This window comes from Pelophylax lessonae (genome assembly GCF_965119305.1).
Source record: "Pelophylax lessonae genome assembly, chromosome: 7".
In the NCBI taxonomy this organism is placed as follows: Eukaryota; Metazoa; Chordata; class Amphibia; order Anura; family Ranidae; genus Pelophylax; species Pelophylax lessonae.
In genome coordinates this window covers 88,860,017-88,932,105 of record NC_138774.1, presented here as the reverse complement: position 1 = coordinate 88,932,105, position 72,089 = coordinate 88,860,017, and the positions used below count along the sequence as shown (strand labels likewise).

The window sequence follows — 72,089 nt, the reverse complement described above, 5'->3', positions numbered from 1 at the left end:
AAAAATGTTATAATACGGTGTATCTCACACGTACAAACACAGACTAGGCCCCGATTACAATTTTTTGTACCCTAAAGGCAGGATGAGGAAGAGGAGTAGGAGGAGTTGGGAACAGGAGGCAAACTGAAGCGCCCTGCAATCCTCGGCGGTGGAAGGAGATGCGCCAAACAAATTTAAAAAGGTGTATCTCACATGTACCGATACAGACTATCCCGCAATTTAATTTTTTACACTCAAACAGGGTGTATATTGAATAGCGGAATTGGAAAAATTTTACAAAACGGTGGTGTATCTCACACGTACAGAACCAGACTAGGCCGCGATTACTATTTTTTGTACCCCCAAAGGCAGGATGAGGAGTAGGAGGAGTTCGGAACAGGCAGGAGGCAGACTGAAGCACCCTCAAATCCTCTGCAGTATGAGATGAGATGCGCCCCAAAAATTGGAAAGGTGTATCTCACACGTACCGACACAGACTATCCCGCAATTTAATTGTTTTTACCCAAAGGTGTAGATTAAATAGCGGAATAGAAAATATTATCAAAAAAAGGTGTATGTATCTCACACGTACAGAACCAGACTAGGCCGCGATTACTATTTTTTGTACCCCCAAAGGCAGGATGAGGAGTAGGAGGAGTTCGGAACAGGCAGGAGGCAGACTGAAGCACCATCAAATCCTCGGCAGTATGAGATGCGCCCCAAAAATTGGAAAGGTGTATCTCACACGTACCGACACAGACTATCCCGCAATTTAATTGTTTTTTACCCAAAGGTGTAGATTAAATAACGGAATAGAAAATATTATCAAAAAAAAGGTGTATGTATCTCACACGTACAGATCCAGACTAGGCCGCGATTACTATTTTTTGTACCCCCAAAGGCAGGATGAGGAGTAGGAGGAGTTCGGAACAGGCAGGAGGCAGACTGAAGCACCCTAAAATCCTCGGCAGTATGAAATGCGCCCCAAAAATTGGAAAGGTGTATCTCACACGTACCGACACAGACTATCCCGCAATTTAATTGTTTATACCCAAAGGTTTAGATTGAATAGCGGAATAGAAAATATGATATAAAATTGGTGATTTATCAATAGCACATGTGAACAGCAGTGTCTTATATCAGTCAGCTCTGCTGTAGGCTATGGAGGGAAAAAAAAATTCCCCTTTTAAGTTTGTAATTTTTAACTAGATTAGTACAGACTATGCCACAATTTAATTTTTTTAACCCAAGGGTGTATATTGAATAGTGGAAAAGAAAAAAGTGTATAACTTTTGAAATCACTCAATAATAGCACATGTGAACACAGCAGTGTATTATCACAGTCAGCACAGCTGCACTGAAGGAAAAACGCTGCACACAACTGACTGATAAAAAATACTTTTTTCTCCCTCCTCCTCAGTGGGCAAAAAGATTGTGTTCACACCACCCCACACACAGCAAAATCGATGTGGACCACTGACACCTGCCTATCTCCAGACTCTCCCTAAAAGGATCGATAAGATCGGTCACTGCCGGCACTGCAAACCCCCCCCCCCACACTGCAAAATCGATTGTAGTAGAACACTGACCCTAAATATCTCCAGCCTCTCCCTAAAAGGATTGATAAGATCGGTCACTGTCGGCACTGCAAAACCCCCCCCCCCCCCCCACACAGCAAAATCGATTGTAGAACACTGACCCTAAAAATCTCCAGCCTCGCCCTAAAATGCCTATATCTCGCCCTGCCTGCAGCACTCCGACCTGTCCCTCAATTCTATTTCGGACACAATATGATTTTTTTGCCTGTCTGTCCCTAATCAGCAGCCAGCACGTATGATGTGTGCCCTGTACTACAGCATAATGACGCAGCGGTGCTCGGTCTCGAACTTATAAAGACTTGGTCACTTGCTTCAGATGGCCAATCACAGCTACTAATACATTTGTAGGCATGGCTGGGATGGCTTAAGGCACACCAGTTAAACGCTTGTGGATTGGCTGTTGAAAGCCCGCCATGAAAAGCGCGCCAATACATACAAACCCGGAAATAAAATGACCGAACACGGATTTTTACCCGAACATACAGTAAAGTTTTCGGGTCCGTGTTCGGGTAACAAATACAGTCCGTGTTCGCTCAACCCTAAAGCTGTACACCTACTACTTTACATTGTAGTAAAATGTCATTTCTTCAGTGTTGTCACATGAAAAGATATAATAAAATATTTACAAAAATGTGAGGGGTGTACTCACTTTTGTGAGATACTGTATATATATAAGGAATACTAAGGAATCATAAAATTTTAAAAAGCAGTTTTGTTTTTTCTAAAGGATTACAGCATCATTCTAATACATTGTGAGTAAACATGGTGGCTGTTGACAGCCTTCTATTATGTTGCCAATGAGATAAGAGAATAAATTATGGATATTTCCATAAATCAACTGTTTCAAAATTAGATAAATTGCTATTTCCTTAATGTATTACTTTAAAAGCCTAAAACAAAAGTATAATTTATATGAAGCTCTCTGGTACATTTTAATGGATAATTATTATAATAAACGTATTTGGACTAGCACAAGTTAATTTGATTGGAATTAATATTTTAGACAAATACAAGTTAATTCCCTGGGATTGTTTAAACTGGGATTTACGTTGTAAAGAACACTGGCAAGACTCACATTTCAAGGTCTGCAAGGAAATTTAAGAGTCATCTTGGAAGGGGTGAAAGTAGTTGGCTTTGTCCTTTAGATAAAACCACTGGTATTCAAACTGTCAAAAACAAAACTGTCAAAAGTCATTAACGTGGTGAAAATTTGTAGATATGACTATCACATGGTAACCTAGACTCACATGATTGAATTATTGTATAGAATGTAAACAGATAACATGATATATTAAACTAGGTTAAACTGACAAGCTCCTGTGCCAGAAACCCATTGAAATAGGTATATCTTTCTCTAGCAGTTTGACATTTTTAAGAATAATTTTTCAAAAATCAAAAATAATTTTGTTTCAAAAATGTACATCTACCATAGGGCAATTATATAAATTGAACTATTCTCAACTCTACAACAGTTTGAAGCTGATTTATGTCAGTGGTTTATATATAATCTATCCTGGCTAGGGAGAATAACACCATAAAAATGACCTTGTTTCCCAGCCTCTTAAGTTGTTTTCGCTCACTACCAATAGATATCGCTCACTCTGATCTATCAAATTTCCAATCCAAGAGTATCTGTTTTGTCTGGAGTAAAACATGGATTTTGGTTGTGCAAATAGGTACTGTTTGCCCCAAGATCCAAGGGGGTTTAGGTTGCCCAACATTATATTATCAGTCTGCCCAACTGGTGCATTAACCACTTAAGCCCCGGAAGATTTTACCTCCTTCCTGACCAGGGTACCTATTTTGCGATTCGGCACTGCGTGACTTTAATGGACAATTACGAGGTCGTGCGACGCTGTACCTAAACTAATTTGACGTCCTTTTTTTTCCAGAAACAGAGCTTTCTTTTGGTGGTATTTGATCACCTGTGTGATTTTTTGATCATGCGCTATAAACAAAAAAAGAGCGTCAATTTTGCAAAAACAACAATATTTTTCACATTTTTTATATGAAATTCCCCCAAAAAAATGTAAAAATCAAAATTTTTTAACATTTTCGGCCAATTTGTTTTATGCTACATATGTTTGGTAAAAAAAAAATCGCAAAAAGCGTATTTTGATTGGTTTGCGCAAAAGTTATCGCGTTTACTAACAAAGGGAAAGATTTTTGTCATTTTTGTTGTTTTTCTTAAACGTGTAATGGCGGCGATCTGCGTTTTTTTTTGCGGTACTGTGGCATTGCGGCGGACAGATCGGACCCTTGACTGAAATTTTTGACACTTTTGGGGTTGCCAGTGACATTTCTACAGTAATCAGTGCTATACATATGCACTGTTACTGTAAAATTACACTGGCAGTGAAGGGGTTAACTTTTTTTGAGAGGGAGGGGTGGTGTGTGTCCCTAGGGGCGTGATTCTAACAGTGATTGGCTGTGGCTTGAGGTGTAGGAACAGTGATCAACGGTCCTACATAGTAGAACCGTATGATCACTATTTCTACACAGGGGAGAATGACAGGCGGCTTGTTTACATCAGCCGCCTGCCTTTCTCCCTCTGCACCGACGATCGCCGAGTGACCGACGTCCGCCGGTCACACGCGCGGGGGGGGGGTCCGTGATCGCGCGGAAGCGGGCCTCCAGGGGGCGCGCACTCGCTCCCTAGACCCTCACAGGCTAGCGGTGGTTGGCAAGCGGTTAATGGCAATTTATTTTCAGACATCAACACCAGATTGGGTGTTGATGGAAAGTGAGGTAACACGTTAGATAATGGGTGCTCAACCTGTGGCCCTCCAGCTGTTGCAAAACTCCAAGTCCCATCATGCCTCTGCCATAGGGAGTCATGCTTGTACCTGTCAGTCTTGCAATGCCTCATGGGACTTGTAGTTCCTTAACAACTGGAGGGCCACAGGTTGAGCACCCATGTGTTAGACTATTTGAGGTTGTATAAGTCATAACAATGGCCACTCATTCTCACCCCTACACTTTCACATTCTTTTGACAGGCTACGACACAATGAGAATCGCATATCTTCCCTTGCACTTTAGCAAATATCTTAAATAACCCCTTATTTCCACCAGGACTGGATGTTAAGGCATTTCACTGGGGGCTAGATAAAGCATATAAAGAAATGGACATGTTTTTCAGGCATAGAGGACCATTTACCTGACAGTATTGTACAGACACTTTAGAAATGCCTTTCTGTGAGCACTTTTGTTTTTTTTTTGTTTTTTTCAAATTTCTAATTTTTTACACTCTTTCTGATAGACTATGGCTTACATTCTATTGAAAAATAATGATCTTTTAGTTGATAGAGGTCTTTAGCTTTGGCATGATTGTTTCCTACATTACTTTAAAGGTATCTTGAATACTGCATTGAATAAAGCTAATGTTAAAGAGCTCAAAAGATGGTGAAAAGGTGTATGATGAGTGGGGCGCTGCCTGGCAGTACTATTCTACTTCTGGCAGGATTGTGCTTAAAAACCATTAAAGTGCATGTTGCTCAAATATATGTGTGTGCTAATGGTAATACATGCCAAGTGTTTTGTAGAAAAATTACAAATGGAAGCAAATTCAAACAGCAATATTGTAACATTAAATAAAGATACCAATGACCAAAAAAAGTGACTAGTGCTCTTTAAAGTGCTTCGCAACTGTGCTAATACATGAAAACTGCTGGTAAGCTAAAAATACATATAAAAAGGAAAAATGGAGATGAATTAAAAAACACAGTTCCTTGAAAAGTTCATCAAACTCATAAGGTGACAGGTGCTCTTTAAAGTGTTCTGACTATTCTTTAAATAAGTGCTGGTTGTTGGTGTTCCCAAATGTGCTCCCCTCTTGTGCCTCACTCACCAAAGAGCTCGCCCCTCTTGGGGGCAACCAGCATCCACAGCAATGAGTATTTGAGACAGCAGACTAGGGATCCAAATCCAAGTAACCCAGTGGCCAAAGCGACGGACCTATGGTTCACATACGGTGGTATTCCTTTTCCCTTTGTCTCGTATAACATGTGAAAACATGAGAAACATCAACCCATAGTGCAAAATTGTATGGTTCCTTTAATAAAGATACATTCCAATGCACTTACAGCAAGCCGGCGTATGAACAGCATGAGAGAAAACACAGAAAGTCTGGGTAGCGGTGTGTTCTGCGGACATCAAGAATGGCCACATCTGATGACGTCATTGTGATGAAATGCATAGGGGGGGCTACCAGCGTCATTGCATCACTTCCGGTTAGAGTCCGAGAAACGCACCACTAACCTGACTTCCTGTGTTTTCATTACTAAAACATTTCCCTTTTTCAAGGGCTGTTTTTCAGGGGGGGGGGGGGGGGCAGCTTTTGAGTTTTATTTTATTTTATTTTATTTTATTCAGCATTACACATTGCGCGGAACTAGCTTTAGGTTTTTTTGGCTCACAAGATGGTACCTAGTTCCTACCAACCTCTCCTAAATATATCCGAACGTCTCTCTTTTTTGTTTTCAAAGCTGCAATCTTCTAGGGACTATGTACCATGTGCAAGTGTCACAATTGCCCCAAGTAAAAAAATGAGGTTGAAGGATTATAAGAGGTGCATGGAAGTCAGCCAGCCCCCAGTCTGATGTACTCACCCTCCAGTCTGTCACCAACCAAGTAGACCTGTCTCATGATACAAAGAACAGGGGTTTAGTTGACACACATTTGCAAACGCATGTGTAAGCTACAGAGCCACTTCACGGCACCCTGTTTTATCTGCAGTTCCTAACACTTTCTAATTTAGTGTCTCCACATTGGGAGTACATGGTTGCTAATGGATGGATGGGGGAACAGGTGGGAGGGAGACAGCCCAAACCTCCCCCAACCCACCCCCATCCATGACTGGTCTGTTGTCTCAAAACTCAAACAACTAAGTTGTAACAATGGTACAAGCTGGAAAGGACCAGCTGAGAAGCATTACACCTCCATCCCCTTGGTGGATGCAGTATAAAGACAGATTGGGATTATATATATGGGGCATGGCCTGTAAAGCACAATGCGTTTAAATCCCACAATTGACCCAAGTTGCCTTTTTTAATGAACCAATTGACAGGATCGCCAACTTTACCCAATGATTGATAATTTTTATGTTATTGGCAGCCAAGATTACAATAGCAAAGGGCTGTAAGCAATCTTGGGTATCCCTTGCACAAGCAAAGTGAAAGATATCATGGATTATGGCCCATGAAAAAATAGTTAGCATTTTTATTGATAAGGTTAAGCAGTTTGATAGCATTTGGGATTACTGGGCCCTACATATGAAGATATTGATTGTTACCTGATCGATAGATAGCTTTTCTGATGGTATGTGTCTCAATCCAAGACTTCTTTGCTTTCTTCTCTTTTCTTCTGTTTCTGTCTTCTAATACAAAGCACAGTGACAACTGATGTTATTTTGGAAACACTTAACTATTGATCATAGGTGAAGCCTTCAAGTGATGCTGATGTTTGTATTATCTGGAAGCTACCTACTTTCATATGTACCTTTGTTATTTCTTATTGTAGTGTTTTGTATGGTCATGCAAATGTTGTATTTATACTTCTGGATTTAATTATGCTGTTGTGATTTTCTTTTAGAGTCGGTTCACACTAGCGCGATTTGTCAGGCGACTTTTCAGCCTGACAAGTCGCGCTCCCTCGCGGTCCATTGACCGCTACAGGACCCGTTCTAATAGGAGCGACACAAGTCGCTCCGACTTAGAAAAAGGGTCTTGTACTATTTCGGGGTGACCTCTGAGCGACTTGCATAGACTTCCATTATGTGAAGTCCCTGCAAGTCGCTCCGAAGTCATGGTGCACGGGACTGCACAAGTCGCCCCCGAAGTAGTAAGGAGTCGTGTCGCCTCAGTGTGAACCGGCTCTAATACATGTTTAGTAAAAAGATAGGATGCAAAAAATGAAAAGGGTCAGTAAGGGATTAGGGTAGAGCCTTTATTCATGCATTTTTGTAATTATATAATGCCAGATACTTTATTTTCTATTGTCTTGTGGAGATGTCTTAGTGTTTACATAGCTAAAATACTGTAAATGAAATGAGAATACAGTATACCATTGCAAAAGGCAGTTATGTTTAATGTGTTAATTATGAATTATGTTTACCACCCTGTTACTGATCCAGTGGTCCTTAACTTATAAAGTCCAAGTACATTTCCAAGACATCTGACCTTGTACTTTCTGGTGGAGCACCATTAAAGGAGGTTTCAAAACGTTTATTTGTTAAAGAGGATCTTCATCCTCTAACTAAAGTTCCCTCTTCTCCACCCCTCCTCCCCTCCTGTACACGAATAGCACTGTTTTTTTTTTTTTTTTTTGGGGGGTGTTATTTTTTGCTTATTTGCCTTTTTTTTCAATGTAAAGCGGACAGCCCACCCCCTCCACAACAATACCCCCCCCCCTTAAACACACACACACATGTCACTCGCCTAGGCAAAAAACATGCACAGTACTAGCTGTGCCTCCTGGCATATGCATGTCATCTATCCCAGGAGGCATAGTGCTTCTTTGACAAAGGAGAAGAGCTGGTGGGCCTTTCGATGACATCACAAACAACATGGCACCATGGGACAATGCTGGATCTGTTAGGTGGGTCAGTACTTGGACTTTTCAGAACACACCCCCCGGTAAGAAGGTGTTTTGGAAAAAAAAAAATGGGGGGGATCTACTTTACAAAATTATAAGTCTACTGGTGCAGGTTAAAAATACATTCAACACATTATAAAGTTCTCCTCTTTCTTCAGTTCTAAAAGCTTGAACAAGATGTTAAGTGAGTGATGTGGTTTCAATCAGAGGTCAAATTCCTTGGAGCATAGCTGGAGGCTTGAGCTGTGCAATCATCCTAATGGCTGCGTCACCTTGAAGTGACCACATACTCTGCTTCCCAGGGTCTTTGCTCCATTTTGTTCTGGCTGGGTTCTACTGTATTGATCACTTTAAACACCTGTGTAAAATCAACACCTACAGAAAAAAGATCAAGGAGCAAGCCACAGGTTCCTAATATTGTTCTGGATCCAGCTTTAGAACAGCAATAGGGAGAAATTTTCATAACCATTTCTTCCTTTCCTGATTTGTGTGTAAGCAGGTGGGTGGGGCAGAGTTGGAGTGTTTTATGTTTTGTACCAATTCAGGGTTTTCTGCTAAACCCATGGTAATCAAACGTTGTATGTGTCATGCTTAGCTAGCAGGCTGCCAGGGGGTCAGTAAGGGGTTAAGGTACTGACTCCCGGGTATTCATGGTTCCACCCCTCTTTGGGTGCCCAAAGATAAAAAAAAGGAAGGTAACCTCTCAAGGTCCTTGGAGCACGAGAGAGAGAGAGAGAGAGAGAGAGAACAAGCTGGACTGTGGCCTAATGTAACTACCACCCTTTGTGGGGTCCCGTTGGAGCCTAATTGGACTTTGTGAGCAAAAGGATTTTATCACATGGAGAAGTATGAAATGGCCACCTGGGGTAGAGAGGATAGAGTTGCGCTACAACATACCTGTAATAGACTGTTAGAAGTGCTTGTATTTCTAAGAAGTTCTTTAGTAAAAGCCATTAACTTTCGAAGTGGCTGGTCTAGAGTTCTTCCTAAAGAAAGGTGCATGCAGGGAATATCAAGAATAGGGTTTTTAGGACTGGGAGACAAAGAGGAGATATAAGAGAGCCACCATTAAAGGGTTAAACGTGCAGAGAAATACTACATTGTGAGTTGTCCCCAGACCAGAAATGGAGGAGATGTGTTCCAATTTGTGATGCTTATTGTAGTGTCAATGCCTAAAGCTGACCATAGACGGATAAAACTTTGGTTGGTTCAGCAGGGACCGTCCACATTTAGATGAGCATGTGGTCATCCCTGCTTGACAGAAGTCGATTGTATGATGGACTTTTGTCGATCACAGGCTGCAACCAATTGATTGATCAGTGTATTCCGACAGTGGCGAATCCCATTGTCAGAATACCATATCTCGGCTGGATTCCTCCATCCATTTTGTTAGTGTGAACGATGGCCCGCTGGCTGAATGAACAAAACTACCCATATATGGCCAGTTTAACGACTTCAATACTGAGCACTTTTACCCCCTTCTTGCCCAGGCCAAATTGCAGCTTTCAGCACTGTCGCACTTTGAATGATATTTGTGCAGTCATGCAACACTGTACCCAAACTAAAAATGTATCATTTTGTTCACACAAATAGGAAATCCTTATGGTAATATTAGGTCACCACTGGGTTTTTTACTTTTTGCGAAATATACAAAAAAAGACTGAACATTTTAGGAAAAAAAAAAAAACATTTCTTTGTTTCTGTTAAAAAAGATTGCAAATAAATAACCTTTCTTTAGAAATTTGAGTCAAAGTGTATTATGCTACATTTCTTTGGTGAAAATAACCAAAATCAGCATATATTATTTAGTCTGGGTGAATGTTATAGAGTCCACAAACTAAGGTATATATATATATATGAAAATTGATCAATTCTGATGTACTGGCGGCCTATCTCATTTCTTGATGCTGGGAAATGCCAGGACAATACAAATGACCCCATTTTGGAAAATAGTCAGTCCAAGGTATTTAGTAAGAGACATAGTGAATTTTTTTAAATTGTCATTTTTTTGTCAAAATTTTTTGGAAAACTAAGAAATAAAATAAAAAATTTAAAATGTATGGAAAAAAAAAGAAATAAAATAAAACTGTAATTTTTTTTTTTTTTTTACATACTGTCACCAGTGCAGTACAACATTATCTTACAACTGGTGTGGTGGTGACCAGGGACACTGACCAGATTTTTTTTTTCTCATTTCTTGATGTCGGGAAATGCCAGGACAATACAAATGACCCCATTTTGGAAAATAGTCAGTCCAAGGTATTTAGTAAGAGACATAGTGAGTTTTTTTAAATTGTTATTTTTTTGTCAAAATTTTTTGGAAAACTAAGAAATAAAATAAAAAATTTAAAATGTATGAAAAAAAAGAAATAAAATAAAAATGTAATTTTTTTTTTTTTTTTACATACTGTCACCAGTGCAGTACAACATTATCTTACAACTGGTGTGGTGGTGACCAGGGACACTGACCAGATTTTTTTTCTTTGTTTTTACACTGTGACCAGAGCAATATACAGTAATCTTACATAGTACTACTCTGGAGAAGTAGTATTAAGAAGATCAGGATTTTTTTTTTTTTTTTTTTAATGATTGCTTATAGCAGTGTATGCGCCGGTTCACATTACCGCGACGCTACTTGCAGGGGCGACCTCCAAGATCGCGGTGCGAGCAGCGCGCCGCGACCTCGGGGCGGCCGCCACGGACTTCATAACATTGAAGTCTATGGCGGTCGCCTCCTGGTCTCCCCAAAGAAGCTCCGGACCCTTTTTCTAGGTCGGAGCGACTTGTGTTGCTCCTATTAGAACGGGTCCGCAGCTTCCCTATGGGAGGCGACCTGCGGCGACCTGTGAGGCGACCACGTCGCCTCACAGGTCGCCCTAGTGTGAACCGGCACTAATTCATTTTACTGATTGAAACTGATTCATTCAGTTTGTTTTGTTTTGATTAGCTGTGATTGGCCAGAGCTAATCACATGGTACAAATGGGCTGTAATTGGCCCTGTCTGTACCATGTGATCACACTGAACAATCACAGCTAGCAACACAATTGTACACAATGGATGGCATGAAAGGAAGCCAACTGTCAAGTGACCTGCTGTGACTGGTGACAGGTAAACTGATCAGTCATCGGCTGTGTCCCATGGACACGGCCTGTGACAGATTGTGCCTCTGCGAGGGGTGATCCAGGGGGGCGTCACATGACGCCACCCGGATAGACAAGACGCCCACCTAGCCGTCATTTTGTTATAGGCTGAGTGGGAACTGGAAAAATTGAATTTTAGTTAGAAAATTAAATCCCCCTAGGCAACTTCAGGCTGGCCCTTTTACAGCTAAAATTAAAATAGGTGCCTCTACTGTTTAAATCCAGTAATACACTGTCTCATTCTGCTCTGCACATGCTCAGCTGCTCTCTATTTTTATACACTGTGCCAGATTTTAAGAGGCCAATCTCCTGACAGCCTAATGATTCACTGCTGCTCAGGACTCTGGGCTTCAGCAAAATGGCAGCCTCCGGCAGAAAGAAACAGGAGCAATGCTGGAAGCTATATACAGCACGCACTAATTTTGGTGGCATAATTAATAATATGGAATGTATGTTTCTTGCTAAAGATCAATATTTTTTATTAAGTTGTTATGGGTAAAGTTCTACTTTACCCACTTGCCGACTGCCCAACAACTATTTACGTTGGCAGTCAGCCCCTCACAGGCAGAGCGACGTAGGGCTACGTCACTAGCCTGTAAGGGTTTTGGGAGCGAGTGCGCGCCGCCGAATGCGCGCTCCCGCTCCCACTGGGTCACGGACCCCCCCGCGCGTGTGCCGGGGGACCTGATGTCCTCCGGGCACTCGCGATCGTCCGTGACAGCGGGAGACAGGCAGGCGGCTAATGTAAATAAAGCCGCCTGTCAGTCTCCCCTGTGTAAGAATGGTGATCAAATGGTTCTACTATGTAGAACCATTGATCACTGTTCTTACACACACAGCCACAGCCAATCACAGTTAGAAGCACGCCCCTAGGGACACACTTAACCCCTCCCTCTCAAAAAAGTTAACCCCTTCACTGCCAGTGTCATTTTTACAGTAACAGTGCATATGTATAGCACTGATTACTGTAGTAATGTCACTGGTAACCCCAAAAGTGTCAAAAATGTCAGTCAAGGGTCCGATCTGTCCGCCCCAATGTCGCAGTCCCGCAAAAAAATCGCAGATCGCCGCCATTATGCGTTAAAAAAAAAACAACAAAAATGACAAAAATCTTTCCCTTTGTTAGTAAACGCAATAACTTTTGTGCAAACCAATCAAAATACGCTTTTTGCGATTTTTTTTTTTACCAAACATTTACCAAACATATGGTAAAAAAAAAAAAAAATTGGCCTAAAATGTTAAATTTAGCTTTTTACATTTTTTGGGGGGGGGAATTTCATATAAAAAAATGTGAAAAATATTGTTATTTTTGCAAAATTGACGCTCTTTTTTTTGTTTATAGCGCATGATCAAAAAATCGCACAGGTGATCAAATACCACCAAAAGAAAGCTCTGTTTGTGGGAAAAAAGGATGCCAAATTCGTTTAGGTACAGCGTCGCACGACCGCGCAATTATCTGTTAAAGTCACGTAGTGCCGAATCGCAAAATAGGCCCTGGTCAGGAAGGGGGTAAAATCTTCCGGGGCTTAAGTGGTTAAGAGAGTATTTCTCTCATATTGGAATTACTTCCTCATTATGTAAATGCCCCATGCTAGGTAAGACCTATAGATCACAATCAGCAAAGCTAATATTCCTTGCTGACATGAAAGCTTTAGTTCTTACAGGGCAGAGGGCATATCAGAGAAATCGATGCCTTTACAAAGAGAGCAAAGGTTCTTATCTGCAGCATGCTGGCAAGGGACAGGCATTTCTTCCTAGGCTGTGGTTACTTTCTAAAAGAGAACAAATTGTAGGTCTTTGTGCACCTTTTTTGATGTACCTATATTGTATTTAGCTGATTTAAACTGAAAGTTTAACTGGGCTTCCATTCTTTTCTTGTGAATTTAACCAACTGGAACTCTTTTTTTTCTTTATCAGCAGAGGCTGGAACATCGGCAAACCAATCTCAAAATACTACACTTCCAGATGTCATTTTTCCAGCTGCTGGCTCATTAAACTTTAATGAATTAATCATACTGATAATTAGTGCGCATTTACCGAACAGAAACTCAAAACTGATGCCAACCTTTGTGCAAAGTACCTCAGAATACAGTTTGTATTTAGGACAAAATATTTTAATTAAGAGTAATGCAACACCTCCGCTGATGTTGAATGTTACAGTGGTCGCCAAAACAGTAAAGACATTGTTTCTTAGAGAGCTAACCAACCAGAATCTTCACCTGTCACTTCACATTACTAACAAGGTTAACCTCACAGGTAACATAACTACCAGTGCACTCAGCAACTCAAATGCTGATATTAACATCAATGCAGTTTCAACAGCAAATAGCACCACTACAACTGAGTCATTATCATCTAGGGATAATTTTACCTTAAAAATTATAATTACACCTAAAATTCCAGTACCGACACCTAAAACTACTACCACTACCACAGCTTCTACTACAGCTACTTTATCAACTATTGAAACTACTGAATCATCTACAACTTTGACAACAACTATTCCATCAACTACAGAAACTACTGAGTCACCTTCAACCTGGACCACAGCTACTCCATCAACTACAGAAACTACTGAGTCACCTTCAACCTGGACCACAGCTACTCCATCAACTACAGAAACTACAGAATCACCTTCAACCTGGACATTTACTTCATTGACTACAGAAACTACTGAATCACCTTCATCCTGGACTACAACTATTCCATCAACTAGAGAAACTACTGAGTCTCCTTCGACCTGGACCACAACTTCTCCATTAACTACAGAAACTACAGAATCACCTTCAACCTGGACTACAACTATTCCATCAACTAGAGAAACTACTGAGTCTCCTTCAACCTTAATCACTACTACTTCATCAACTAGACAAACTACAGAATCACCTTCAACCTGGACTACAACTATTCCATCAACTAGAGAAACTACTGAGTCTCCTTCAACCTTAATCACAACTACTTCATCAACTAGACAAACTACAGAATCACCTTCAACCTGGACTACAACTATTCCATCAACTAGAGAAACTACTGAGTCTCCTTCAACCTTAATCATTACTACTTCATCAACTAGAGAAACTACAGAATCACCTTCAACCTGGACTACAACTATTCCATCAACTAGAGAAACTACTGAGTCTCCTTCAACCTTAATCATTACTACTTCATCAACTAGAGAAACTACAGAATCACCTTCAACCTGGACTACAACTATTCCATCGACTAGAGAAACTACTGAGTCTCTTTCAACCTTAATCACAACTACTTCATCAACTAGACAAACTACAGAATCACCTTCAACCTGGACTACAACTATTCCATCAACTAGTGAAACTACTGAGTTTCCTTCAACCTTAATCACAACTACTTCATCAACTAGAGAAACTACAGAATCACCTTCAACCTGGACTACAACTATTCCATCAACTAGAGAAACTACTGAGTCTCCTTCAACCTTAATCATTACTACTTCATCAACTAGAGAAACTACAGAATCACCTTCAACCTGGACTACAACTATTCCATCGACTAGAGAAACTACTGAGTCTCCTTCAACCTTAATCACAACTACTTCATCAACTAGACAAACTACAGAATCACCTTCAACCTGGACTACAACTATTCCATCAACTAGAGAAACTACTGAGTCTCCTTCAACCTTAAACACAACTACTTCATCAACTAGAGAAACTACAGAATCCCCTTCAACCTGGACTACAACTATTCCATCAACTAGAGAAACTACTGAGTCTCCTTCAACCTTAATCACAACTACTTCATCGACTAGAGAAACTACAGAATCACCTTCAACCTGGACTACAACTATTCCATCAACTAGAGAAACTACCCAGTCTCCTTCAACCTTAATCACAACTACTTCATCGACTAGAGAAACTACAGAATCACCTTCAACCTGGACTACAACTATTCCATCAACTAGAGAAACTACTGAGTCACCTTCAACCTTGACCACAACTACTCCATTAACTAAGGAAACTACTCAATCACCTTCAACCTGGACTACAAAAATTGAAAGTACTACTGCAGGTAAAACTATTTTTTTACATCAACTAGTTAGTCTACCACAGCATGCCTGTAGTCAGATCATAGGAACTATGCAACTGTCTCTCCATTATTACATGCAAGTATATCCTCCTTTCATAATAACTGTTTAACCACTTGCCGACTGGGCCATAGCCGAATGACGGCTACAACATAGTCGGCTTATTCTGTGAGGGCGTACTATGACGTACTATGACCCCTGAGGCGCGCACACAGAAGTGTTCACTATGGCACTGAGTTACTTTAACTGAGAATTGCGCGGTCGTGCAACACTGTACCCAAATAAAATTGATGTCCTTTTTTCCCCCACAAATAGAGCTTTCTTTTGGTGGTATTTGATCATCTCTGCAGTTTTTATTTTCTGTGCTATAAACAAAAAAAGAGCAACAACTCTGAAAAAAAAAAAAAACAATATTTTTTACTTTCTGCTATAATACACAGCCAATAGAAAATAAATCAAATTATTTTGATCATTTTAGGCCAATATGTATTCTGTCACATATTTTTGGTAAAAAAAATCCCAATAAGTGTATATTGATTGGTTTGCACAAAAGTTATTGCGTCTACAAACTAGGGGATAGATTTATGGCATTTTTATTTATTTATTTGTTTATTTTTTTACTATTAATGGCGGTGATCAGCGATTTGTAGCAGGACTGAGACATTGCGGTGGACAGATCGGACACCTAACTGACAATTTTGAGGGAACCAGTGGCATTACTACATTCTTTTTTTTATTTATTTTTTTACTATTAATGGTGGCGATCAGTGATTTTCAGTGGGACTGCGACATTACGGCAGACAGATCGGCCACCTAGCTGACACTTTTGGGGGACCAGTAACATTACTAAAGTAATCAGTGCTAAAAATATGCACTGTTACTGTACTAATGACACTGGCAGGGAAGGGGTTAACACCAGGGGCGATAAAAGGGTTAAGTGTGCTCCTAGGGAGTGCTTTCCAACTGTGCAGGGGATGGATTCACTAGATGAACATAGAGATCTGTGTTCCTGAATAGCAGGAACACAGGATCCCTGTGTTCATCTGTGACAGAACGGCGGTCTGCCTTCTTTACATAGGCAGACCGCCATTCTGTCTGTATGGAGAGCGATCGCAGGTGGACGCAGTGGCTGGAGGACATCCCATCCACCGAACTTGCTGATTGGCTTCCCCTCTGGCCAATCAGTGCGCACGTGCGCCCCGCACTGGCTATTGCAAGAAATGACTTACAGGCCGACCAGTCCCTGCCGCAGTAAATGTGCAGGGACTGGTCGGCAAGTGGTTTTGTTTGTATTGCCGATCATCTCTGGCTGTGGGATGCAAGAAGCGAGTACGATCAAACCATGTGTGGTAACATCAACGTCCTAGCCCCGCCCTATGTGTTTCATCATTCGACGTCCTCACAGAGAGGAATGTAATATCATAGATCAGATTCTTAATTTTTACAAATGCAAAGTGCAGGTAATGTACTACTATAATAAATTATTTATAATGTAAATGTCTAAAATGTTTCCTTTAACCAGTTGCCAACCACCCGCCATAGTATTACTGCGGTAGGGCGGCTTGGCTGCATGAAATCACGTAGTACTACGTGATTAGGTGCACATGGTTTCGGTGGCGCACGCGTCACCGGAGTCGCACTCCCACTGTGTTTAGACACAGCAGGAGGTGGGCCGCGGGAGGAGCGGCGGCGATTGCCGCTGCCCTCCTGCGATCGTCAGGGAAACTGACCGAAGACCCGCCTGCTTACGTAAACAAAGCAGGCGGATCTTCAGCCAGACAGGCAGGGAGAGATCAGCAGTTTCAGCTAAGCTGAAACCGCGATCTCTCTGTGCCTGTCACAGAACCATCACCCCCCCACACACACACAGTGAGCAAGCACTTTAGGCATACATTTAACCCCTTCGATCCCCATAATATTTAGCACTGATTACTGTATTAATGTCACTGGTCCCCAAAAATTGTCAAAAATGTCAGTTAGGGGTCCGATTTGTCCGCCACAATGTCGTAGTCCCGCTAAAAATTGCTGATCCCCGCCATTACTAATAAAAAATAAATAAATAAATAAATAGTCCAAAAATCTATCCCGTAGTTTGTAAACGCTATAACTTTTGCGCAAACCAATTAAAATACACTTTTTGGGATTTTTTTTTACTAAAAATATGTAGCAGAATACAAATTGGACTAAACTGATAAAAAAAAAAATTAAAAAAAAAAAATTATTGGGAATGTTTTATAGCAGAAAGTAAAAAATATGGCGTTTTTTTTTTCAAAATTGTCGCTCTTTTTTGTTTATAGCGCAAAATCTAAAAACTTCAGAGGTGATCAAATACCACCAAAAGAAAGCTCTATTTGTAGGGGAAAAAAAAGGACATCAATTGTATTTGGGTACAGCGTCGCATGACCGCGCAATTTTCCGTTAAAGTAACCCAGTGCCGAATCGCAAAAAATGGCCTGGTCATTAAGGGGGTAAAACCTTTCTGGGGCTGAAGTGGTTAATAATATAATATTAAATTTAAAAAACACACAGTTGTTCTGCTACAGCCTCCTAACAGGCTACAAACTTAAGCCTCATACACACGCAACGATTGTTGGCCATGAATTTTCGGCCAACGTCCGATCGGCTGATTGTCGGCTTGTTAGTATGATGCTTCCGACAACCGACTTTTCGGCCAAACAAAAACTGGTGTGCATGCTATAAAATTTTTGTTGGCCGTCAACAGAACGGCCGATTGTTCTTCAGTCAGTACAGATTTTGGCAGACAAAAATGGGATGAGCAAGTCTGGGCATGCTCAGAGAAGAAAAAACACACGAAAAGTAAACCAGAACATGACATCACTTCTGAAGTTGGTTTTTGTTGGCCGATAAAATTTGTGTGCAGTCTAGAGCACATTTCAACCAACACAACAACACTGGACAAAAGACGGCCGATCGGTTGGCCAACAATCGTTGCGTGTGTACGAGGCATTAAAGCAGACCTTGCAGGGAAAAAAAACACCTTCTTATCTTGGAACGCCCTCAAAAACAAAAACAAAAAAAACTCACTTCCTGAAGATGCCATTGATGTCACTGTGCCACCAACTGCCTGCTGGGAGAGCTAAGTATAAACAATCCTATGAAAATGATTTACCCGGGCCGGACACTGTGAAATAGATGTGCAAAACAGAAAAATGTTTTAGTTTTGTTTATTCATTTTCAAATAAATTTTGAACCATACCACACCACATGCCTTCAACATGGGGGGTGCTTTAGGGCAGGGGGGCTCGCCCCAAAGCACTTTGTCCCCATATTGATGGGGACAAAGGCCTCTTCCCCACAACCCTTGCCTGGTGGTTGTGGGGTCTGCAGGTGGGGACTTATTGGAATCTGGAAGCCCCCTTTAACAAGGGGCCTCCAGATCACGGCCCCCTTTATGTGAATGAGAATGGGGTACACAGTACCAGGGCCGCTGATAGGGGGGTACAACCAGGCCTTCTGTAGGGGTCCCAGGCCCCAGGCAGCTGTAGGCTTCACAGAGCATCCAAAGAGCAGTGTCAGATCACTTCTTGGTAGAGGCCGAAATGCTGAGAGGGCTTCCCTTGTAGCTCTGTGCGAATCACCCCTGGAAGTGGGACAGGAGGTGACGCGTCCCAAGGAGCACTGGATGCTTGTGGAGTGCAGGTAAAGGTTCACAAGGGTATCCGGAACAACTTGCAGGGCCTCCAGGGAATCAAGCAATGTGCAGGTAAAAGCCAGGCCGAGGGTCATACACAGGTATCAGTCCAAACAGTCCATAAATAAAAATGGGGGTTTGGTCCCACCATATGGCCATATCGTGCTCAAGCCCACTACTGCGTCAAAGTACCCCATTATCAGTGGGTCCTACACTATCCATGAAAAAGAGATGAATCCAGCCTTTCTAACCCATGGAGATAATACTCCTTGCTGGGAAAAATGTGCAAATGCACTACAGGGGACTCCTCCTATATCCACTGATGGTGGACACTGATTGAGTACAGGTGTGTGTGGGGGGTGGGGAGGGCTGCTCAACCTCGATAGTCTGGTCAGACCGAATACATAATAAACAGGCAAAAAATTTGGGGGAGCATACCCATGTATTTCCAAAGCTGCTGCAGCTATGAACCAAAAGAACCAAAAGTATCCCAGCAAGGAGTATTATCTCCATGGGTTAGAAAGGCTGGATTCATCTCTTTTTCATGGATAGTGTAGGACCCACTGATAATGGGGTACTTTGACGCAGTAGTGGGCTTGAGCACGATATGGCCATATGGTGGGACCAAACCCCCATTTTTATTTATGGACTCTCTTCAGATTTGGTAGTAATTTCCTTTGCATTTGCGCGCTATTCTTTTTTAATATACATGTCTTTTGGTTCATAGCTGCAGCAGCTTTGGAAATACATGGGTATGCTCCCCCAAATTTTTTGCCTGTTTATCAGTCCAAACAGGTCGCCAAGACAAGGGGATTGAGCAGAAGCAAGTCCGTTGAGCAAGCCGGGATCGGTACACTAGAAGTCAGGCAGAGGACAAAAGAGCAAGGATGGTCACACAAGCTGAGGGTCAAACACTGGAGCAGGATCGAAGGGTCAGACGAAGCCGTGGGTCAAAGCCAGGAGAGAGAGCAGACAGGTCAGGGACAAGCCGGGTCAAACGGGAATCCAGGAAGTAGCAATGTTTAGGAAACAGGAAGAGCTGAAGACAATCCAGCAATCTGATGGGCTGAGCAGAGTCCTTTTATAGGCCAGTGAATTAGTCTATGGCCTGAGTCCATTGCAGCCATGGGAAGTACTGGCAAAGTTGCCAGTTGTAGCACAGCCATTTCACTGATAATGAGTCTATGGCCTGAGTCTGTTGCGGCCATTGGAAGTTCTGGCGGAGTTGCCAGTTGCAGCATGGCCGTTTCTCTGACAGTGCCCCCCCCAAGGGGCAGCCTCTGGATGCCCAACCGGGCCAATCTTTCTGGGAATCTCCTGTGGAATTCCTGTACCAGCCTGGGGGCATGCAGGTTACTAGCGGGTTCCCAGGAATTGTCTTCAGGGGGGTAACCTTTCCATTTAATAAGATACTGTATGAGCTCACCTCTTCTTCGACAATCCAGAATGGTTTCCACTTCATATTCAGGTTCACCCTCCACTGAAACTGGAGGTGGAGGCAATTCTTCCCTCCCTGGGAAGGGGCTAGAAATTGCAGGCTTAAGAAGGGAAACATGGAATACAGGATGGATTTTGTATGAATTAGGTAAAGTTAGTTTGAAAGCCACAGGGTTTATCATCCTTTTGATTCTAAAAGGCCCAATAAACCTTGGTCCCAATTTTTTAGAAGGGCAAGATAGTCGTAGGTTGTTTGAGGAGAGCCACACCTTATCCCCGACCTTATACATAGGATTTTCCTTTTTCTTGCGGTCATAGAATCTCTTGTACTCCTGTTGGGCTTTGGATATGGAGTCCTGTAGCACCCAGTAGTTATCCCTGATAGCCATTATCCGGTCTTGCACTGCAGGAACCAATGTTTCTGAGAAAGCACTGGGCAAAAAAGAAGGGTGAAACCCGTAATTCACCCAGAACGGGGTCTGGTTGGTTGCAGAATGCAGGGCGTTATTATACGCGAATTCCGCGCACAGAAGTAAAGAGACCCAGTTATCCTGGGAGCAAGTGCAAAAGCAACGTAGGTATTGTTCAAGGGTCTGGTTGGTCCTTTCCGTTTGACCATTACTCTGCGGGTGGTAGGCTGATGATAGGCATATCTTAATGGACAAGGATTTGCAAAGCTCTTTCCAGAATTTGGAAGTGAACTGGACGCCTCTGTCCGATACTATACTGTCCGGGAGACCGTGTAGCCTGACCACTTCTTTAATAAACATGTTAGCTGTTTCCACAGCAGAAGGTGTGCCAATCATAGGCAAAAAGCGCGCCATCTTCGAGAGACGGTCAACCACCACCAGGACAGTAGTGAAACCTTCTGAAGGTGGTAATTCCACTATAAAATCCATGGATAGTTGCTTCCAGGGCTGTTCTGGGATGGGCAATGGCCTTAACAGGCCCCATGACTTGGTCTTAGCCCCCTTGTTACGCTGACACGTAATACAAGAACCCACATAGGATTTACAGTCCCGAACTAAATTGGGCCACCAAAAGTTGCGCTGAATGAGTTCACATGTCTTTCTGACCCTGAAGTGCCCGGCAAGCTTGTGATCATGCAAAGTCTTTAGGACCTGTAGTCTGATTTGTGAAGGAACAAAAATCCTTTTTGGAACCACAAGAATCCCCCGCGTTTTTCCAAGGAAGAGGTCCCAGGCTTGAGACATTGAACTGAGGCTTGCTTAATTGATGATTGCAGATCTGTTTGAATAAGTAAAAGATTTTGAGCCGAGAGGATGGTGTTAGGTTCGGCTGTGTTTGGGGTATCTGGAAACATTCTGGACAAGGCGTCTGCTTTCCCGTTCTTGGACCCTGGCCTGTAAGTCAGATGAAAGTTAAACCGGGAAAAGAACAAGGCCCATCGAGCTTGACGGGGTCTCAGGCATCTTGCTGTCCTGAGGTATTCCAGGTTTTTGTGGTCTGTAAATATCAAAATGGGATGAGTAGCCCCTTCAAGCAAGTATCTCCACTCTTCCAAGGCACATTTGATGGCCAAGAGTTCCCGATCCCCTACGGCATAGTTTCTCTCCAGAGGTGTCATCTTCGGTGAAAAGAAAGCCACAGGGTGCAGAAGAGTCTTCGGGCCTTGTCTTTGAGATAAGATTGCTCCAGTGGCTATTTCTGAAGCATCCACTTCAAGCACATAAGGTAGGGTTGGATCAGGATGCTGGAGAATAGGTGCTGAGGTGAACAACGTCTTCAGTTTGTCAAAGGCCGTTTGAGCTTCCTGTGACCAATGGAAACGGACCTGTTGGCGGGTCAATTGGGTAATGGGGGAGATAATCATAGAGAACCCCTTCACGAACCTCCGATAGAAGTTAGCAAACCCCACGAAGCGTTGAACTCCTTTCTTATCACAGGGGGCTGGCCAATCGAGAATTGACTGCACTTTCTGTGGATCCATGGAAATGCCGTTTGTTGAGATAATGAGACCCAGGAATTGAATGGAGTCCTTCTCGAATTCGCATTTCTCTGGTTTCACATAAAGTCCGTGTTTCCTTAAAGTAAATTGTACCTTTTTAACATGGGTCCGGTGGAGTTCCAGAGTGGAGGAAAAAATGAGTATGTCATCTAGATAGACAATCAGAAAGAGATCCAGGAAGTCCCGAAAAATGTCATTAACTAGATGTTGGAAGGTAGCAGGGGCGTTACACAGCCCGAAAGGCATGACCAGGTATTCAAAATGGCCAAACCTCGTTCTGAACGCCGTCTTCCACTCATCTCCTTTCCTAATGCAAACAAGGTTGTAAGCTCCACGGAGATCCAATTTGGTAAAGATCCGAGCTGCCCGGAATCGTTGAAATAGTTCTGGGATAAGAGGTAGAGGATACTGTTTTTTAATAGTAATTTTATTAAGCTCCCGGTAATCTACACAAGGTCTTAGTGTGCCATCCTTTTTTCGACAAAGAATATCCCGGCCCCTGCTGGTGAGGAGGAGGGGGCGGATAAAACCCTTTTCCAAATTTTCGTTAATATAAATCCGTAGGGTTTCCAGCTCCTTCTCAGATAACGGGAATATCCTTCTGAAAGGAATCTCGGCTCCGGGCAGAAGTTTTACAGGGCAATCATAAGGCCTGTGAGGAGGCAGAGCTTCGGCCTTTTTTTTATCAAATACGCAGTGGCGGAGCTAGACTTTTAAAACAGGGGTGGCAAAGGGGTGGCAAGGTATTATTTTGGGGGGTCAATATACATGCGTGTGTGTATATATATATATATGTACACACACACACACACACACATATACATATACATACACTTTTATAAATAAATGTAAACAAACATCCTAAGCGGTATTAAAACATTTTTAATTAAATAAACAATTATCAAAGTAAACATTATTCTTTTAAGGCCGCACACTGATCACAGGGCTCTGCTCTAAAGGGGATCTATGGGGACCCTGCTCTAAAGGGGGATCTATTGCATAGATCCCCTTTAGAGCAGGATCCCCATATATCTCCCTTTAGGGCAGGCTAGGGCAGGTCCCCCATAGATCCTCCTTTACAGCAGGCCAGGGTGAGGTGAGGTCCCCTATATAGATCCCCTCTTACAGCAGGCCAGGGTCCTCCCCCAGACAGTCCCTATCAGTCTCCGCACCGACAGGATTGGGTTCGGGAGCTGAGCAGCAAGAGGCAGAGAGCAGCAGACAGAGCGGCAGCGGCCATGGCGGAAGCACTGCATGAGGGTGATTAGGGTGTGCCTAGGCACACCCGGCACACCCCGTGCGCATGCCTATGAGTAGGGCTGCACAATATTGCCCCCCATCAATGTAGTGACCAGCATGCCCCCCCATCAATTGACAATGTAGTAACCAGCGTACCAACCCATCAATGTAGTGACCAGCGTACCAACCCATCAATGTAGTGACCACCAGCGTACCAACCCATCAATGTAGTGACCACCAGCGTACCAACCCATCAATGTAGTGATTACCAGCGTACCAACCCATCAATGTAGTGATTACCAGCCAGCGTACCAACCCATCAATGTAGTGACCACCAGCGTACCAACCCATCAATGTAGTGACCACCAGCGTACCAACCCATCAATGTAGTGATTACCAGCGTACCAACCCATCAATGTAGTGACCACCAGCGTACCAACGCATCAATGTAGTGACCACCAGCATACCAACCCATCAATGTAGTGACCAGCATGATTGCCAACCTATCAATGTAGTGACCAGCGTGATTGCCAACCCATCAATGTAGTGACCAGCGTGATTGCCAACCCATCAATGTAGTGACCACCAGCGTACCAACCCATCAATGTAGTGACCACCAGCGTACCAACCCATCAATGTAGTGACCACCAGCATACCAACCCATCAATGTAGTGACCACCAGCGTACCAACGCATCAATGTAGTGACCACCAGCGTACCAACCCATCAATGTAGTGACCACCAGCGTACCAACCCATCAATGTAGTGACCACCAGCGTACCAACCCATCAATGTAGTGACCAGCATGATTGCCAACCTATCAATGTAGTGACCAGCGTGATTGCCAACCCATCAATGTAGTGACCAGCATGATTGCCAACCTATCAATGTAGTGACCAGCGTGATTGCCAACCTATCAATGTAGTGACCAGCGTGATTGCCAACCCATCAATGTAGTGACCACCAGCGTACCAACCCATCAATGTAGTGACCACCAGCGTACCAACCCATCAATGTAGTGACCACCAGCGTACCAACCCATCAATGTAGTGACCAGCATGATTGCCAACCTATCAATGTAGTGACCAGCATGATTGCCAACCTATCAATGTAGTGACCAGCATGATTACCAACCTATCAATGTAGTGACCAGCGTGATTGCCAACCTATCAATGTAGTGACCAGCGTGATTGCCAACCTATCAATGTAGTGACCAGCGTGATTGCCAACCTATCAATGTAGTGACCAGCGTGATTGCCAACCTATCAATGTAGTGACCAGCGGGATTGCCAACCTATCAATGTAGTGACCAGCGGGATTGCCAACCCATCAATGCAGCGACCAGCGTGCTGTGTCCCCTTCAATCATGCAGAGGCCAGAGAGAGACTTACCTAAGGTTACAGGTAGAAGAAGTGAACGAGAGGGCCCCTGTGTAGCTAGTTCTCTGTGACTGTCTGTGACTGAGCGCGGTGAGCAGCAGTGGCGCCGTGATTTGCTGCCCAGCTAACCAATCACGCGTGCCTGCACACCTGATTGGTTCGCTGTGCCGCTACTCACCGTGAGTAGCGGTACAGCGAACCAATCAGGTGTGTAGGCACGCGTGATTGGTTAGCTGGGCAGCGAATCACGGCTCCGCTCCTGCTCAGCTCACCGCACTCAGTCAGAGTCACAGAAAACAAGCTACACAGGGGCCCTCTCGTTCAGGTTCAGCTATGCTATGTAATGTTATACGCATAAGCGAGCGTGAGCGGCAGGGGCATTTGATAACCCCTCCCACAAGTCCCGCCCAAGATCCACCCAATACCCGCCCCCTCACCCCTGCCCAATGCCCCACCATAAAATGACTCACCCTTCGCAGCTATAACAGGCACAGATGTTGGATGAGAAGCCCTGACCTCACAAATGTGCTTCTGGAAGAATAGAATCAGAATAGTCAGGGAGGGAGAGAGGGATAAAGAGAGAGAGAGAAATAAAGAGAGAGAGGGAGAGAGCGGGAAAGAGGGAGAGAGAGGGGGGTAGGGAGGGATAGAAGGAGAGGGAGGGAGAGAGAGGAATAGAAGGAGAGAGGGATACAGGGATAGAAGAAGAGAGAGAGGTAGTGAGAGAGTGGGAGAAGGGGTAGTAGTGAGAGAGGGGGGAGGGGGGTAGTGGTGAGAGAGGGGGAGGGGGGTAGTGGTGAGAGAGGGGTAGGGGGGTAGTAGTGAGAGAGGGGGGAGGGGGGTAGTGGTGAGAGAGGGGGGAGGGGGGTAGTGGTGAGAGAGGGGGGGTAGTAGTGAGAGAGGGGGGTAGTGGTGAGTGAGGGGGGAGGGGGGTAGTGGTGAGAGAGGGGTAGGGGGGTAGTAGTGAGAGAGGGGGGAGGGGGGTAGTAGTGAGAGAGGGGGGAGGGGGTAGTAGTGAGAGAGGGGGAGGGGGGTAGTAGTGAGAGAGGGGGAGGGGGGTAGTAGTGAGAGAGGGGGGAGGGGGTAGTAGTGAGAGAGGGGGAGGGGGGTAGTAGTGAGAGAGGGGGGAGGGGGGTAGTAGTGAGAGAGGGGGGAGGGGGGTAGTAGTGAGAGAGGGGGAGGGGGGTAGTAGTGAGAGAGGGGGAGGGGGGTAGTAGTGAGAGAGGGGGGTAGTAGTGAGAGAGGGGGAGGGGGTAGTAGTGAGAGAGGGGGGGGTAGTGGTGAGAGAGGGGGGGGTAGTGGTGAGAGAGGGGGAGGGGGGTAATAGTGAGAGAGGGGGAGGGGGGAAGTGGTGAGAGAGGGGGAGGGGGTAGTAGTGAGAGAGGGGGGTAGTAGTGAGAGAGGGGGGCAGTGGTGAGAGAGGGGGGTAGTGGTGAGAGAGGGGGGGGTAGTGGTGAGAGAGGGGGAGGGGGTATTGGTGAGAGAAGGGGGGGTAGTGGTGAGAGAGGGGGAGGGGGGTAGTGGTGTGAGAGGGGGGTAGTAGTGAGAGAGGGGGAGGGGGGAAGTGGTGAGAGAGGGGGGTAGTAGTGAGAGAGGGGGAGGGGGGTAGTAGTGAGAGAGGGGGGAGGGGGGTAGTAGTGAGAGAGGGGGAGGGGGTAGTAGTGAGAGAGGGGGAGGGGGTAGTAGTGAGAGAGGGGGAGGGGGGTAGTAGTGAGAGAGGGGGAGGGGGTAGTGGTGAGAGAGGGGGGGTAGTGGTGAGAGAGGGGGAGGGGGTAGTGGTGAGAGAGGGGGGTAGTAGTGAGAGAGGGGGAGGGGGTAGTAGTGAGAGAGGGGGGAGGGGGGTAGTAGTGAGAGAGGGGGAGGGGTGTAGTGTGTGAGAGGGGGAGGGGGTAGTAGTGAGAGAGGGGGGAGGGGGAGGGGGGTAGTAGTGAGAGAGGGGGAGGGGGGTAGTAGTGAGAGAGGGGGGTAGTAGTAGTGAGAGAGGGGGAGGGGGGTAGTAGTGAGAGAGGGGGTAGTAGTGAGAGAGGGGGAGGGGGTAGTAGTGAGAGAGGGGGGTAGTAGTGAGAGAGGGGGGGGAGTGGTGAGAGAGGGGGGTAGTAGTGAGAGAGGGGGAGGGGGGAAGTGGTGAGAGAGGGGGGTAGTAGTGAGAGAGGGGGAGGGGGGAAGTTGTGAGAGAGGGGGGTAGTAGTGAGAGAGGGGGGAGGGGGGTAGTAGTGAGAGAGGAGGGGGTGAGAGAGGGGGGAGGGGGGAGGGGGGTAGTAGTGAGAGAGGGGGAGGGGGGTAGTAGTGAGAGAGGGGGAGGGGGGTAGTAGTGAGAGAGGGGGAGGGGGGTAGTGGTGAGAGAGGGGGAGGGGGGAAGTGGTGAGAGAGGGGGGAAGGGGGAAGTAGTGAGAGAGGGGGGAGGGGGTGGTACTGAGAGGGGAGGGGGGTAGTGAGGGGGGGTAGTAGTGAGAGAGAGGGGGTGGTAGTGGGGGGTAGTGGTGAGAGAGAGGGGGGCAGAGCCAGCAACACTTACCAAGTCCAGGAACTGGCGCTGACACCATCCATCCATCCATCCATCCCGCGGCTGAATCCTTCCTGCCCCATCCAGCTTCAGTCAGTTTCTCTCTCTGATGGTGGCAGGGAGGTGGGTGGAGCCAATTTCAGGCGCGGAGGATGAAATGAAAATCCTCCTGGCTCTGAATGCTGGGGAAGGATGGGAAGCTCTGTGTGCCCATACAGCAGCTACAATTGGTCCCGCCCCCTGCCAGCTTCCTTCCCAGCCAGCTTCTGTTTCTCCACGGAGCAAGGGGGCGGAGCCCCGGCCCCCGCATACGGCCCCGCCCACACCCGACATCAATGCCTAAATTTGACAGCTGCAATCACATTGCAGCTGGCCCCCTCCCCCGCCGAATCGACCATTTATCATTTGCTGTGCTAGTGTGCTGCCTGTTAAAGTGTTGATATGTAGCCCCGAGTTCCCGGTCAAAACCCTCCTGCCCTGAGCAGGGTGGCAACAGGGGTGGCAAGGATTTTGTCTGGGGTGGCAATTGACACCCCAGCTAGCCCTCTGGCTCCGCCACTGCAAATACGTCCATGAATTTCTCATAAACTGCGGGGACATTTTCCAGGAGATCATGTACTGGTTGGACGGCCAGGCAAGCAGCAGAAGTATCAGATCCGGGTAGGAAACAATGGTTTAGGCAGTAATTAGACGTGAAGGAGATCCTTCTCTTAACCCAATCAATCTGTGGGTTGTGGGCCTGTAGCCAGGGAAGTCCTAAAATAATAGGAAACATTGGTGAGGAAAGGACGTCAAATCAGAGGAATTCCTGGTGAAGAGAATCTGTCGTGGTTAAGATGGGGCACGTCTCTTCAGTAACAGGCCTAGAACTGGGCAAAGAACCATCAGCCAGAAGAATATGGAGTCGCTGTTCCTTAGCTTGCATGGGGACACACAGTCTTTGAGCTAAAGAACGGTCCAGAAAGCAACTACATGCCCCGGAATCAACGATCGCCAGAAGCCGAATCTTCTTTTCTGCTACCTGTAGGGAGACAGGGAGAATAAGATGAGTAGGGGATGACCCGGCAACTTGACAGTTCAGCAGAGGCCGTGAATAGGACTTACTGGGTCTCACAGGACAATTGCCTAGGAAGTGGCCAGATTCCCCACAATAAAGGCAGAGGTAAGCTTGCCGGCGACGTTGTCTTTCCTTGGGTGTCTAGGCAGAACGGATTAGACCAATCTGCATGGGTTCTCCTTCTGATCCCCCGGAGACAGAAGGCCCAGGATGGGGTGAAGCAGCAAGTGGGACTTTCAGGAGTACCCAGGTAGGTCGGGCCCCTTGAAGGCGCTCTGAGCATCTCTCCCGCAGGCGCCTGTCCAGTTGGATTGCCAGTGAGATTAGACCTTCCAAAGACGTAGGGGTTTCTACCCGAGCTAACTCGTCCTTAAGGGCTTCAGACAATCCGTGAGGGTACTGGTACTTGAGTGCTGCCTCATTCCAGTCTGTATCCGCGGCCCATCTGCGGAAGTCAATGGTATAGTCCTCTACAGGACGTTTATTTTGTTGTAAGGCATGTAGGGCTGATTCAGCCGTAAAAGTCCGTTGGGGGTCCTCATATAACTGGGCCATGGCCTGGAAGAAGGAGTCTACAGAGTTCAATGAGGGGCTCTTTTGCTCAAGTAGGTTATGGGCCCAGGTCTGGGGTTCTTCTGACAACAGAGAAATTATGAATCCTACTTTGACAGTCTCTGAAGAGAAGGTTCTGGGCTGAAGGGCTAAATACAAGAGACATGCATTCTTAAAGGATCTGAACCTTCTCCATTCCCCACAGAAGCGTTCGGGTGTAGGTACCCTGGGTTCAGGTGGGCTGACTGGTCCTTGCTGAGTGGAGGTGCCCCCGGAGCTGGCGGGCGGTTGATTGGGGTTGGAAGGAGAGGGTGCGCCAGCTAGGTTCAACACTCGACCCTCTAATTGAAAATAACCATCCTGCAGTCTCTGGAATGCCTGTGTTAAAGAGGAGACTTGCTGACAAAGAGCCTCGAGCTGGGAAGCACCTCTGTCGGCCTCTGACATGGCTGGATTGTACTGTCAGATCACTTCTTGGTCCTTGCAGCTCGGTGCGAATCACCCCTGGAAGTGGGACAGGAGGTGACGCGTCCCAAGGAGCACTGGATGCTTGTGGAGTGCAGGTAAGGCCCCATGCACACGGGGCGTTAGAAAAAACGTACGTCAAAGTTAGTTCTGACGCCGGAAAAAGCAGCTGTAAAAAACGTGCTTTCAGTAGCTTTTTCCATTGGCGTTATTGCACGTTTTGCCACGTTGCTTTTAGCAGCGTTTTTTTTTCTTCCATTCAAAATCAATGGTTCCCTATGGGAGCCTATTGATTTGAATGGAGGTCGCACCGCAACACCGCAAGTCGGATCCGACTTGCGGGGCGACTTGCGCTGTGAGAATCTTGAGGGGGAACTCCACGCCAAAATGGGAAAAAAACGGCGTGGGGGTCCCCCCCAGGGTTCCAAACCAGGCCCTTCGGGTCTGTTATGGAATTTGAGGGTAGCCCCATGCCGAAAAAACGGCATGGGGTCCCCCCCAAAATCCATACCAAACCCTTATCCGAGCATGCAGCCCGGCAGGCCAGGAAAGGGGAGGGGACGAGCGAGCGGCCCCACCCCCCCTGGACCACACCAGGCCACATGCCCTCAACATGGGGGGGTGTTGGTGCTTTGGGGCAGGGGGAGCTCTGCACCCCCCACCTCAAAGCACCTTGCCCCCATGTTGATGAGGACAAGGGCCTCATCCCCACAACCCTGGCCGGTGGTTGTGGGGGTCTGCGGGCAGGGGGCTCATCGGAATCTGGAAGCCCCCTTTAACAAGGGGGCACCCCAGATCCCGGACCCCCTCCCTATGTGAATGGGTATGGGGTACACTGTACCCCTACCCATTCACCCCATAAAAGGCAGTGTATGGAAATAACGACAGGAGACGTTTTGGAAAGTTTATTAAAAATCTTCATCCGACTCTTCTTGTCTTCTCCTCTCCGGGGTCTTCTCCGGGGTCTTCTGCTCTTTTGCTGTCCGCCCTTCTTGTCTTCTCCTCTCCGGGGTCTTCTCCGGGGTCTTCTGCTCTTTTGCTGTCCGCCCTTCTTGTCTTCTCCTCTCCGGGGTCTTCTGCTCTTTTGCTGTCCCCCTCTTCTTGTGTTCTTGTCTCCGGGGTCTTCTGCTGTCCTCTCTTCTTTTCTTCTCCTCTCCGGTCTTCTGCTCTTTTGCTGTCGGCTGTCGGCTGTCTTCTTCCTCCGGTCCTCCTCCGACGACGTCTCCGCTGATTATGCCTATCTCCGGTCTCTTCAGCTTATTATATAGCCATTAGGGGCGTGGCCCCGATGACGTCATCTGGAGACCCCGCCCCCTCATGTCACAGATGACGTCATATGTGACATGAGGGGGCGGGGCCTCCAGATGACGTCATCGGGGCCACGCCCCTAATGGCTATATAATAAGCTGAAGAGACCGGAGATAGGCATAATCAGCGGAGACGTCGTCGGAGGAGGACCGGAGGAAGAAGACAGCCGACAGCCGACAGCAAAAGAGCAGAAGACCGGAGAGGAGAAGAAAAGAAGAGAGGACAGCAGAAGACCCCGGAGACAAGAACACAAGAAGAGGGGGACAGCAAAAGAGCAGAAGACCCCGGAGAGGAGAAGACAAGAAGGGCGGACAGCAAAAGAGCAGAAGACCCCGGAGAGGAGAAGACAAGAAGAGTCGGATGAAGATTTTTAATAAACTTTCCAAAACGTCTCTTGTCGTTATTTCCATACACTGCCTTTTATGGGGTGAATGGGTAGGGGTACAGTGTACCCCATACCCATTCACATAGGGAGGGGGTCCGGGATCTGGGGTGCCCCCTTGTTAAAGGGGGCTTCCAGATTCCGATGAGCCCCCCTGCCCGCAGACCCCCACAACCACCGGCCAGGGTTGTGGGGATGAGGCCCTTGTCCTCATCAACATGGGGGCAAGGTGCTTTGAGGTGGGGGGTGCAGAGCTCCCCCTGCCCCAAAGCACCAACACCCCCCCATGTTGAGGGCATGTGGCCTGGTGTGGTCCAGGGGGGGTGGGGCCGCTCGCTCGTCCCCTCCCCTTTCCTGGCCTGCCGGGCTGCATGCTCGGTTAAGGGTCTGGTATGGATTTTGGGGGGGACCCCATGCCGTTTTTTCGGCATGGGGCTACCCTCAAATTCCATAACAGACCCGAAGGGCCTGGTTTGGAACCCTGGGGGGACCCCACGCCGTTTTTTTCCCATTTTGGCGTGGCGTTCCCCCTCAAGATTCCCACAGCGCAAGTCACCCCGCAAGTCGGATCCGACTTGCGGTGTTGCGGTGCGACCTCCATTCAAATCAATAGGATCCCATAGGGAACCATTGATTTTGAATGGAAGAAAAAAAAACGTATAAACGTGGCTTAACGCACGTTAAGCAACGTTATAGCAAAGTTATTCAGCTTTTAGCAGCGTCAGGCGTTTTTAACGCTGTAACGCTGGTCCTCAGAACGCGCAGGTGGTGGGTTCTTGTTGCAGCCTAAAAACGTCTAAGCCACTTACAGCTCAAAAACGTCTGAGTGTGCATGAGGCCATAGAATAACATGGAGGGGCGTTTTTAGGCTGCAAAAAGAAAACGCCTGACGCTGCTTACAGCGGCGTTAAAAACGTCCCGTGTGCATGGGGCCTAAAGGTTCACAAGGGTATCCGGAACAACTTGCAGGGCCTCCAGGGAATCAAGCAATGTGCAGGTAAAAGCCAGGCCGAGGGTCATACACAGGTATCAGTCCAAACAGGTCGCCAAGACAAGGGGATTGAGCAGAAGCAAGTCCGTTGAGCAAGCCGGGATCGGTACACTAGAAGTCAGGCAGAGGACAAAAGAGCAAGGATGGTCACACAAGCTGAGGTTCAAACACTGGAGCAGGATCGAAGGGTCAGACGAAGCCGTGGGTCAAAGCCAGGAGAGAGAGCAGACAGGTCAGGGACAAGCCGGGTCAAACGGGAATCCAGGAAGTAGCAATGCTCAGGACACAGGAAGAGCTGAAGACAATCCAGCAATCTGATGGGCTGAGCAGAGTCCTTTTATAGGCCAGTGAATTAGTCTATGGCCTGAGTCCATTGCAGCCATGGGAAGTACTGGCAAAGTTGCCAGTTGCAGCACAGCCATTTCACTGATAATGAGTCTATGGCCTGAGTCTGTTGCGGCCATTGGAAGTTCTGGCGGAGTTGTTAGTTGCAGCATGGCCGTTTCTCTGACAAGCAGGCACTTTGTTTTTGCTTCTGCCTTTTTCTCAAGTTCCCTTCTGCTCCCAGGTGGTATAACCATATATTCTGGGCCCCATCAGTTCACTCAGAGGGGCCCCGGATACGTCCGGCAGTCAGGCAGATTAACACCATCCAGCGCCACATTTCCCCCCCAAAAAAACCTATGTTTTGGTCCTGGCAGAGTGATATCTGTCACAGGGCACAGCGGTTGCCTCCTTCAGCAAGTAAGTGCTGAGGAGAGAGCAGGCTCAGGCTGAGGGGAAATCCGCAGCAGCCAAAAGCCATCAAAGCACAGAGGGACATTGTGAGGAAAGTGGGGACCACCAAGTCCGCAGTGAATTTTGCCTAAATAAGGTATTGCATAGTTGCCAACATTTGAAAAAAATTCCAGGGACATTTTGCAGCACAGCTATCAATTACTTACCACACCCACTACCCTGAAGCTCCGCCCACTCCACATAATTCATCTCCGCCTACTTTAGGGTCTACTCAATGAAGAGAAAATTACAGGAAATTGAGAAGGGAATTTCAAACTTGAGGCCAAAGTAGCAGAGTTGGAATAATTCTCCCATTCAGCTGCACTACTTCTGCCTAAAGTTTAAAATTCTCATCACAATTCCCTGCAATTCTAAAGTGTGAAATGTGCTCAGGTGTGACCATACAAAAAATGGAATATGTAAATATAAAAAAAGTGCAAAGTGTAAATAAGTACATTGCCGGGATAATGTAAATTACCCGGGACAGGCTCCTATTTGCCGGGACTGTCTCGGCAAAAACGGGACAGTTGGCAGGTATGGATATTGTCACTAAAAACACACCCTCTTCCCCTATGTCATGTCTCTGTTGCACATGATTGATACAGCAGCTAAATTTGATCATCATCATTATCATTGTGTTAATCACACAGTGCAGGTGCAATAAACCACAGCATCTGTATTGTGTGATTATCATGATGATAATGATGATGATGTTTTTCCATGTCTCACCTGGGGACCCTGATGTTCCTCCATGTCACACCAAGGGACCCTGATGTTCCTCCATGTCACACCGGGGGACATCAATCCCCCATGGCACACCCAGGGTTTCCAATTCCTCATGGCACACCTGGTGACCCCAAACCCCCTGTTACACTTGTGACCCCTCTCCCCCATGTCACACCTGGTGACTTAGATTCCCCATGGCATACCTGGTGACCGCAATTCTCTTTCACACCAGGCATACTCCATGTCACACCCAGGGACCCTGATTCCCTGTTCTGGGGACACTTACTGGGCAGTATGAAAAGAGTGGCCTGCACTCTGCCCTCCTTCACCATGATCCTGCTTATTCCTTCTCCCAGGACACTCCTCTCCTGGACCACAGTCCTCACCACAGCTCCAACCGGCTCCTGGTGGAGGGAGGAAGCAGCAGTCAGAGAGCTCCGCACCTCCTTCATCACCAACATCCTCAGACCATTCCGTTGCCTCGTCGCTTCTGCTCCAGTAAAGGTGCCGCCCTCCAGTGCCGAGCTCCGGCTCAGGTTCAGCTCTCCTCCACTCCCTGCTTAATACCAACCCAGGGAAATTAATGGCTGCCCACCAGCTCAGATTAGAGAGTCACTTCCCGCCCAGGGATTAGGCCGCTCAGCTCCAGACGAAGAGGATCATTATGCAGCTAGCACTCCGGTGGGCTCCTTTCCTGCCCCTTGGGGCTCCCCCAACAATGGTGGAAAGCCAGGGCCTGGTAGTTCTGCCACTGCCGCAGACACCTGGCATCTTCCTCTGTCCCTTCTTCCTCCCCCACTGCCGCCCCTTTCCTCAGCTCACAAGGATCATTCATGATGGAGCGTGAGTGCTGACTCGTGGCTGCGCCCCTAGGTGGCAATGCGCCCTAGGCGGCTGCCTAGTTTGCCTAGTGGAAGCACCGGCCCTGTGTGCAGGGCCATCTTTTACCAGCATGGGGATGCACAAAGTGTTGGGTGCATCCGCCTGCCAGTGTCCTATTCATTCCTATTGGGACACGTCGCAGTTGCATGGGTACAACCACTGTGTCCTATTCTATTATGCAGGTAGGTGTGGGTGTGTGTCCCAATATAAATGAATGGGAAGCTGGCACGGGGGCACCCACAACACTTTGTGCATCCCCATGCTGTGAAAATACAGCTCTGCACTGGAGACACACCCTACACTTTATGTGAATGGGCCCTTACACTTGTGTTTAGGGGGTGGAAAAAAAATGTGTATTTATTTTTTTACCACCCCCAAACACTCACCCTTATACAACAAAACAGCAGAGGATGTATACTATATGCTATGGCCATGATGCTTTTTGTGTAGCAAAAATTATCCCCACGGTTGCGTTTAGCCGCCACTTGCACCTATTTTCCTCGGCTCTCCATTCCATCAGGTTGGGTTGGCATTGCACAAAGGAGAAGGAGAAACACATTTTTCTTCCTCTCCTCTGTGACAAATAAATCTAAGGTTACAAGGATTTTGTCACGTCCAGATTCAGGTCTGTATTTATTTGGTTGGTACCAGCCAGGAAAGAAGCCAACCAAACTGATCTTTTTTTTACCAGCTGCCTTGGAGGGTAGAGGAGGGATCAGGAGCCTAATAGATCCCAGATCTCCCCATAAAGAGCACCTGCCACTGCAAAAGGTATCACAAGGGATGGTATTTATCCCTTGTGATAGCAATAAAGTTGAATGAAAAAAAAAACAATAAAAAAGCAATAATTCTAGCACCAAAGTTTACATTTAGAGGGGAGGAGAGGGGGGTGGTGCTGCCAGAAAGGATGGAAAATCCAATAATATCCTGGGCTATTGTGAAAAAGGTATGTAAGTATACAATTACATGTAGAGGCTTGAAATGTAAGAGTCAAAGGATGATGTTACAAAAACAATTGAAATCATGTGACAATGGACATCAAGATAATACTGAATGCTGGTACCAATATATCTAGTAATATAATACACACAATATATACACATAGTAGATGAAGTGATTAGTGCTGTAAGGTGCAGAAGTAATAAAGTGGTAAGCAGGCAGTAATAAATCAACAAGTAAGTCCTGGGGCAGGACTATAAAATGTGGGGTGAAAGGATAAATAGGAAACCGTGATAGGAGTGAATAACGGTAATCACAAATAATAAATGAATAATAAATAAATGAGCTGGCAGAAAATTAGTCACAGTGTTAGTCCTAAATGGGACTAAAATAAACAGTGATAGGTGACATGGAGTAGACCGTGTTGGAAGGATGGATGACTCTAAATATTAAATAAATAAATCAGCCTAATAATACATACATAGATAAAGGTGGCTCTGTGCAGAGGTAGGTGATGGTTAATATATATAAAAGTCCATAAATGGTGTGTAGTAGGTGGTTATCTCTTCATTCGATATCACCAAACACTATATTCGTGGTGAGTATAGTGATAGAGTGCTGGTATCCCTCAGGTATAAATTGCACTCGCCAGAAATACCCACCCCACACAGGGGTATTGGGCGGGGTAGTAATAAGGACAGTGCAGGTACTCAATCTGGTCCTGGGTGGCCCTCTAGGGTCCTGGAAAAAGGTCCTGGAACTCCCTCTAGGTAGCCGCTATCCTGGCTTTGGGTATCCTATTTTGGGGTCCTATCCTGGATCATCCGCGATACTCCTCAAAGCGTTGGGGTAAGTGGTAATCTCATACAAAGCAAGGGGAGGACCACATAGCGTAATACTGTATACGCCAATTTTATCGCAAAAATACAGATAGGTTACTCACATAATCCAAAAAAGTAATAAAAGCACGTCAGCAAATGCCCGGAATGCGATGCATTCCACTCCAATACCGGAACCGGAAGTGATGTGACTCCTGTTCTGGTATTGGAGTGGAACGCATCGCGTTCTGAGCATTTGCTGAAGTGCTGACGTACTTTTATTACATTTTGGATTATGTGAGTAACCTATCTGTATTTTTTTTTTGCTATAAAATTTCTTAGAACCCCCATTATATATTTTCTGAAAACAGAGGTCCTGGAGAATAAAATGGACATTGTTGCAATTTTTTATGTCACATGAAATTTGCGCAGCCATTTTTACATTTTTAACACATATTTTTATGGAAAATATACACTTAAATGCAATTTAGTGCACACAAACACAATATAATACTTTTTTACAAAAATATAAAAGATTGCATTAGTAAATAGATACCAAACATACTGTATCATGCTTTAAAATGTCAGATGCCTGTGAGATGGCAACAAACAACAGTACCTAAAATTGTCCATAGACGACACTTTAAAGCCTTTCCAGGTTATCAGTTTACAGTTAAATGTAAGCTTTGATAGAGGGAATGTGCTCTGCGCTAAGGGAAAAGGGGGGATTTGAAGGCTGCAGCCTCCCTAAAATATAACCAAGGGCTATATGTGTAGAAATAGAGGGGAAGAGAGGGGGATTTTAACATGTTTGTGAAAAATGTCAAAATTGTCCCAAACAGTAAGTGGTTAAAGTAGTTGTAAAGGATGACATGTCTATACTTACTTGCTCTGTGCAATGGAATTGCACAGAGCAGCCCTGAACCTCCACTTCTTGGGTCCCCAATGGAGCTCCTTGTTCCTCCGCTCTGTCCAGTGCCTCCATGGAAAGCCACTTCCCAAGGGGGCACACTTGTGTGCTGCGTCCATTGATACAGACAGTGGGACTCAGCCCCACCCCCTGCTCCTCATTACTGGCTTTGATTGACGAAAGTGGGAGCCAATGAATCCCGGTGCCCAAGCAAAGCCAGTAAGACCTGTAAGTGAGGACAGAGAAGAGCTGCAGAGGTGCACACGGCTGGATCGTGTGAGGGTTCAAGCAAGTATATTAGAGGGGTGAGATTCCAAAATTGATGCCTGAACATTTTTTACATTAATGCAAGTAATACATTAAGGTAAAAAATGTTTAGGCTTTAGAACCACTTTAAGGCTCAAGGAATATCTATTAGGCCTTCAAGTCAGCTGCAGCATTTTCATTAGCAGGAATGATCTGAGACGTGTTCAGAAAACACCTATTCCTTTTGGGTAATCAAATTTTGAACATGCAGGATACATTTCAAAGCTGCATATTTTTAGAGGTGGGTGGGGTCAAGGGGGTCCCTGTCAGGTAGGCTATAGGGGACCCCATGATATCTAACAGCAGCCCTGCACAGTACCCCTACTAAATTGACAAAAAGTGCTAAAATACTTAGTTAAAACGCACATGGTTTTTGACAAGTCCTTTAACCACTTGCCGACCAGTCACGTTGACTGTACTGCGGCAAAGTGGCTCGATTCCGTTCAGCGACGTAGACCTAAGTCACTGGACTCCACCCCTTCTGGGCGTCGCTCACGCGCCGCCGGAGGCTCGCTCCCGCTGTGTTCAGTCACAGCGGGAGTCGGGCCAGGGGAGGAGCAGCGGCGATCACCGCCGCTCTTCCCCGATCGTCAGGGAATCGAGTCTGGAGATCCTCACGCTTGTCTAAATAGAGCGGCGGATCTCCTAAGTGACAAACAGTGACAGATTGCAGGGTTCAGCATAGCTGAACATGCGATCTGTCCCTGTGTCACTCAGTCACCTCCCCCCACACACGTCAGTAAGCACCAGGCATACATTAACCCCTCCCTCTCCAATAAAATTAACCCCTTCCCTGCCAGTGTCATTTTTACAGTAACAGTGCATATTTATAGCACTGATTACTATAGAAATGTCACTGGTACCCCCAAAAGTGTCAAAAATGCCAGTCAAGGGTCCGATCTGTCCGCCGCAATGTCACAGTCCCGCAAAAAAAAAAATCGCAGATCGCTGCCATTACTCATTAAAAAAAAAACACCAAAAATGACAGAAATCTTTCCCTTAGTTAGTAAACGCAATAACTTTTGCGCAAACCAATCAAAATATGCTTATTGTGATTTTTTTTTACCAAACATAGGTAGCAGAAAACAAATTGGCCAAAAATGGAAAAAAATTTAGATTTTTACATTTTTTGGGGGGGGGGGGGAATTTCATATAAAAAAATGTGAAAAATATTGTTATTTTTTCAAAATGTACGCTCTTTTTTTGTTTATAGCGCAAAAAGTAAAAATCGCACAGGTGATCAAATACCACCAAAATAAAGCTCTATTTGTGGGAAAATTTCGTTTGGGTACGGCGTCAGTTAAAGTTGCACAGTGCCGAATCGCAAAAAGTGGCCTGGACGTAAGACAGCAAAATCCTCTGGTGGTAAAGTGGTTAATAACCACTTCCAACAAAATCACATACCTGTACATCATTTTGAGACAGTGGTTGTACCAGGATGATCCCTGCAGCTGGAGGCACTACCCCAGTACCAGTTTGTAGAGCGGACGGTCGGCTTTCTTGTGATAACAACCGATGCGGCTAAGCAGCCACTCGGCCATTATTACAAGCAGCGGGTAGGGACGTGCCCCCCTCCGCCTCCTTCCACAGCTCCGCCCCATTGGGAGATCTGAACGACCAGCCGGCACATCCACTGGCTGGCGGGAAACCCGAACAAAGCCGGAATCAGCTTCGATCTGGTCCCCAATGTAGTAACTTGGGAGGGAGGTCACAAGGTCACTTCTGGTTTACTCGGTAGCTAACAGCGCTGATTTTAAAGAATCCACAGTATTCAAAAATGCCGATCTTGGCGTTTTGAATACTTTGAAGTACAGAGAAGGGGTTTGGGGTCTTTTAGATCCCAGATCCCTCCATAAAGAGTACCTGTCACTGCCTATTACTGTCACAAGGGATATTTACATTCCTTGTGACAACAATAAAAGTGATGAGTTTTTTTTTTTTTTTAAAGGGACAGTGTAAAAATAAAATAAAAAATAAAATAAATCATTTTTTTAAAGCGCCCCCGTCCCCGCATGCTAGCGCGCCATAGAAAATGCATAGGTAAGTAGTGCCCACAAATGTAAACAGTGTTCAAATCACACATGTGAGGTATCGCCGTGATCGTTAGAGCACAAGCAATAATTCTAGCAAAAGTCCTTCTCTGTAACACTAAACTGGTAACCGTTAAGAAATTTTAAAGCATCGCCAATGGAGATTTTTAAGTACCGTAGTTAGTGTCGCCATTCCACGAGTGCGTGCAATTTTAAAGTGTAACATGTGAGGTATCTATTTACTCGGCGTAACATCATCTTTCACAATATACAAAAAATGAGGCTAACTTTACTGTTTAATTTTTTTAATTTAGTGAAGTGTATTTTATAAAAAAGAAATTGTGTTTGAAAAACCGCTGCGCAAATACCGTGTGACATAAAAAATTGCAACAACCGCCATTTTATTCTCCAGAGTCTCTGGTAAAAAAAAAGTATATAATATTTGGGGGTTCTAAGTAAAGCAAAAAATACTGGTTTTACCTTGTAAGCAACAAATCTCAGCAATAGGCCTGCTCTTTAACCACTTACCGCATATCAACGTACCGGTACGTCAGTACACTTTGCGGGGTTATACCGGGATGATGCCTCTAGTTAGAGGCATCATCCCGGTACCGTGGCTTGAAGCCGGCGGTCAGCTTTCCATCGGTAACGACCGATGCGGCTCGGGAGCCACTCGATCGTTACCCGGGGGGCGCTGCCTTCCGTGGCTTTGCTCGGGGCTCCCGTCCCACCGGGAGCCCCAAGCACCCAGCCGACACGTCCGCCAGCTGGATGGAGTCCCAATGAATGCCGGTAACGGCATAGATCGGGTCTCCGATGACGTAACCCGGAGTCGGCGTCCATGACGTCACTTCCAGGTTACTGTGCTGCAAAAGGCGGCAGATTTGAAAAACGGCTGTATGCAAAAATGCCGTTTACGGCGTTTTGCATACAGGGAAGTGTAGTGGAGGGGTCTAGGGTCTTTTAGACCCTCGATCCCTCCATAAAGTGTACCTGTCACTACATATTGGTGTCACAAGGGATGTTTACATTGCTTGTGACAGCAATAAAAGTGATCAGATTTTTTTTTTTTTTTTAAAACCTGTAATAAAGTTTAAAAAAAAGAAAAAATAAATAGGAGAAAAAAAAAATTTAGCCGCCCCCGTCACCGTTAGCTCGCACACAAAAAAAACGTATACACAAGTCGAGCCGCGAATGAAATCGCTGTTCAAACCCCACATGTGAGGTATCGCCGCGATCGCCAGAGCGTGGGCAATAATTAAAAAAAAAGAGCTATACTCTAACTCTAAACTGGTAACCGTTAAATAAATTTAAAGCATCGCAGATTGAGATCTCTATTGACCGTAGTTTGTCGCCATCCCATGGGGGGGCGCAATTTTAAACCATAACATGTTGGGTATCCATTTACTCGGCGTGACATCATCTTTCACAATATACAAAAAAAATGGGCTAACTTTACTGTTTAGTATTTTTTAAATGCAGTGAAATGTGATTTTTCAAATTTTTTCCAAAAAAATGGCGTTTTAAAGACCGCTGCGCAAATACCGCGTGACAAAAAATTTTGCAATGACCGACATTTTATTCTCCAGAGTCTTTGCTAAAAAATATATATATATATAATGTTTGGGGGTTCTAAGTAGTTTTCTAGGAAAAAATACTGGTTTTAACTTGTAAACAAAAAGTGTCCGAAATAGGGCTGGGGCTTAAGTGGTTAAGTGGTTAATAAAAAACAAAAAACGCTGACCCGCACAAAAAAAGCCCACCGCCGGCCGAACACAACTGGTTCCGTCAAGGTACACAGCCATCTGACAGGTAAACATAGGCTACTCATCGACATCACCAGGTGTCCCCACTCCCATGTCTTCCTGTTATTGGGCAACTATCATTCACTATCATTTTCTGAGAGGCATTTTTAATCCATGGAAGACTTTATTTTTTGGAATATGATACAAAAAAGTTTTTCCTTTTTTGTTTACACAAAGTTGAAATTTTTTACATTTCTTACACATGTCATGGGTATATGTGGAATTACATCGGAAAACACATTCTGCTACATCTCTCGAGTATGGGGATACCATATGTGAGAGACTTTTTAGCAGTCTGGCCACGTACTGGCCCCCAAAATCCAAAGACCACCTTCAGGCTTTCAAGGGACATTAATTACACATTGGATTTCCTGACAAACTATCATATTTTCGGTGGCCCTAAATGTCACGACAATATGAATACCCCCTAAATGACCTCTGTTTGGAAAGTAGACACCCCAAGGTAATTGTTGAGAAGCATGCTGAGTCTTTGGAAGATTTTTTTTGCCTTTATTTACACAAAGTTGTCACTTTAGTAAGATATTTCTCACACACGTCATAAGTATACATAGCATTACACCCCAAAACACATTCTGCTACTTCTCCTGAGTATGGGGATACCACATGTGTGAAACTTTTTTGAGAGCCTAGCCGTGTATAGGAACCTAAAATCCAATGAGCACTTTAAGTCTTTTATTTCTTGCGCATTTTTTTTTCTGACTACCTATTACAGTTTAAGAGGCCCTAAAATGCCAAGACAGTAGAAAAAAAACATAGTTGACCCATTTTTGGAAAGTAGACACTTCAAGGTATTTTTATAAAAAAATTGAAAAATATGCTCCCAAAAACACTTTAATGGAATAAGTGTTCAAATAAAAATGTGCCAAAAATACAATATTCCAACAAATAATCATAAAAGATAAACGCATATAAAGTGTAATTGTGCACAAAATAAATCACATAAAGTCCATTAATCAAATGTGCTAAAATAGTGACAGGGGTGAAGAAAAGAGCTCCGTGCTCAATGTTGAACACCGCTTATATCCACCACCTGCGTGATCCCTCTCCCATTAGCTGGTAACTCACCCAAACAAGATGCCCCCATTTGCATGGTCAGGGTTACAAGCACAATGTTGAAACACTGTTAAGTGTAGGGGTCCTCCTTAAATAATTTCCCCTCTTGCATGTACATATAGGGAAAAACAAAGGGGAATCCACTAGTGTAATACAGTTTAAAACTCTAAAATGTTATTGTTAAAACATAGTAGTTTCACTCACATAAACCGCATAACTGCAAAGTGTTTGCTAAGAGGCATGATGAGAATTTTGCAGATCTAATTTTTTGTCACAAGGTTTTAAAAAATCAAAAAAGAACATAAAAAACAATGTAACTTCACTTTTGTCTTAAACTATGATACGTCCCCACTGATGTAACTTCACTCAACCTGCGTTTCTGACACTGCTCCTCTTAATGCTTTTGTCTTAAACTATGGCATGTGTAAAGCTGTCCACTTCACCCATTTCTGAATCTCTAAAACCTGCTTTTCCATGTTCTGTTAAATATGTTGTGTTTATTTTGTTTAAGCATCTGTAGACTGTTCTTTGCTATGTTTTCTCTTACCTTTAATTATTACCTCTTTTATGGCCTCTAGCCTTTGGAGTCATCTCTATTAAGTGTCCCATATAAATCAGTTTGTGAAGTGAAATTCCTGGTCAGTGTAGCCAGCCTTCCCTTATCAACTCTTGATTAATTAATTGTAAAGAACCCTCCCCCATCTCTAACAGTATATAAGAAACCATTTTCTGGGGAAGGCACGTGTGCCAGGGGGGCATGTTTGCTTTGGGGGCTCTTTTCTCAAAGTGGGGCGTTTTTCTATAAGGGGGAAGCACTTCTGAATCTGCACTTTGAGAATGCACAAAGTGAATGAACACAGGAAAGGCTGAGATATACACCACATAGACTGCAGGTAATCTTTTTTAGCCCTTCAGCTCTCTCCTTGTAAAATGCACTCTCTACCACTCGTTCTGACAGCAGTGTCCTCTATCCTTAAACTCTCTCTGCTTCACCCCTCTTCTCCACCCCACAGCTTATATATATCACCCTCACTTCTGTCCTCACCTTATTACTGCACTCACCATCTCCTGCTATTTCTAAATCCACATGCACACAAATCCTCGGGGACACTGAGGCATGTCCCCTCATATAAATCACACTCTCATATTACCACCCTCACCTTTCTGCTTCTCCTAGCCTCTGAAGACATATCCCCAAACCCTGGTCCTCCATCATTTACCCGTGCTCAACACACTACTTACCCTACACCCTCTGGTTGCAGTCGCAGTCAGCACAATCTAGTTCCCATCTCTCTTCTTCCCAAGACCAGACTCCCTTTCTCTTGCGCCCTTTGGAACGCCCGCTCTGTCTGTAATAAACTCACCTCTCTCCATGACCTTTTCATCGCTAACTCATTTAATCTACTCGCCATCACCGAAACCTGGCTTCACGAAGCCGACACTGCCTCTTCTGCTGCCCTATCCCAAGGTGGTCTTCTATGGACTCACTCCCCTAGACCCAATGGACGCAAGGGAGGGGGTGTCGGGATCCTTCTAGCCCCATATAGCACCTTTCAGGTACTTCACCCACCTCCCTCTCTGTCACTCTCCTCATTTGAGGTACACTGCATTTCTCTAAGGATAGCTGTGATCTACCGCCTCCCTGGACCAGTATCAACCTTTCTTGACGACTTCTCTGCCTGGCTACCCTACTTTCTCTCTTCCGAAATCCCCACAATCATTGTCGGCGACTTCAACATCCCTATTAATACTAACACTCCTACCACTTCCAAACTTCTCAGTCTAACCTCCTCCTTTGACCTGAAGCAATGGATACATGCTTCTACTCACTCTGAAGGCATATCCTTGACCTCGTTTTCTCCCACCTTTGCACTCCGCACAACCTTTCAAACAATCCTTTCCCTCTCTCTGATTACTACCTTATTAGTTTCCCTCTCTCCCTCTCCTCCACCTCCTCTTCCTCCAGCTACCGTACAGTTACCCGCAGAAACCTACGCCATCTCAACCCTTCTCTTCTCTACTCTACTACCGACCACCTCTATGACAAAATCGCACATCCCTGTTCTGCGCCAACCTAGCCACTTCTGTCTACAACACTTCACTCTTAGCCTCCCTGGACACACCGGACACCGAATCAGGCCTCGACCCCTTCAACCTTGGCAAACCGATAAAACTAGAAGTCTGAAAAAGCATAGCCGCACTCTTGAGCGCCTATGGCGTAAGACTAGGTCTCAGAAGGATTTCAACCAATATAAATCTGCCCTCCAAAAATACAATTCCAGTCTCCACACTGCCAAACAGACCTATTTTATCACTCTCATTAACAGCTTGTCATCCCGCCCCCGGCAACTCTTCGCTACCTTTAACTATCTACTCCGTCCTCCACTACCCCCTCCCACCGACTCACTCACTGCCCAGGAGATTGCCTACCACTTCAAACAGAAGATTGATACAATTGGTAAGGAGATCGTTGCTGCTCAGATACCTTCCATGCCTTATGCTTCACGCCCACAGGTGCGATCATTACTTCCCTCATTCAACCCCGCCACTACAGATGAGGTTGCTAAACTACTTGCTAATGTCCACTTAACCACCTGCCCTCTGGATCCTGTTCCCTCGCAAATGCTACGTTCACCTTCTGGCCCTATTCTACACTCTCTAACCCACATCTTCAATCTCTCCCTCTCTTCTGGCATCTTCCCCAACTCCCTAAAACATGCACTAGTCAGCCCCATACTTAAAAAGCCCTCACTGGACACAACCGATGTGAACAACCTACGCCCTATTTCCTTGCTCCCCTTTTCATCCAAACTCCTCGAACGTCTAGTCTACAACCGACTGTGCGACCACCTTGCCGAGAATAGCCTCCTTTATCCCCTTCAGTCTGGATTTTGGCCTCAACACTCCACTGAAACTGCTCTCCTAAAACTGACAAACTATCTACTAACGGCCAGAACCAATGGACACTATTCTGTACTCCTACTTCTGGACCTTTCTGCTGCCTTTGATACGGTCGACCATCTCCTCCTCCTCAAAAAACTCCATGCCTTTGGTCTCCGTGACTGCACTGGTTATCTTCCTACTTATCCAACCGCACCTTTAGCGTTATGTACAATTCTACTTCCTCCTCTCCTCTTCCCTTCTCTGTTGGGGTCCCCCAAGGCTCTGTTCTTGGACCCCTCCTATTTTCAATCTACACCTCCTCTCTGGGTCAGTTGATAGCCTCCCACAGCTTCCAATACCATCTCTACGCTGACGATACCCAAATCTATCTATCCCCCCTTAGCTCTCTCCCTCAGTCTCCTCACATATCACTAATTTACTATCAGATATATCAGTCTTGATGTCTCACCACTTCCTCAAACTCAATCCATCCAAAACCAAGCTTATAATTTTTCCTCCACCACGTGCCCCCTCCCCTGATTTCTCCGTCAATATCGATGGCATTACTATCAGCCCATCCCCGCATGCCAAGGTCTTAGGTGTTGTCCTGGACTCTGAACTCTCCTTCAAACCCCACATCCAATCGCTGTCCAAATCTTGACGCCTCAGCCTCCTCAAAATCTCCAAAATACGCCCCTTTCTAACCAAAGACACAACAAAACTCCTAGTTCACTCCCTGGTCATCTCGTGCCTCGACTACAGCAATTCCCTTCTCGTTGGCATATCTCTACACAGGCTATCCCCCCTTCAATCCATCATGAATGCTGCCACCAGACTCATCCACCTTACCAATTGCTCAGTGTCCGCTGCTCCTCTCTGTCAAGCCCTCCACTGGCTTCCGCTCACCCAACGAATTCAATTCAAAATACTTGCAACATCTTACAAAGCAATCCACAGCTTAGCCCCTAGCTACATCACCAGCCTCGTCCCAAAATACCAACCTAATCACTCTCTTCGTTCCTCTCAAAACCTCCTGCTCTCTAGCCCCCTCGTCGCCTCCTCCCATGCTCGTCTCCAGGACTTTTCCAGAGCCTCTCCAATCCTATGGAACTCCTTACCCTTATCTGTCCAATTATCTCCTACTCTATTAGCTTTTAGGAGATCTCTGAAAGCCCTCCTTTTCAGAGAAGCCTATCCTACCAACACCTAACAAATGTACCTCCATTTTCTCCATCAACCCATCCCCCACAGTTATTGCCTTTTGTTTCACTTGACCCTCCCTTCTAGATTGTAAGCTCTAATGAGCAGGGCCCTCTACTTCCTCCTGTTTTGAACTGTATTGTAACTGTATTGTCTTCCCTCACATAGCGCTGCGCAAACTGTTGGCGCTATATAAATCCTGTATTATAATAATATATTATAATAATAAAAAATACATTTCTCTTTTCTTTCTTCATTTTTCAAAACCTGTGGCAACCTTTAAACTGTCCTGCCACACGCCTAATGTTTGGCATGGATGTAATGTTCTTTTTTTCGTTCTGCCTGTGGGCTAAACAAAACAAAAAAATGTACCTAAAAGACTCATCCATTCACATTGAACGATGTGGATGAAGAAATCTCTGCCAGAAAAAGTTTATGTCCAACATTAGAAGCTTCTGCCACACATCCACCCACTCTTCTCATGTAGGGCATACATGTAATGTTCTGTTTTTTGTTCAGCCTTTGGTTTGAATGGAAAAAAAAAGGAACCCAACAGATTCCTCCGTTCACATTGATCAATGTACAGATGAAGAAAACTCTGCCAGAAAAAGGTGAAAAAAGTATATGCCTAGCATAGGAGCTACTGCCCCCTGATGACCCCATGCTCCTAAAGCCGGACATACATGTTCTTTTTTTTTCATTACTGCAGATGGAGAAATCTTTCCCTGAAGCGCTGCAGGCATTGATGTATTTATTCTGACAGTAGCACCCTGCTGCTGTCAGAATACACAGACCAGGGATGTAGCTGATGAGCGTTCCTGAAAAGCAAACAATATAACATTAACTTAATACAACAACACCTTTTTTTTGTAACAGCTTTTCAGAGCAATAACCTTTCCATCCCTTGATTTTAGAGTCTATCAAAATGTGATAGACAGTTTCCTGACTATCTAACAGGATTAGAGACCCTTTTTGTGCTAAATTTTGTGGACCCTTATACTGTGCCATGCTGCATCCCAGACTAATAGTCCACTACCATGTGGTAGCAATGGAAGCAGTCCTTGAGGCAGAGGTTTAGGTTGTTTAGGACACCAGGGACAAAAAAAAAAAAAAACAGGTGTTACGCCTTATTCCGTGTTTACTACAGACACAACATGTTTTTTTGGGGTGACTTTTGTGTTGGGGTAGCTTGGAGGACATCTGGAAAATGCCTCTCATTTAGCCATTTAACAGCATCTGGATTTGGGCTTTATGCCACAGCGCCTTCTGGATACAAAAGGGCTGAGATTATCAATTCCTGAGATTTTAGGAAAGATCCAATTCTTCCAGTAGATTTGTAAATAACATATTGTAAAGAGGCTTCATGTCTGGGTGAATGGAAGACAGGATGAATACATCATGTCTGTCCTTTCATCTAACTGCTAGTAGTTATTCATTCCGTAAGCAGGCTTTCTCCCCCTTTGTAAGTGGGGTGTGGGGTGTTAACAAGTCGTTGTGGGAAGCAAATAGGTCAATGGTGCGCAGCAGCCAATTTTTTTTTTTTGGAACAAATTTCTAAAAAGAGGCATGTTTGCATAAAAGCTGGCCACGTAGACATGGTACCCAGGATTGGACAAGGATGACAACAAGTCCCACAGTAGCTTACCACTGCTCCTCATGTAGTCGGGGCATCGGAGGTGCTCCACTTGACTGTCTTTTTCCTCATAAATTTTAAATTGGTATGTGTAGCCTGTGGCCCTCTAACAGAGCTTATACATTTAGACCCAGTATCTGGCACCCTTGCTGGGGAGATATTGCTTGATTGCAAGTCCGCCAGGAAAATGTACAAGGGTCTATGCAGATGTTTTGTTGGAGGTTGTATACACATCTGCAAGATTCTGGGACAGGTAATTTATGAGGGCCTGAATTTTGTGGAGATGATCATAGTCAGGGTCACTCCGGGGACAACAGAGGTTATTGCCACTGAAATGCATAAATTGTATTATTGTCTCATATCTTTTCCTGGCCATTGCAGCAGAGAACAAAGGCATATAGTAAATTGGGTCTGTGGACCAATATGACCGCAATTAATTTTTTTTTCTGTACAGTAATGCTATTGTTAAGGGTTAGACCCAAAAAAGTTTAAAATTTGGAAACGGTGATAGGTTTCCACTCAAATGGCCTGGCAAGGTATGCATTTCTGTTGGCAGCATTACTGTTGGACATAAACATTACTTTGTTCCACAATCAAATTTCAGAGGTCTTTAGTGAAAAACAGCCCAAATACGTCAAGGGGCATTGTTAAGTTGGCTATTGCCACCTGAACCCCAAAAGCATTGGCTGTAACCTGCTGACAACCTTGTGCTGTGTCCAATCACAGCAGAGATCAACAGGCTGGACGCCTGCGCGTCACCAAACCAGGAAGTGGTGCCTGGGGATGCCGCCTGCCAGCAGTATATTTACTGTTGCTGGGCGGCAAGTGGTTAAAGCGTTAATAGATAAATATTTTTGCTGAAAATGGAAAATGGCATCCAAATGGATCTCTGGTACATCTGCTTTATTTGTCTAATCCATTTTGAATGGGCTCTTTTCTAAGCAGTTAAATTGAGATGCCAACATATCTGCTTCACACTGAGTTTTTTTTTCCTGGATTGGGCTGGGGGTGTATCTTCAGTTTATAGTTTAATATAAGAATCACAGTCATCATAAACATTTATATGTAAAATACCTGTCTAAATGTTACCACATACCATATATTACAATGACTGTACAATCTACTTTAGACCCACAAACAACTACCTGGTGCAAGGGAGCCTGACTAATTGGATACAAATTGAAAGCATAGTCTAGATGGGTCTCATATTGCATTATTTTCCTAAATCTTCAAGCGAATCTTCACCCCCCCCCCCCCCCCCGATCATCTAAATCTCTGTGCACTGCCACTACCCTCCACAATATCAATTGGTAATTTTTTGTCTGTTTATTTGTTTTTTAAGCTTGTGGCCTAGCTACTCACCACCATTCTTGCATAGGCGAGTCTCTACTGCCTCAGCTTCTTGGGATTCCACATTACATATCCTGGTGGGTGGAGCCGTGATCATTCTCAGGAGCCAGCTACTTGAACCCCGAAAAGACAGCTGGCTTCTGATGACTGAGGAGGACAAACATGGTGGTACTGCTGCACCTGATCAGCAGATCACAGCATGACAACGCTGGAGACACTGGGTAAGTGAGTATTTGAATCCAGCACAACCCAGTCAGGTAAGCGGAGCTAAAAAAATAAAAATAGAAGAGCGACTGAAGTGCAGCTTTAAGTACAAAGTAGATTGTACAGACAGATTGTAGTATGTGTACTGTAATGAGCTTGGGCACAGGCACCATAAGATGTTCGCTTTTACAACGTTTCAAGATTCCTCTTCCTTAGTAAGGGTTCGAGTAGAAGCATTTACAGTGGCTCTAACATCCACTTAGTAAAACTTAGTAAAAGTATAAAGCGAAGACCATATAGCAGCTAATAAAATGGAGCTGCCAACACCTGATATTAAATAGTCCACTAATCGAATAGTCCAGTAAGCACCTGGTAGGAATGAACCATCACTGGAACCAGTGGAACTTTTAAACCATAAGCTCAAGAAAAAACTGACATCCATTGAGAAATGGAAAACGTACACACTGAGTGACCCCTCTTTGGGCCTTCAACAAGAACAAAGAGGAAATCCGGCTGATAAATAGCAGCAGTAGACATCAGGAAACACATGATGGCATGGACCACATATAAAGTGTGAAGAACCTCATCCCCCGGCGTCTGCAGGTTCCCAATATGTGCAGGGAGTCAGAACCATAAGGAACAAACTGAGAAAACAGAACTGAAAGCAGGATTTGAAGAGAACTCTCCACCTAATGCATTTGGTACTAAGAGCCTCCCAAACCACCCCTTAGCTCTGCTACAACTATGTAGCGCTCAGGAAAGCCCAGGAAGTAACAAACAAAAAAAGAGTAATGAAATAAATAATTAAAAAATGTATGGCATAAGTACATTATTCAATAAATAAATCCTGAGGCCCACTTTCCTGTCTGAGGGAGTCACTAGTAGAGGGTACCAACTGGGACTACCCCAGGACACCTACCAGTCAAGCTGCAGGGTCGCCTATGGGTCCAATCTTCATCCATCACATCAAGCTTTGACACAAGGACCTTCAGGGACTCGACTCCACAGCTGGGAATCACTGCCCTATGCATCCTAATGTTTCAAAAGGCAATATATCATTGCACAGGGTTTAGTGCCAACTGGCAACCTTACAGGCCTTAGCTGCATTGTCCAGTGTGTGGTTGGGTTACCATTCCTCTAAGCATTGACAAGCTGTAGGATATAAAGTAGATTTGGTTAAAGCCTGTCTCCTAATCCAAAATGGAACCAAATAGAAGCTGGCTATTTTTGTGCAGAAAGAACAGACATGACCACTACCTTCAGACACTAGCAAAAAACTGAAGCCTCACCTAAGGGGGAGGGCTTATGAAGGTGGCAGCATAACCCTTTTATAATGGATATGTTCAGGGAATTTTTTTCTGCTGGAACGTGGTGGAACTCTAGGGCACTGGCCCTGTGCTTTCCAATCACTACTGTCACTTCTAAACACAGAAGCCCAGCTTCTGTATTTAGAAGTGAGAGGGCTCATGTCCTGTCCATTACACCAAACTCTCCCTGGGTACAGCTGATGTTATGCACAGGGGGCACCAATGGCATCACTAATTCTTTACGTAGCACCATCCTGAACTCTGCACTCTGTGTGTAGCACCCTCCATAACTTTGCACTCTATACATAGCACCCTCCTGAAATCTGCACTCTATACGTAGCATCCTCCTGAACCCTGCACTCTGTATGTAGCCCTCTCATGAGCCCTGCACTCTATACGTAGCACCCTCCTGAACCCTGCACTCTGTATGTAGCACCCTCCTGTACCCTGCATTCTGTATGTAGCACCCTCCTGAACACTGCATTCTGTACGTAGCACCTTCCTGAACCCTGCACGTTGTATGTAGCACCCTCCTGAACCCTGCACTCTATACGTAGCACCCTCCAGAAGCCTGCAGTCTGTATGTAGCACCCTCGTAAACCCTGCATTTTGTATGTAGCACACTGCTGAACCCTGCACTTTGTACATAGCACCCTCCTGAACCCTGCACTCTGTACGTAGCAACCTCCTGAACCCTGCACTCTGTACTTAGCACCCTCCTGAACCCTGCACTCTTATGTAGCATGCTCTTGAAATCTTCACTCTGAACGTAGCACCCTCCTGAACCCTGTATGCTGTACATAGCACCCTCCTGACCCTGCACTCTGTACGTAGCACCCTCCAGAAGCCTGCAGTCTGTATGTAGCACCCTCGTAAACCCTGCATTTTGTATGTAGCACACTGCTGAACCCTGCACTTTGTACATAGCACCCTCCTGAACCCTGCATTCTGTGTGTAGCACCCTCCATAATTTTGCACTCTATACATAGCACCCTCCTGAAATCTGCACTCTATACGTAGCATCCTCCTGAACCCTGCACTCTGGACTTAGCACTCTCATGAAACCTGCACTTTATAAGTAGCACCCTCCTGAACCCTGCACTCTGTATGTAGCACCCTCCTGTACCCTGAATTCTATATGTAGCATCCTCCTGAACACTCTGTACGTAACACCTTCCTGAACCCTGCGCTCTTTACGTGGCACCCTCCTGAACCCTGCACTCTGTACGTAGCCCCCTCCTGAACCCTGCACTCTATACGTAGCACCCTCCTGAACCCTGCACTCTATACGTAGCACTCTCCTGAACCCTGCACTCTTATGTAGCACACTCCTGAACCCTGCCTTTTGTATGTAGCACACTGCTGAACCCTGCACTCTGTATGTAGCACCCTCCTGAACCCTGCACTCTATACGTAGCACCCTCCTGAACCCTGCACTCTATACGTAGCACTCTCCTGAACCCTGCACTCTTATGTAGCATGCTCCTGAACCCTGTACTCTGCATGTAGCACCCTCCTGAACCCTGCACTATATATGTAGCACTCTCCTGAACCATGCACTATATATGAAGCACCATCCTTAACCCTGCACTCTATACGTAGCACCCTCCTAAATCATGCAATCTGTAAGTAGCACCCACATGAACCTTGCATTCTGTAGGTAACACCCTCCTAAACCCTGTACCCTGTACAAAATGCACTCCTGAACTCTCAACACTACAGTGGTGATCGAAAATTTGGGCACCCCAGGTAAAAATTTGTATTAATGTGCATAAAGAAGCCAAGGAAAGATAGAAAAATCTCCAAAAAGCATCAAATTACAGATTAGACATTCTTATAATATGTCAACAAAAGTTAGATTTTATTTCCATCATTGACACTTTCAAAATTACAGAAAACAAAAAAAAAATGGTGTCTGCAAAAGTTTGGGCATCCTGCAGAATTTATAGAATGCACTGCCCCCTTTGCAAGGCTGAGACCTGCCAGTGTCATGGATTGTTCTCAATCATCGTCTAGGAAGACCAAGTGATGTCAATCTCCAAGGTTTTAAATGCCCAGACTCATCTGACCTTGCCCCAACAATCAGCATCATGGGATCTTCTAAGCAGTTGTCTAGAAAACTGAAACTGAAAATAGTTGACGCTCACAAAGCTGGAGAAGGCTATAAGAAGATAGCAAAGTATTTTCACATGTCAATATCCTCTGTTCGGATTGTAATTAAGAAATGGCAGTCATCAGGAACAGTGGAAGTTAAAGCAAGATCTGGAAGACCAAGTAAAATATCAGACAGAACAGCTGGCAGGATTGTGAGAAAAACAATTCAAAACCCACGTTTGACTGCACGATCCCTCCAGAAAGATCTAGCAGACACTGGAGTTGTGGTACACTATTCCACTCTAAAGAGATACTTGTACAAACATGGTCTTCATAGAAGAGTCATCAGAAGAAAACCTCTTCTACGTCCTCACCACAAAAATCAGCGTTTGAACTTTGCAAATGAACATATAGACAAGCCTGATGCATTTTGGAAACAAGTTCTGTGGACCGATGAGGTTAAAATTGAACCTTTTGGCCGGAATGAGCAAAGGTACATTTGGAGAAGGGGCACAGAATTTAATGAAAAGAACCTCTGTCCAACTGTTAACCACTTAACGTCTAGCCACGTAGACCTACGTCGGGGTTATACCGGGATGATGCCTCTAGCTAGAGGCATCATCCCGGTACGTGGTTTGAAGCCGAAGGTCGGCTTTCCGTCGGTAACGACCGATGCGGCTCGATCGTTACCCGGGGGGCGGGAGGGGACGCCCCCCCCCCCTCCCGCCGCCTTCCGTGGCTTTGCTCGGGGCTCCCGTCCCACCGGGAGCCCTGAGCACCCAGCCGGCACGTCCGCCGGCTGGATGGAGTCCCGATGAATGCCGGAAACGGCATCGATCGTGTCTCCGATGACGTAACCCGGAGGCGGCGTCCATGACGTCACTTCCGGGTTACTGTGCTGCAAACGGTGGCAGATTTGAAAAACGGCTGTATGCAAAAAAGGGAAGTGTAGTGGAGGGGTCTAGGGTCTTTTAGACCTTCAATCCCTCCATAAAGTGTACCTGTCACTACATATTGGTGTCACAAGGGATGTTTACATTGCTTGTGACAGCAATAAAAGTGATCAGATTTTATTTTTTTTTTTAAAAACCTGTAATAAAGTTAAAAAAAAAGAAAAAATAAGTAGGAAAAAAAAAATAAAAAAAATTTAGCCGCCCCGTCACCGTTAGCTCGCGCACAAAAAAAAACGTATACGCAAGTCGAGCCGCAAATTAAATCGCTGTTCAAACCACACATGTGAGGTATCGCCGCGATCGTCAGAGCGTGGGCAATAATTAAAAAAAAAAGAGCTACACTCTAAACTGGTAACCGTTAAATAAATTTAAAGCGTCGCAGATTGAGATCTCTATTGACCGTAGTTTGTCGCCATCCCACGGGGGGGAGCAATTTTAAACCGTAACATGTTGGGTATCTATTTACTCGGTGTGACATCATCTTTCACAATATACAAAAAAAATGGGCTAACTTTACTACTTATGATTTTTTTAAATCATAAGTGAAATGTGATTTTTCAAATTTTTTCCAAAAAAATGGCGCTTTAAAGACCGCTGCGCAAATACCGCATGACAAAAAATTTTGCATTGACCGACATTTTATTCTCCAGAGTCTTTGCTAAAAAAATATATATAATGTTTGGGGGTTCTAAGTAGTTTTCTAGGAAAAAATACTGGTTTTAACTTGTAAACAAAAAGTGTCCGAAATAGGGCTGGTGGTAAAGTGGTTAAGCAGGGGGGTGGATCAATCATGCTTTGGGGTTGTATTGCAGCCAGTTGCACAGGGAACATCTCACGAGTAGAAGGAAAAATGGATTCAATAAAATTTCAGCAAATTTTGGATGGTACCTTGATGCCATCTGTGAAAAAGCTGAAGTTAAAGAGAGGATGGCTTCTACAAATGGATAATGATCCTAAACACACCTCGAAATCCACGGGGGATTACATCAAGAGGCATAAACTGAAGGTTTTGCCATGGCCTTCACAATCTCCTGACCTCAACATAATTGAAAATCTATGGATAGACCCTAAAAGAGCAGTGCGTGACAGACAGCCCAGAAATCTCAAAGAACTGGAAGACTTTTGTAAGGAAGAATGGGCAAAGATACCTCAAACAAGAATTGAAAGACTCTTGGCTGGCTACAAAAAGCGTTTACAAGCTGTGATACTTGCCAAAGGGGCAGTACAAGATATTAACTCTGCAGGGTGCCCAAACTTTTGCAGATGCCATTTTTTTGGTTTTCTGTTATTTTGAAAGTGTAAATGATGGAAATAAAATCTAACTTTTGTTGACATATTATAAGAATGTCTAATCTGTAATTTGATGCCTTTTGGAGATTTTTCCATCTTTTCTTGGCTTCTTTATGCACATTAATACAAATTTTTACCTGGGGTGCCCAAACTTTCGATCACCACTGTATATGTAGCACACTCCTGGTATTTAATTAGAAACAAATAACCCTCTAGGATTGGGAATATAAACTCACTGTCATAAAATAGTCAAAAAATATTTAAAAGGTAACATTTATTGATACATCAAGAATAAAAACAACATATCTCTCAAGGTATTTGTGTAGCGGCAAAAGGAGTATAAAATATTGCTATCAATACATAGAAATAAAGTACATAACACTAATGCGTTTCGAAGACTCTTCTTCAGAGGTGTCACAGGATGGTATGAATTACTTTCATTCCATCACAGAGGGTAATGTATATAATACAGGTGCTGCTGAACATTTAAAACCAAGAAATAATATGTCGGTGCTTCTACCACTGATTGGCCGAACCCTCAGACCGTGGGTAACCATCCCTGGTGCTGAGCTACTGAAATCCCCCAAATGAGGCACTGGACAGGACCGCCAGCCTTTGGTTGAGGTCATTGGGTCATGGAGGAAGGTCAAGCATTGAAAGCTAGATTTAAATAGCCACAGATAACAGGTTGGTATATGGATTCCCCAGAAGAGAGGTATCTCTGAGCATAGGTAGTATGCCTCAATGAAGGTAATCTCCAGGGCTTAGTCAGCGTATCATTAGCTTACATGCTATCTAGAAACATCAGATGGAGCTTCTAGATGCCAAGTAAGCTAATGACAGAACCACAAATACTTTGTCAATTCCAGTCACAAGTTGCAGGTGGGTCCTGGGCTGGACCAGGGTCTAGTGCTTAACTGCAGTATTGATTGCCAAGTGGTCTCACAGTATAGAATATGCATACGGGTCTAGCAGCTGTGTCTGGATCACAAGACTGGCTGAACTGAATAGCAAATCCTTTGCTATGTAAAACAGTTCCTATATACTGTATGTATATTAACCCTGTGTTTAGCTGTTCAACATTAAAATAATAATAATATATTAACCACTTGAGGACCGCCCTATAGCAGTTATACTGCTACAGGGCGGCTGCACTGTGCTGCATTACGTATATATAGAGGTAGAGGGAGCAAGTGTGCGCTGCTGGTGGCTTGCTCCCGCTGTGATTCTACACAACAGAAGCCGATCAGCCGGTCCTGTGGATTCAATGTCTGCCGGCACCCGCTGATCGTTCAGTACACAGGCAGAATGGCAGTCATCCTATATAAACAAGGCAGATTGCCGTTCTGTTAGTACAGAAGGCATGGATCCTGTGTTCCTGTAAAGCAGGATTACTGATTCATGCCTTCCACTAGTAAAAGCACCTCCCCCTCTACACTAAAAACACTAGCTAGGCACACGGTTAACCCTTTGATCACCCCTGATGTTAACCCTTTCCCTCCGAGTGTCATTAGTACAGTGACAGTGCATATTTTCAGCACTGATCATTGTATTAGTATCACTGGCTAACAAAAAATGTCAAAAGTGTCAGTTGGTGTTTAATTTGTCTGCTGTAATATCACAGTCCCGCTATAAGTCTCTCGCCGCCATTACTAGTAAAAATAAATAAATAAATATAAATTCCATAAATATATCCCTTAATTTGTAGATGCTATAATGTTTGCGCAAATCAGTCAATATACGCTTATTGGGATTTTTTTTTACAAAAAACATGTAGCAGAATACATATTGGTCTAAATTATTGAAGAAAATCGATTTTTTACATTTTTTATTATATATGTTTTATAGCAAAAAGTAAAAAATTGTTTTCTTTTTTTCTTTTTCAAAATTGTTGGTCTTGTTTTGTTTATGGCAGAAAATAAAAAAAAGGCAGAAGTGATAAAATACCACAAAAAGAAAGCTCTATTCGTGGGAAAAAAAGGACGTAAATCTTATTTGGGTACAGTGTCGCACGACCGCGCAATTGTCAGTTAAAGTAACAGTGCCATATTGCAAAAAAATGGCCGGGTCCTGAAGGGGCATAAGTCTTCTGGAGCTTAAGTGGTTAATAACATTTTCTGGACACATTCAAGTTTAAAATAAGCAAGTATTATTATTAAATATGATATATAACTAAAACATATTTTTATAAGGTCTAGTGTTATTCTCAAGAATTAAAAGCTCAATATTAATACGCACATTAGTGAGCAATAGAAATAAAATACATTTTTTTTACCACACAGCACCATGCCAATCTCTATCCATGGAGTGGATCATTCTCATAGTTGTTTTAACTGCCTTCGCTACAAGTCTTCTTTTCGTGCTTCTGGTTACGGTAAGATCATGTTTATTTGGTTTTTTTTTTTTAATTCTTTAAAAAACGAATGACTTATTTGATAAGTTAAAGTAAAACTAAAGGCAAAACTTTTTTTTTTTTAGTTTTGGATAGAGTGGAGAGGGATCACAACACTTGTTAGTTTTTATTGCTTTATGTGACTCCACTAAGGAGACTCATCCTATCTATTTGCCCTGTTTACCATTATCATTGAATGTGAAAGTAAAAGAAAGTCCCAAATTTGTGGTTGTCCCTAGAAAAATAATAGAGGGGAAATCTTCCAATGGGGACACTAGTTCTGGTGACCTGGGGGTCCCCAAGGAATTCCTTTAATTTGCAGGGATTTCCTCTCACTTCCTGTTTGGCTATGGGACAGGAAGTGAAGGGAAATCTCCGCAATGGGACACAGATGGCGAAAAAAAAAATCTGAGGGGGCTTGTAAGCCTCCCTTCCTCTATCCAAGATGAAAAAATAAAAGTTTTGTCTATAGTTCTACTTTAGGGCTCTTTCACGGCGGATCGATCCCCGCTGAGCAGAGCATGGTCCACAACAGAATTCGGACCGTGTGAAAGGGGCCTTAAGGTACAATGAGTGTATGCATACAATTGCTGACATCGAAGTGTACTGGTGGAAAGGTGCTATGGACTACAAAAACTTACAGACACACACACACACTAAAACCTCACAGTCCAATCTTTTAGGAGGTTTTGTCTTATTCATCCCAAACTGGACATCATTATCGCTGGTGTTAAAGCGGAGTTCCACCCTAAAATTAAACTTACCTCCATCTTCTCGCTCCGGGTCACCTAAAAAACAAATGGATAATCGCAATTTGTTTTTGTTTTTACTTACCTGGTTTAGAGGAAAATATACTTACCTTACTTCCTCTTCCTCCCCTCGGCGGCCACGGCGATTCGTCACTTCCTGGCTTTGCAATGATTCCTGGGAGCTGAACGTCATCCCTCCCAGGAATCAATGTGCCTACACCGGCCCCAACATCAGTTCCGGTGCAGGCTCCATCATACCTTGCTAAACAGCTTCTGGGCATGCCCAGAAGCTGTGCAGGGATGTTGCCGCGGCACCGGAAGTGACGGCGGGGCCGGTGCAGTGCATCGTGGGACCGAAGAAGACGGAAGAAGACACAGAAGAGGATCGCGCTGGCTTCAGCTGCCCACACCTGAGATGGCAGCGCTGGACAATACATTTTCAAGGTAAGTATTTCTTCTTGCAGGTAAGTGCGACCCGGGACAGATCAGAGGCTAGCCATTGTGGAATGCACTAGCCCTGACTGTCCCGGGGGTATTTTTATAAAAAAAAAAAATGTCCCAGGGTGGAACTTCGCTTTAAACAGGCAAAATTATTTATTACAGGTATTTATATAGCGCTATCAACTTACACAGTGCTTTACATATATATTGTTTTTGCTCTTAAGGAGCTTACAATTTTAGCCCCTACCTTACAGGCCAATTTAGGCAGGAGCCAATTAATCGATCAGTATGTCAGGAATCCCACAGAAGCACGGGGAGAACATGCAAACTCCATGTAGGTAGTGTCAAAGTTAGGATGTGAACCACTGGTAATGTTGCAAGGCAGGAGTGCTAACTACTAAGCCCATGTGCTGTCCAAACATCTAACAGATTATGACCTTTAAAGCAAGTGTCTCTTGGGTATGCCACAATTCCCACTCCCAGTACATACTATATGTATCAGACACTCATTGCAGGGGTTTAGAGAGCCAGAGCTCTCATCCATTGTCTAGTCAACCAATGACATGTATAATGAATATATATATAAATAGAATATTAGTACCTCTCCATATCATCCTCAAAAAAATATGCGTATGGGGATCAAGCCAGGTGTATTGAGTCATTATGACCATATTTTCTCAAATGTGTGTAGTATCTCTCTATGTAAATATGGTAAACGTTCTAGTTTCAGGTTTTGGTTAACTTTGGATAGCCATTTGCCTACAGTAGGTGGGAAAGCCAAAATCTATTCAGTTTTCAAGCCAAAAACAAAGCTCTACCCTGGACCAATGTAGGCATAGCTGGCTCTCTTTGACATTCAAGTACCCCAGTAAACAGATAGGTAGCATGCAGGAGATGTTTGGCTTAAACACAACACAAAGCTGCTGTATCACAGTTCCCCATTATCACACCGATTTAAGACAACTCCTTTACAAATGATTGCTCCCATTACTGGTTGCTGTGGCCCAAGGTCCATACAATAAGTACCATGGGAACTAAATTTGGGCACCAGTGGTCTATTTGAAGATGATTAAATTAAAATGAGATGTGCATCCATAGGGACATACACTATGCCATTTTATATACTCAATGCATGCTGATTGGCCCATTCACATGTACTCTAGAAGTATACTGGCAATGGAGCCAAAGTGCCCCTCAAACAGTTTGCTAAGGGATTGGTTTGTTCAGTGATAAATTACAAATTTCAGATCAGGTGAACAAACCCAGCCGTTGCTATCCACTACAATGGCTTGTGCACTAGGGAAAGGCTGCAAAATACATCTAAAAACAGAAGAAATAAAGAAAATTAACTTGCAGTCTATGCAAAATATAACACGTCTAAACATCTTTTTAAAACAAATTATTTGTATCACTTCTAAGTGTTTTGCTCAACCATTTGGTGCAACTCTAAGATAAATAATTCAGCCTTAATTATATTATCTTTTTTTTTTTTCTTTAGATTGTAAGGATGTTGAAGAAAGCCAGAAGACCAACTGGAAGCTACAGTCCTTCTGCAGCTCAGAGTATCTGAAAGGGGACTTATCCATTCCTTGAGATGTCATAATTGATAATCACTGTATACAGAAGTCTAACTCATTTACCATTATTGTTGTATTAGGAGAAACAGACACTCTATTTTTGTGAACTGCAATTAATGTGGTATGAACAAATTATAAATCTGTATAAGACTGTGAATAGTTAGGTGTTGCTGGCTTGTAGTTATTGCCACAATCTCTGATTTTTTTTAAATATCTTGCTATTATGATATAGTCTTATTACACAGAACTGATGTGCTGAGCTTCAGCAGACACTGTTTAGGGAGACTACCTAAACCCAACTCCAAGAAGTTTAAAAAAAAAAAAAAAATTCAGTGGGGCTTGCCTCACTGCAAAGGGTAAATGTTTATTATGTCTAGGGGTGCAAAAATAAGGTGTAAATACTTTCCTTATTCCTCACTCCAGCTGGCTCAAGCTGCACTACAGCCTCCCTATTGTACATTATAGGATTACATTTGTGTATTGTGTGTGATGACCCAAGGCTAGACAGGAGCTTCAGGCAGGAGGCAAGAGTGCTAGAACCAGCTGGAGACGGGGTGTAAGGTAAGTAATCCTGCATTTACTTTAAGCACTAGACGTAATGAACATTTAACCCTTGCAGTGGAAAAGTTGATTCTCTAAAATTGCTGAAGCTGGGATTCAGGTGTGTTGCCATTCACAGTCCAGCCGAACACCTTGGGGACATGTCACATGGGGGTCCAGATCACCCAGAGAATGTTCCATAGGGGGGTCTGCTCTTCACTGCTATGAGGATGACTTCTTCCTCTGGCCTTCACCACTCGCAACCAGATTTCCACAATGTACCTCGTATCCAGGACCTTCTCCACCAGAACACATGTAGTATGTAATGATTTAGACCCATCCAGTCACCTTTGACCTAACTGTGTACTGGTCCATAATCAGGCACTTCAGGTTTCAGTTCAATTAACCCAGATCTTCTGCTACAGTCTAAAGTCCCTTGTTCCCTTACTGGTCAGTGCTCAAGGCCTATAGCGAAGCCCACATGGGGAACCAACACAATTATACTTAGCCCTTCTTTCTGTCCAAGATACACAACAATTTTCAATCCCCGTAGGCTCCACCCACTCCAAGGGTCACTTTCTTTAAAGGAGGGACCATTAGCTACAGAACAAGGTAACCGCATCCCACATTCCTCCTTACTTTCATAATGACATGTTCCCGGGCCATGTAGAACAAAAGCACTGACCAACCAGGAAACACAAAATACATATGAGTTAGACAACATAACAATTAAAAATAAAATTCAACAGGGCAAGCAACTGTAGAAATCTGAAAACACCATGAAAAAAAACTTTGTATCAGAAGATATACATAGTAAACCACATGACTCATTAGGAGCAATAACAAATTGTCTACAACAGCAGTCCCTTAGATTTATCAACTTGGGTCAGAAATAATGAGCCACATGCCCAACAGAGTATGCCTAAGTTGAAATTTGGCCTTGCTGCTTCCAGGTCCGGGGATTGTTTCGGTTCTTTAGTTATCAGTTTGCCATCCCATGATCCATATAAATTCAGGGACCCCAAGGTTCAGCTTTTTGCTGAAGAAAGCAAATCCATGGCCATACTATGCCCACAGGGATAAACTGGGGGTCACACGATCACAGTCCAGCCATTGGAGCACAAGCGAGTTCTTTATTCCTTGGTTGCATGGGGCAAAGTTCTTCAACAGCATGAACTGCTGCCCCCAAAGGGCCATCCCAGGTCCTGAGGAACAGATCCACCTTATTCTTTAGGGGAGTGCCTCAGTAGTCTTCTACAGCAGTCCTGTAATTTTGATCTCAGAACAAACGGAACCGCCCTCTTTCTATTTTCATTGGCTGAATTACTTTAATTGACAGCAGCAGGAGCCAATGGCGCCACGCTGCTGTCTCAGCCAATGCTCCTCCTTGTTCCCTTCATTGCTTCCTGTTGTTATACACTTCTCCAAGTAATAGGTGTATGCCTCTTTAAATCCGCATATAGATCTCTGCAGACAAACTTATACAACACAGGATACCCTCATGGTGTAGTAAGTTAAAAAATCTTGTTTATTAAAAAGTAATGCACTTACATGTTTATAGAAACTCAATGCTTATAGTATAGACAGCGTCACCTCCATTTACAAGAAAGCATCACCCGGCTCCGCCCAACACGTGTCACCACGTGACTTCTTCAAGGGACCCCTGAGGATCATGAAGGTCCACCATTACATTCAGGCTTTTCCACAACTTTCTGTTTGTTATGTACAGCACCTCGCTGGCCCCTCCCACCAGCAATTTTGCATATTGAAATCCAAAGACCCAGTGCTGGTGTCACTGGTTCTAAAATAAGGTATGTAATGAAAAGAGAGAGATTTTATTTAATAATTTAAAGTAGTATTTTGGTAAAGGTGGGGGGGGGGGGTTGGTAGAAGAACCAGAAAATGGCCCAGCTTTGGGGCTGAGCAAGGGCACTAAAAGCTGCTGTAGACATGGTAAGGCACTTTTTGTACCCATCAGTAGTATCTTTTTTAATGTTATAAAATCACTTCAATCCTCCTATTTTACCAAACTATATCTAGCATTTTAAAAAAAAAAAATATATAATCTTCTAAATTATTTTATTCCAATCAATAAAAATAACAGCATACATATTAAGGTCATAAGCAGTTTCTTTCAAATGCTAAAAACCGGCGATATGTAATATATGCATTCATGGTGAAGTTTTGTCCCCAAAAATGACCTGAAAGTGACACGGCAACCCAGCTACTGTCCACTTAGGGGGATATCTGTGAAATAAATCTGCATGATGCCTATCAGAGAGTGTCACTATTTGTGGGTTCTGGAACTGATAATTATGTGAAATGGGACAAAGTTTAACTGTTATGAAAAGGCTGTTTGTTATGTGATATTGATGATTAAATATTAAAATAAATTTTAAACAACAAACACAAAGGAATTTTGCTTTTCTGATGAGTATTATCATTATCATTAGTATCCCTGAATTTCTATATATCATTTTTTGCACATATTTTGTTTGTTGCATGTTATGGTTGCTCTTATGGTTTATATACATACAATCAGGTCCATAAATATTGGGACATCAACACAATTCTAATCTTTTTGGCTCTATATACCACCACAATGGATTTGAAATGAAACACACAATATGTGCTTTAGCTGCAGACTTTCAGCTTTAATTTGAGGGTATTTACATCCAAATCAGGTTAAAGGTGTAGGAATTACAACAGTTTGTATATGTGCCTCCCACTTTTTAAGGGACCAAAAGTACAATTGGCTGCTCAGCTGTTCCATGGCCAGGTGTGTGTTATTCCCTCATTATCACATTTACAAGGAGCAGATAAAAGGTCTAGAGTTCATTCCAAGTGTGCTATTTGCATTTGGAATCTGTTGCTGTCAACTCTCAATATGAGATCCAAAGAGCTGTCACTATCAGTGAAGCAAGCCATCATTAGGCTGAAAAAACAAACCCATCAGAGAGATAGCAAAAACATTAGGTGTGGCCAAATCAACTTTTTGGAACATCCTTAAAAAGAAAGAATGCACCGGTGAGCTCAGCAACACCAAAAGACCCAGAAGACCACAGAAAACAACTGTGGTGGATGACTGAAGAATTCTTTCCCTGGTGAAGAAAACACCCTTCACAACAGTTGGCCAGATCAAGAACACTCTCCAGGAGGGAGGTGTATGTGTGTGAAAGTCAACAATCAAGAGAAGACTTCACCAGAGTGAATACAGAGGGTTCACCACAAGATGTAAACCATTGATGAGCCTCAAAAACAGGAAGGCCAGATTAGAGTTTGCCAAACAACATCTAAAAAAGCCTTCACAATTCTGGAACAACATCCTATGGACAGATGAGACCAAGATAAACTTGTACCAGAGTGATGGGAAGAGAAGAGTATGGAGAAGGAAAGGAACTGCTCATGATCCAAAGCATACCACCTCATCAGTGAAGCATGGTGGTGGTAGTGTCATGGCGTGGGCATGTATGGCTGCCAATGGAACTGGTTCTCTTGTATTTATTGATGATGTGACTGCTGACAAAAGCAGCAGGATGAATTCTGAAGTGTTTCGGGCAAAATTATCTGCTCATATTCAGCCAAATGCTTCAGAACTTCAGGCTGTAATTGACTGCAAAGGATTTGCCACCAAGTATTCAAAAGTGAAAGTTTGATTTATGATTGTTAATCTGTCCCATTACTTTTGGTAATTCTTACACCGTTCACCTGATTTGGATGTAAATACCCTCAAATTAACTACTTCAAGACAGAGCACTTTCACCCCCTTCTTGCCCAGGCCAATTTTCAGCTTTTAGCACGGTTGCATTTTGAATGACAATTGCGCGGGTCATGCAGCACTGTACCTAAACCAAATTTATGTCATTTTTTTATCACAAATAGAGCTTTCTTTTGGTGGTATTTGATCACTGCAAGGTTTTTTCTTTTTTGCTAAACAAATAAAAAAATATCAAAAAGTTTGAAAAAAAAAAATTTTTTTGTTTATGTTATACGATTTTGTAAATAGATACGTTTTTTCCTGCACTGATGAGGCCGCATTGACAGGCACTGATGAGGAGGCACTGATGGGGTGGCACTGATGGGGTGGCACGGATGGGGTGGCACTAATATGTGGCACTGATAGGCAGCACTGATAGGCACTGATAGGTACTGATAGGTAGCACTGATATGCAGCATCGGTGGGCACTGATAGGTGGCACTGCTGGGCACTGATAGGCGGCATTGATGGGCACTGATAGGTGGCACTGATAGGCGGCACTGATAGATGGCACTGATAGGCAGCACTGATCGGCACTGATGGGCACTAGTGGGCACTGATAGGCGGCACTGCTGGGCAATAATGGGCACTGGTGGGTGGCACTGATAGATGGCAATGATGGGCACTACTGATGGGGAGGGCAGTGGCTGGCAGCACTGATGGGGAGGGCACTGGTGGGCTCCCAGAGCCCTGATTGCCATCCCTGGTGGCCATGGTGGGGATTAGAAATGTCCCGAACTATTCGCCGGCGAACATTGCTTGTTCGCGTTCGCCGCGGCGGGCGAACATATGCGATGTTCGGTCCGCCCCCTATACATCATCATTGAGCAAACTTTGACCCTGTACCTCACGGTCAGAAGACACATTCCAGCCAATCAGCATACCCTCCCTAGAGCCCTAGGTTGATTAAAAAATTCCAGGTAATGGATATTTTATACACTGTTACGTTGTCCAGCTTGGACCAGTGTAACTACAGTATGTATACACCATACCTGGCAAATGTCCCTGGAAGCTGGAGTAGGCACCACTACTCCAATGATCTCCACTTGTTTCAGGGTCCTCTGCTGCCCTGCTGCATTCTGAACAAAAGATGTTTGCAGCTTGCCATGGGTACCATTCAGAGAATGTTTTCCACTTCCTCTGATTGGATGAGGTGGAGAGGCAGAGTGGTGTCATCACACTCTCCACCCTCTCCAAACAGACAACACTTTGCAATCACTGAGAAAATGCAAAGCATTCTCTGAATGGTGCCTGACAGAATGCCTGACCTCCTGTGTTCATAAGCTGGACCAATGTATCTATGTATCAAATATTCATGCCTGGAATTCTTCTATAAAGTAATACTAAAGTCTCGTTTTTTTTTTGTATAAAAATAACAAACATGTTATACTTACCTGCTCTGTGCAGTGGTTTTTCACAGAGCAGCCCCGATCCTCCTCTTCTTGGGTCCCGCTTAAGCACTCCTAGCCCCTCCCTCCTACCAAGTGCCCCCAGAGCAAGCAGCTTGCAATGGGGGCACTCGAGCTGAGCCACAGCTCAGTGTGTCCATTCAGACACAGAACCACAGCCCGTCCCTGTCCCCTCTCTTTCCTCATTGGCTCACTGACTTTGATTGACAACAGCAGGAGCCAATGGTGCTTCTTCTGTGTCTCAACCAATCAGGAGGGAGAGCCCCGAACAGCGAATCTCTTGTGCAACATCGCTGGATCGAGATGGGCTCAGGTAAGTATTAGGCTGTTGCATAGAATGCATTAGGATAAAAAACCTTCTGCCTTTACAACCACTTTAAGTGCTGATTTCTAAGTGAAGTAACCCAAAACTGCCAATCACAAAATCTCTTGTATGGTCTGACTTGAACAAAATAAATTATTTTTGACTGTGCACCTCCTCTTTAGTGCTGTGCCATTCATGAGCTGCCTCGCCAGTGCTGACATCTTCGCCTTGTTCTTTTCAGGGTTTGGCATTTTTGGCCATCTTGACTGGCCGGCCGAGGATGAAATAAAATCCTTACCATGGGCACAACGTAAATTCATCCCGCCACAAAGGCGTGCAGAGAATGTACGCTGAGCTGTTATTGCATGACTCAGTGTAAAACCATAGGTTAAATCTGTGTGAATCTTGGGTGAAAAAATGTATAAACAGATCCCATATGTATTGGAAATTAATGTACGCTTGATGCACAAATAACTCCATTGCGCTAATAAGTGCACTTGTGGATATTAATGTATGCCAAGCGCAATCAATCCCATTGTGCTAAAAAGCACAGTTCTTAGCTCTTTTGTATAAGATAATTGAGCGCTCTCAGCAGTACCCAGCAATACAGACAAAGGCTGCTATCACCTTGGATGCTCACAAGAATTGTCCTGTCCAAGACAGGAAGCTCTGTTTATTTATGAGACAAAGGGACAATCAACAGGAAGTGATGACTATACTACATCAGCCAATCAGTTCCAAATGTACAGTCGCATGACACAAGGTACTCACATAGAATCAGCCAATGACACAATTGTATACATTCAAATGTACAATAGAAAGGAGGAGTACATGAACATGAATGAGCAGAATAGAGTGCACAGCTTCCCACCTAAAACTACACAATGAAACCAGCGTGTAGAACCATGAATACTGCTCTGATTAAACTCGTGCATGTATTCCCACCACTATTACTGTTGTGAATCCCATTTAGCAAAGCTTCAGGAAACAATGCCTAATAGGACTATACTACTGTTCCCATAGACGTGAGGCTATCTGCAGGGAAAGAGCCATGCAGTTTCCACTATGGTGATTAGGCATAGTAGAAAGACATGAGCGTGTATCCCTTCATAGAGGCAGATAGATATCAAAACGATAATGGCTCTGCACTGTAATACACGTAGATCTATACACATGCAGTGTTCACTGGCGGAGATGTCTATGTAGAGCGAATGCGTCCACACATCTAAGGGAAGGTTTTTACTGCCAGTAGTCTTTCCTTAATGCCGGTTCGCACGTACACGCTCTAAAGAGCGTATTGCAAGCAAACCGACAACAGGAGCCATAATGACAATCTAAATAAAACACATCCTGAAAAATGTCCACACTAATTTTTATAAAATTTCCACAATATGTCTCTTCTGCAGGAGGAATTTAATTCCTACTGTATTAAATTGTATTGTAATTGTGTTGTCTACCCTTATATTGTAAAGTGCTGTGTAACTTGTCGGCCCTATATAAATCCTGTATAATAATAATATTAATAATAAAAATAATGAAATGCCTTCCTGCCTAACACCTGCTACTTACCAGACTCTCCATTACTAGGCAATTGAGTATGAGTATGGGTCCACCTAAGATATACTGATATAAAGCTCAAGCCCCGATGAAGGGGGATTTCTTGGCCAATGAAACATGTTTGCTACTATTGTTCTTTCTGCTGTCACTTTGTTATCAACAGTAAAGGATCATGGATTTTTGGGATTACCGTTCGGTGTTCTGTCTTTCGCGTAACACAACAGTTTTTTGTTTTTTTTAGCCTTCCCTATAACTATAGGTAAGCACAGCCTATTACAGAAGGGTGTACACCCCAAAGTTCAAACATACTTGCGTGTGTGTGTGTGTGTATATATATATATATATATATATATATATATATATATATATATATATATATATATATAATGTTGGGCAATGGACAGTGTCGGTAGAGCAGTGGACGATGTCAGTAGGGCAGAGGTTGGTGTCAGTAGAGTAGTGAATTGGTGTCAGTAGTTTATTTTTTATATTTTTTATATTATTACTTTTCAACAATTTTATTATTTTTTTACAATCATTTTTTTACAATCATTTTTTATAATTTTTTTTACTATTTATTTTAGGAGCTCCATTGGGGGGCTTTGGTGAAATATCAGGGGTTTAAACAGACCCCTAATGTCTCACTTTGAGACAGAGAAAGGGACTGAGGACAGAAATTCCTCAGTCCTCAGAAAAACACAGAAAAACACAGCCGACCGTTCTTCTCTCTCAGTGTGGAATGATCGCGGGTGGCCGTCGGCAATCGGAGCCACCAGTCCCGTGCATCGGAGTCCCCACTGCCTAATGGGGGCAGGAGCGAGCCCCCAGCAGCGCGCGCTCGCCCCCTAGCAGCAGGCGCGTGACCGGCGTAGTCCTACGACGGTTCGCGCAGGAGGGGCTGCCTGCCGCAGTATAACTGCAGCGGGCGGCCCTTTAGTGGTTAATTTGTTTGACTTTTACTTAACCATTTGCCGACCACCCACCATAGATATACTGCGGCAGGCTGGCTCGGCTGTGCGAATCGACGTATGGGTGCGTCAGTTCGTGGTGCTGGGGGCAAAAGCATGCCACGGGTGATGCGCTCCCGCTAGGCAGCGGGGATGCCAATTCACTGGGCCAGCAACCGCGATTGTTGCCGAGCACCCGCGATCACTCCCGCTGAGAAAGAACGACGGTCAGCTGTTGTAAACACAGCTGGCTGTTGTTCTCTCTGAAATGATCACAGAGCACCTGTGATCCTTCTATATAGGATCACAGGTCTCTGTGGTCATTTCACAAGTCCATCCCCCCACAGTTAGAAAACACTCCCCTAGGCTCACACTTAACCCTTTGCTTACCATTGGGTTTACAGTAACAGTGCATATTTTTAGCACTGATTACTGTAGTAATGTCACTGTTCCCCCCAAAAGTGTCAAAAATTGTCAGTTAGGGGTCCGATCTGTCCGCCGCAATGTCGCAGTCCCGCAAAAAAAAACGCAGATCGCTGCCATTACTAGTTAAAAAAAAACAATAAAAATGACATAAATCTTTCCCGTAATTAGTAAACGCAATAACTTTCGCGCAAACCAATCAAAATACGCTTATTGCGATTTGATTTAACAAACATATGTAGCAGAAAACAAATTGGCCTAAAATGTTAAAAAATGTAGATTTTTACATTTTTTTTTTGAAAATTTCATTAAAAAAAATGTGAAAAATATTGTTATTTTTTCAAAATTGTCGCTCTTTTTTTGTTTATAGCGCAAAAAGTAAAAATCGCACAGGTGATCAAATACCACCAAAAGAAAGCTCTGTTTGTGGGAAAAAAGGACGTCAATTTCATTTGGGTACAGCGTCGCACGACCGCGCAATTGTCACGCAGTGCCAAATCGAAAAATAGGGCCTGGTCTTTGAGCAGCCAAATCCTCCGGGGCTTAAATGGTTAAAGATAATTTACATTTTCAGAACCACCCAGATTACAGGGTTCCTCCATTGCCCAGATCCAGAATTACTCACACCGGTCACATTTCAGCTGAGCTTTTATGTAAGCTATTATCATACAATTATAAAGGCAATGTTTATTAACATACGGACATCCTAGATGGCAGCCTTCCCAGACATACCCGGTCTAAGACGCTGATGGAAATGTAAAATGTTTACCTTTTTTCTGTAAAGAATGAATTGTCTCCAGCTGTTTCATGAGAGTGCCTTACAGCTCAACTCCAGGCAGGTCCAAAATACACATGAGAACAAGTTTGTATTTATTAATACAATATTAATCGAGATATATATTTTAATAGCAGTGTAAGTATCGTTCTCATTAAATCCAAAGTACATCAGAGCTCATACTGGGAGAGAGAGAACCAGCACAGGGAGCATGCTGATAGGAGGAGAGAGCAGAGTGACAGAGAGACAAGCTTATCAGTGTACTACTTCTCCTTTCACTGTCCAATCACAGGCTGGGGGAGGGAATTGACCTGTATGTGTTACTGAAATGCAAAAGTGAAAGATCTGGTCTTATGACCTGCCAAACAGGGCTGTGCTATGTGAGGAGGCTGTGTAAATAGATAGTATATATGAAATGCCGCGCCTACCCTTAAAATGTAAAAAATTGTAATTTCGCAGTCAATCTAAGTTTGTGCTTAAATTAGGAAATGTGGTATAGTGAGGCACTACTACCCTTGCGGAGTGATGCTTTTTTTAACTCTTTTAGTACAGACCCAGAAAAAAAAATTCCAGTTTTAAAGCGCAATTGTGCCTTTTCCTAGTGCAATCAAGATTTTTTTTTTTCTTTTGAAGTGCAATCAAAATTTTTTGCAAGTGCAATCAAGATTTTTGCTATATAGGATGCAGTGTACCACTACTATCCTGTGTAGGCACAAGTTTGGTTTATGTTTGGCCCTGAATATTCAAATTATGTGAAAGTGCAATTATGCAATATTAAGTGCAATCAAACAAATGTGCAAATCAATGCAAAATGTGCAACAACGCATAAATATACATCGAAATAATTTTTCCATCATTAATGTTATAATAAATTCCAAAGTGCAATAGTGCAATTCCCAGTGCAATCAAGAAAATGTGCAATTGATGCAATATGTGTGGGTTCAAAAGTGCATGTAAAAAGTGCAACTATATTTGTTTTGCTATAGTCCACAACTTGGTATTTTTAAAGTGATTTTGTGCAAACGTGGATTATAGATTATGGAGTGAAATTTGTGCAATAAAGGATGACCATTTTTGCTTAACCACTTAAGACCCGGAAGATTTTTCCCCCTTCCTGACCTGGGCCTATTTTGCGATTCGGCCCTGCGTGAATTTAACGGACAATTGCGCGGTCGTGCGACGCTGTACCTAAACGAATTTGAAGTTTTTTTCCCACAAACAGAGCTTTCTTTTGGGGGTATTTGATCACCTGTGCGATTTTTTGATCATGCGCTATAAACAAAGAAGAGCGTCAATTTTGCAAAAATAACAATATTTCTCACATTTTTTTTATATGAAATTCCCCAAAAAAATATGTAAAAATCAAAATTTTTTAACATTTTAGGCCAATTTGTTTTCTGCTACATATTTTTGGTAAAAAAAATCGCAAAAAGCATATTTTGATTGGTTTGCGCAAAAGTTATTGCGTTAACTAACTAAGGGAAAGATTTTTGTCATTTTTGTTGTTTTTTTTTAACGCGTAATGGCGGCGATCTGCGATTTTTTTTGCGGGACTGCGACATTGCGGCGGACAGATCGGACCCTTGACTGACATTTTTGACACTTTTGGGGTTACCAGTGACATTACTACAGTAATCAGTGCTATACATATGCACTGTTACTGTAAAATTACACTGGTAGTGAAGGGGTTAACTTTTTTTGAGAGGGAGGGGTGCTGTGTGTCCCTAGGG

At 44.2% G+C, this 72,089-nt stretch overlaps 1 protein-coding gene across 1 annotated transcript; it reads left to right on the top strand.

The window, feature by feature from the left end:
• Nucleotides 1-13,455: 13,455 nt before the first annotated feature.
• On the top strand, nt 13,456-60,640 carry LOC309560500 (uncharacterized protein; the record flags this gene model as incomplete). The annotated part of the gene is made up of 3 exons (XM_082264132.1): nt 13,456-15,358; nt 57,771-57,862; nt 60,569-60,640. 3 exons carry the CDS (start codon nt 13,456-13,458, stop codon nt 60,638-60,640), a joined length of 2,067 nt encoding a protein of 688 aa, XP_082120258.1.
• Between the last annotated feature and the right edge of the window lie 11,449 nt (nt 60,641-72,089).